Raw genomic sequence first — 72,089 nt, forward strand, 5'->3', positions numbered from 1 at the left:
CTTACGCCTATCGCTCCTTTTCATGGAGCATAGGCCGTTGACTACAGTCCGCCAGAGTCCTCTATCCTGGGCCTTATTTTCCAGCTCTTTCCATGTCAGTCCACACTCCTTGATGTCAGTCTCAAGGTCCCTGCGCCAGGTGTTCTTTGGCCTTCCCCTCTTTCTTTTGCCTTGCGGGTTACTCCTGTTTGAGAGAAGGGGTTTCGGCTCCGTGGCTTCCTTGCGGCTTTCCTCACGCAGTGTCATATTTCTTCTTAATGAAGAACCTTCCTCCACCAGGGTTGGAGTCTGTCTTTCTGTATTCAACGTTTCTGTAGCGTATGTGTTTTTTACGGTTTGGGGTTGCTGGCCCCAAGCCCAACCTTCCCCCATTTCTGGGTTCCGGATTGTTTGGGGTTGGTTTGTTAGTCCCCTTCCCTAACCTTTTGTCTTCCAGGTAACAGATTACAGTCTCATACCACGTGAGACCAGACAGGTTTCGGGTCGTGTACAAGCTGTCCCGGCACGTCAAGCCCGACCAACCCCTGCTACTGTGTAATGAAAGCCTATGCAGGCATTGCATTACCAGCAGCACGAGACAGTACTGTAAGTACTGTACTTAAGTACAGTACTTAATTAAATGTACTTAGTTACTTTCCACCACTGGTTGGATGCCTGTATGTTCGATGCCGCACAGAATGTTCAGCGCAGCACCGGTTTAAAAAAAAGGAAAAAGACGCACTGACATTTCCATAGGCGAAATCAATGCATTTTGTGCTCGCATCGCACAACTAATACTAAAACTAACGGGAATACCAGAAAATAATAATATTTTGACATACGGGAAAAACGGTTAGTGCGGATGCGGATTTTTAAATTGGATAATATAGTTATTGCGGTTGGATAACGGGCGGATAATTAATTTGTACATTTGGATTCGGGTGACGTGAGAGGCCATCCGCGCATCTCTACTACCTACCCAAAATAACAGACATACAAGCTATCAACACGCTGCGTCATGTCGTGTCAACAGCTTACAGATCTGTTATTTTGGACAGCGTATAACAATGACGGTGCGTTTTAACAGCGGGCAACTCTCGGGCGATGCCGGGCGACATCGACCAAAAAGATAAAGAAAATCCATCTTTCATCGCCCCCCCGCCCACTTCGCCCGATCGCCAGTAGTTGCCGGCTCTCATAGACTTTCTTTATCTTTTGGGCGATGTTGCCCGGCATCGCCCGAGAGTTGCCCGCTGTTAAAACGCACCGTGAGGCGCGCGCGCCACGGAGTAACCTAACACTGCTTGGAGCTTTTAATGCAGTGGTTCTCAACGGGAGGCATGCGATAATCCCACAGACCTTTTCTCCGACTATGTGGCATCCGCGTGCGGTTAGGGTGCGGGCTTGGTTCGGGTTTAGTATTGAAACGTCGGAGCGCTGCGCTGTCGGAGGAATGCGCTGTCGGACTAACGTACTGCACCCGTTCTCAACCTGTGGGTCGACACCACAATGGAGCACCCAACGCCTGGTGAGCTTGTAGATCTGCTATTTTCACAATATTTATCTGTGGAACCGAGTCAAACAAAATGGGGGGGTCCCCAGTTCAAATATGGTTATTTTGGGGGGTCGATGGCCTGAAAAGATTGAGAACCTTTAACAGTAAACATGAACGTAGCGTTTACGTGGGGAATATAATAATAATATAATATATATAATATATAATATAATATTCACCCGCAGCATGGGTTTAACGACACAGCAGCCAAAATGAAAATCACACTAGATGATCCGATCATCTTATAAAAAATGTGTTGAAAAAAAAAAAGTGCTTAAGATTTTAGCCCAAACCCAACGGGACCCGGCCCGTCTGCACCTGGGCCGGGTCGACGTTTTTTTTAAATACTATTCTTACACAGCTGCAAATCAGCTAATAATCACCATAGCGCAAAAGTAGGTCAAATCAATCAATCAACCAGCTGTTTTCTGTCACTGAGCAGCGCTCTTTAAATTTTAAACCAACATGACATATAGAATGGATCTTCAGACAAATTGGATTATTTCTTCAAATGACAAGAGCAGGCAGCGGCCAGTACGAGGTAACATTGAATGTGATTTATCCATGCAACTCTTTCTCATCAAACAAAGTAATTCAAACTGTTTTGTACTGCTTATTTTGCTTGCTAAAAGCATGATTTTATGACAGCAATATGGAAAAAACGAAAAAATCTCAATTAAAAGTATATTTCGTATAATAACCGAATATCATTCTTAAAATGGTTATGGGGCAGTGTATATATTTATATAGCCCTATTTGCTCCAAGCTATTTTTTAAATAAAATATAGACTGTTGGAATGGTCGACCGTTGGAATAGGGTGGATGAGTCCTGTTCTTAACGAATTACCAAGATTTAACGATAGTTAGGGGCGGGCAAATGGACCCAGAATAGGGGCCATAGGGTCTAATTTGGGATGAGGGAACATAGGGCTGAGGGAACATAGGGTCTAATTTGGGATGAGGGAACATAGGGTTGAGGGAACATAGGGCTGAGGGAATATAGGGACTAGTTTGGATAAAATAAAATTGTTAGGGATTGAGGGAACATAGGGCTGAGGGAACATAGGCATGACCCCTAATAAACATCCAGTTGCCTAATAGGCTCTATTCACAGCAGCCATATTATGAAGACATTCACAGGTGTTACCAATGATACTGATATTGTGCATGTTGGCCCACTGGAAACACTCTGTTACACCAGAGGGTCTACAGTTGGGGTCCAGGGACCCTCATGGGCTTCCAAATGGCCCCTTGCAGGTGTGTAACTCTGAGAGTGTACAAATGGAACCAAATGGACCCGTCCATTTGGTTCCATTTGTACACTCTCAGAGTTATGGGGGTCGTGGAAACCACTGTGCTACACTAAATGGAACAGAGCCTTCATTAGTATCATTGGTAACACCTGTGAATGTCTTCATAATATGGCTGCTGTGAATAGAGCCTATTCACCACTACTTTTGCGTTTGAAACTTAGAATGTATCTAAATATTAAACTTTCACGACAGCCCTAAGTAGGCTACAAACTTAGAATTTCTCTAAATATTATAAACTTTTATACTATAAAATATTATAAAAAAAGAGACATTGTATCATGAGTGAAACAGCTATCGATACAGTCAATATAAGTAAATCATTATATGATAGCCTTAGGAGTAACTTTTTATATATTTGGGACATGTTGTTATTTTGCACAACACCTTTGTACAACGAAGGGTTGATTAAAGTGTTTAATCAATTTATTTGATAATAAAAAATGTATTACAATTTTTCCTTTAGAAATAAAATAAATAATAAATAAAAATAATCCCTCAAAAACCTGCTTTTTGAAGGTTCTCAAACGTTTTTTTTTTTTAAATTCCATTTTCCTCACTAATGAACCCTGGCCTGATGCCATGACATGAATAGAGCGTCGCAGTTCCCGCCCACTTCCAGTTGCCGGAAGTAAATACTCAATGCATTTTTCCCATTGACTTTTCCGAAAATATTTATATAAATTAATTTATGAGTAGAATCAAGCTATCCAGTATCCTGGTGAATCATGACCATAAAACGTTTGATTCTGTGAAAAAACTTTTTTGAAAACGGCAAAACAAAGGGTATTTATTAAACATAGTATATCATATCATTAAATATAAAATTTAAAAAATCACAGAAAAAAAGGTTTTATGGTCATGATTCACCAGAATCCTGGATGGCTTGATTCTAGGCTTAAATTCATTGATATAAATATTTTTGGAAAAGTCAATGGGAAAAATGCATTGAGTATTTACTTCCGGCACCCGGATTCTGCGCGACTGCGATGCTCTATAGGCTTTATGCACAGCAGCCATATTGTGAAGACATTCACAGGTGTTACCAATGATACTACTGAAGGCTCTGTTCCATTCTGGTCAAACAGAGTCAGGGTGCTCCGGTGCTGATATTGTGCATGTTGGCTCACTGGAAACACTCTGTTACACCAGTGGGTCTACAGTCGGGGTCCAGGGACCCTCATGGGCTTCCAAATGGCCCCTTACAGGTGAGGTGTGACCGTGTGTAACTCTGAGAGTGTACAAATGGAACCAAATGGACCCGTAAGGTTTGGTTCCAGAGTTATGGGGGTCGTGGAAACCACTGTGCTACACTAAATGGAACAGAGCCTTCATTAGTATCATTGGTAACACCTGTGAAGTGAGCCTATTCCCCTCCGTCCAAACCACGCCCCCCCCCCCCCCCCCCCCCCCGCTACTGAGACCGGGGGTAAAAGAACGTCACTTCCTGTTCACTTGTAATCACCCATTGTGTACCGACAGGGGCACCAAACATGAGCGGAGGAGCACCAAACAACATGGTAAATAAACTACTTAGATTAGTGTTATTAGTGATCATAAACCCTGACATTCTGTCACATTAACACACATAAACGTGTGTAGCGTCACTGTAGTGGAACACGTGGAGAGGAGACATGTTACAGGCGTGTTTAAGAGACTTTGATCCGTTTGTTTGTTTGTATGTTTGTGAACAGCCTTTTCCCATGTTGTTGAAGCGCAAGGGTCAGTGGTGGAAAAAGTACTCAAATTCTTTACTTAAGTAAAAGTACCAATACTGCAATATAAAAATACTCTGTTACAAGTAAAAGTCCAGAATTAAAAAATGACTTTGTTACAAGTAAAAGTCCAGAATTAAAAAAATACTTGAGTAAAAGTCAAAAGTATTGGCATCAAAATGTACTTAAAGCACCAAAAGTAAAAGTACTAAATATTTGAAAATAGCAGATCTACAAGCTCACAGCTATTTTCAAGTAGCCTAGTTATAAAATAAGGCTAAAGTGGTTAATGCATGTTTTGTAATGTAATCATTTATATCTGAAAAGTAACTAGTAACTAAAGTTTTCAAATAATTGCAGTGGAGTAAAAGTACAATATTTGCCTCTGAGATGTAGTGGAGTAGAAGTAAAAGTATTGGAAATACTCAAGTAAAGTACAAATACCTCAACATTTTACTTAAGTACAGTACTTAAGTAAATGTACTTAGTTACTTTACACCACTGGCGGGTGGGGAGAGAGTCAGCGCAGTGAAGTCAAGGCACAGACGGCTTTGTTGTTGACGGACAGGCAACGGATGCACGCTTATGAGAAACAACAAAAATAAAACCTGTCAAAACAGTTGCGTGCATTAGCGCAAGATGAGGATAAAGGAAACATTCAGTCTTAATGCCCAGTTTGCTAATTCACTAACAACTACTGTGGCAGATAACCCCCACACCAAGAGAGTAAAAAAAGAAAAAACGTTTCAGTCATTTTTCAGCCCGACTTCACTGTAGCCTATAGTAGCCTTTTCATAAATTATATTAGTACTTAGGCTGTCCTGAAAGTTTATAATATTTAGAGAAATTTAAAGTTTCAAATACAAAAGTAGTAGTAGGCAAGAATTATCAAGCTGTACATTTAGACTGAATGTTTCCTTCATCCTCATCTTGCGCAAATGCATATATATTCAAAGGGCTTTATTGGCATGAGAAAACATACGTTTACATTGCCAAAGCAGAAAGCATAATACAGCAATACAATCAAAACAAACAATATGTACATTTGAAAGTCAGAATCTTCAATAGATCAATTTCTATGTACCAAGATCACTGGGTGCAGGTCTAGTGCAGGAATATACACAATGATTAGTCTTTAGGGTGGTTGTGTTCCGTTTGATATCCTTCTCCTAAATCTTGCTGCTGTGTTTGCACATTGTTGTACCTCGCCCAGCAGATATTGGAGTTTTTTGTCATTGGTCATGTTTTCAAAATCTCTGTGTGTGGTTGTAATCTGTGGGAAGTATGTGTCTCTGATGTCTTGGTGCAAACGCACGCAACTGTTTTGCCAGGTTTTATTTGTGTTGTTTATCATAAGCGTGCATCCGTTGTCCGTCAACAACACAGCCGTCTGTGCCTTGACTTCAGCGCGCTGACTCTCTCCCCACCCGTCCCCCCGCCCCCTTGCGCTTCAACAACATGGGGAAAGGCTATTCGCGTTTGTGACGATGATGACCGGTGGTGGGAAAAAGTACTCGAATGTTTTAAAGTATGAAGTAATAGTATCAATACTGCTATGTAGAAGTGCCGTTACAAGTAAAAGTCCGGAAAGTACAAAAGTATAGGTACCAAAATTAACTTTTAAGTACTAAAATGTTTGAAAATAGCAGATCTACAAGCTCACTAACAGTTTTATGACATTTCAAACGGCTTTAAAACGGCTACGTGGATGTTAGCTGTAGAATACAACTCTCGTAGACGTATTTATGATTGTGACGTTTTCAATCTACGAGAGTTGTAGGGTTCACCCCCCATGGATACAGGGACTTTCAGCACTATACCCTGTAGACACTCCAAACATGTACAAATTGAAAATAAAGGTGCTTACCCCCACGCCCCAAATGTTCACTATCTCTACGGGGTAGTAGTTTAATGTAATACTGCATATCTTTCCATAAAGAAGTGTTTTAATGCCGTCTGTGGCCGATTCTGTCGGAAGTTCCCAATGGGCGGTAGTGACACGCCCCATCTGGTGAAACCCGGAATTACACTCAATGTAAACAGGAAGTAAACGAGGGTGAAAAAATGGCGTTCGGCCACAGACGGCATTAAAACACTTCTTTATTGAAAGATATGGATTATTACATTAAACTACTACCCCGTAGCGAGGGTTAACATTTGGGGCTTGGGGGTAAGCACCTTTTATTTTCACATTTGTACATGTTTGGAGTGTCTACGGGGCATAGTGCAGAAAGTCCCTGTGTCCATGGGGGGTGAACCCTACAACTCTCGAAAACGTATACTGTATACTACAGCTAACGTGGATGTATTATTTACTTTGACGTGTGTGTGTGTGTATGTGTGTTTTATTCTGTCTAACCTAGTCTAACCTACCAAAGCCGCTGATGCGGGTCCAGCAGGAGCTCATCGTAATAAACAGTGACTCGGAAACTGACTGTGATGAACTAACGAACCCTGCCGACCAGTCCGTCTTCATCGTCGAGGCGGAAGGAGAGAAAAACGGTAACCTCTCTGCCCTGTGGTTGTTTATTGATTTATATTTATTTATACACAGAAGTGTGTGTGTGTGGGTGGGGCGGGGGTGCATTAATAGGCTCTATGCACAGCAGCCATTTTGGAGAGAAATTGGGTCTCGTCTTACTTCCTTCACAGGTGTTACCAATGATACTAATGAAGGCTCTGTTCCATTCTGGTCAGGGTGCTGATATCGTGCATGTTGGCTCACTAGAAACACTCCATTTTGGTTCCCAAATGGCCCATTATGGTGGGTGTGTAACTCTGAGAGTGTACAAATGTACATTTGTACACTCTCAGAGTTATGGGCGACATTGGGCGTCCTTGAAAATAAGACGACCACTATGCCACACTAAATGGAACAGAGCCTTAATTAGTATCATTGGTAACACCTGTGAAGGAAGTAAGGAAGGGGCCCAATTCATTCCCAATATGGCTGCTGTGCATAGAGCCTATTACATTATTGGTTCCCAAAGAGGGTTCCGGGGGACCCCCGGGGGTCCTTGAGGGAGTTCCAGGGGGTCCCCCCTGCTAAATGATAGATACATTTACCCTTATGGGTCTGTAGCTCTGAGAGTGTACAAATGGAACCAAATGCATTTGGTTCCATTTGTACACACTCAGAGTTACATTGACATTGATTTTACAATATAAATCGGGGTCCCAGACATAGAAATGCCATTAAATGGGGGTCCGTAGCCCAAATGCATGTTAAACTGAAGCTCCTTGAAATTTTAAATGGTTGAAAATCACTGCTAGAGCCGTAATAACTCTTCTCTTATGGGGGGTCCCTGGAATATCTTTTCAAATATTTTCGGGCTAATGAGTGTCAATTTGGGGGGTCCTTGACCTGAATATGTTTGAGAACCACTGAATTACATGACAACTAACTTGGGGAATAAAAAGGGGTAAAAAAAAAACTGCTGTAAATATGTGTGTGTGTGTGTGTGTGTGTGTGTGTGTGTGTGTGTGTGTGTGTGTGTGTGTGTGTGTGTGTGTGTGTGTGTGTGTGTGTGTGTGTGTGTGTGTGTGTGTGTGTAGATGTACCACAGCAGGCTCCAAAGGTAGTGGATGAAGACCTGATCATTACCTTCTCCCAGCGTGCTGAAGTTCTGCCCCATGCACGCTACGACTGTCCTGTTTACCCCTTCCAGTGAGTATTATTGAAGTGCTGGCCCATGCGTCCAGTGAGCACCGAGTGCCGCGCTATAAGCTTGTATATCTGCTATTTTTGCATAGCCAAAGAAATAAAATAAAAAATGATGATTCTTTCCCGGTCTAAATGGGTAAAAATCGCATTGTTTTGCCAATGATTTTTTTGTGGGGGGACCACTTGCGATTTTCCACTGGCTGGGTGGGAATCGCTAACCCTAGGTAGAATAGAAAGCCAGCAGTACAGTACCAGACGAAGATAAGTTTTGTAAATCGTTTGGCATAATACTTTAAGGTGAGGTGAATATTTGTGTCGCCATTCTTTGTGCTCCTCCTCACCCTTCGCGTAACCGTTCTGTCCATTGTGTCCTCCGCAGGTTTACTGACGAGAAAAGGTTTCCCGTCGACAGTAACTTCCTCGTATGCGAGCAGTGTTACTGTTATATATGTGACGAACCAGCTTCTCAGGTGGGTGGAAAATCATATTGGCTTAGGAATGAGACAAACTTAAAAATATCCTCACCGAAAATAGACGATCTACAGAGCTTCGAGTAGATCGGCAATTTTCAAAAGATTTGCCAACCTATTGGACAGACATTCTACATATTGAGTACTTCTACCTTTGGTACCATTTTCTTGCCTATACATTTTAATACCGGACTTTTACTTCTGGTAAACGTCTTGTTGGTGTTGATACTTTTACTTAAGTAAATAATGGGAGTACTTCTTCCACCACTGATGCTGTGGTCAATATATTTAGTTTTAGTCATCATAGCTTAGTTTTTGAAGTCCAGTGAAACAAGGTAGTCGAACATTTTTCGTCATAGTTTTGGCCCTTGAGTTCAACACTGCATTGAACTCAAGGGCCCAGCTTCCTTCTTTGAAATTGACTCGAATAAAGAAGAGTTCAAGTGACAGTTCATATGAATGGCCGGTATTTTCGCTGTTTTACCCCTGCTGGTGTAAGAAAGAATTTATCTCAACGCAAGCGGATGGATTTTTGACAAACTTTAGACTTTCTTACCTTAATAAACATTGTCATGAATACTATATGCTTCCAGTCGCTAGTTTAAAGTCTCCTTTCAATCACCATGATATGCGTTTTGGTAAATTATGGTCCCATTATATTTTAAATTAAAATTAGTGGAGCGGCTAAATGCTTTTTTCTGGCAGAATCTTTCAGTTGATGATAAAAGCCTGACAATTGGCATGAGCAGTCTCCATGGGTCACTTGACAAGAATATTGTCTGAGCCATTTGTAATTTCAAGATGGCGGCCATTTTTCAAGATGGCCGATACCTTAGTGGGCAGTTAAGTGATATGATGGTTTATTTGGTGATACAAGCATGAAAATTGGCATGAGCAGTCTCTGTGGGTCACTTGACAATAAGCCACCCACAGCTACTTGAAATTTCAAGATGGTGGCCATTTTTCAAGATGGCCGACACTTTAGTGGAGCATTTAAGTTATATAATGGTTCATTTGGTGATACAAGTATGAAAATTGGCATGAGCAGTCTCTGTGGGTCATTTGACAATAAGTCACCCACAGCTACTTAAAATTTCAAAATGGCGGCCATTTTTCAAGATGGCCACCACCTTAGTGGAGCAGTTAAGCTTAAGAAATCATTTAGTTGGTGATACAAGCATGAAAATTGCCATGAGCCGTCTCAAAAGGTCATTTGACAAGAAACCGCCCACAGCCACTTGAAATTTCAAGATGTCTGCCGTCCGCCATGTGGATCCTTAAATGATACCTTTTCTCATAGAAATGTATTGGGTTCCTCAAAAAGCTCTGTCAAGAGAGGTTGTTTGACTGTGTTTTGTCTGACTCCTCGCCCACAAGCTGTCCAGTTTGGTAAAACCTGTCAGGAGTTGCCTCCCACCGGCATAGCTCTCAGGGTTCACTGAGGTAGGCTTACACAAGCTCCCTTACCACGACAAGGTAACAGTCACAAGGGAGGATAATATATATATATATATATATTTTTTTAAACTAACAGCCATTACATGTGTCAAATACATACTAAGGGGTGGGGAAACAAAAAATAAGATGAATAAATTAACACAGTTGTGGTGCTGATAAGCACAGTTGTGGTGCTGAACGGACAGTGCTCCAAAATTATGAGCAATGGCTAACACTGAATGGCAATAGCCACGGAACCATGACAAACTATACTAAGGAACTAAACTGAAAATGTGCTTCACTGTTAGATATGGCAGTGGAGGGTAGTGGAGGCAATGTTACAAAGTAACAACTGAAAATTACACAGTAATAGACTAGATACAAAGTAAAACATGATGCGCCGATGTGGCGAGGGGAAGCCGAGCCATAGGCCTACACTTGAAAACACAGAGGACAACGGGGAATAACTCTGGCAAAATAAACATGCAAATAGGTTCTAGCAGGGGCAATTACATAGGCATGTGAAACTGGGTCCATATCTGAAGCACTTACACCTTCCAGTACATGCCTTGGTGCACCCACATTTGGTCAACTCCCAACAACTCTCCGCAATAGGTGGAAGTGGAGTCCAGAAGACTTTCAACTTCTCGTCCTGTTCCACCCATCCCCAGTCAGATGGGCTCGGCATTTGTGGAGGTCGCTTCAATGCCTGTCCCCACACGTATCCAGCCTCATAAGAAGCACGTTTGGCATGCTCTTTGAGTGCTGCTTGAGTTGGCAGGATCAAGTCATATCGTCTTTGCTTTCTGGCAAAGAGATCAAGCCTGGCCTCGTTCACAGTTGTGACATCACTGGACCGGTCATACATTAGATCTTCTTAGTCTCTTGACATGGATATCTTTGGTATCTTCAGTGTCTTCAGCAGATGTAGATGCTCTCTTTTGGGCCCTTTCCAGCTCTGTGTTGTTGAACAGCTTGAATGATATGTTGCTCTGTTTCTTGTCAATGTGCTTTCTATGCCATCACCTTCATCTAGTCGGGTTGGACTAAGTAAGATAGGCAGAGCATTAATCTTATGAAATAATGGAACATTTCTTGCAATGGTATCATGACCAGTACGATCGTGCTCTCTGTTGAATAAACTTGGCTGAATGAGTTTTTCCTTGGTGACCTGCTGACAAATGAAACATCTGTCCCAGTTAGTTTTCACAACTGTTATGATGGCTTCTGCCATGTCTGCAGCATAGGCAGAGGCAGAGGGTTTATCCTTTTACCACCTTTTACCAAGCACTTTGATGTATGGGATACAACTAAGTTTGTGCCTTAACCCAACACTTAGTCCGATCGTTCATCCAATGCCATTTAAATCCCATGCGATCTGTACACCATCCGGTTAATTAAAACCCCATTAACCTTGGCTCGGCTCTCCCGCGCTGGCACAACCTGTCAATTCAGGTGCGGCTATCTAACTGTTTTGGGGTAAATTAGACAGCATTTGGGATACTAACTTTCAATTAGCTGACATTGAACCCCACTCTGAGGTTTAACAGCAGTGATATATCACCAGTGTGCCCTGGTAGTGCAGATATTCACTCTTATCTAATCTATCTATGATCAACAAATCAACACAACTGTTTTAGCATAATAATAATAATAATAATAATCGTCCTTAATGGAAAAAAAAAAACGTACATTTCTATGAGAAAATGTATCTTTTGAGGATCCAGGGGGCGACCATCTTGAAAATAGAAATTTCAAGTGGCTGGGAGTGTTTTCTTGTCAAGCAACCCTTAGAGACTGCTCATGCCAAATGTAATGCTTGTATCACCAAATAAACCATTATATAACTTAATTGCTCCCCTAAAGTGTTGGCGATCTTGAAAAATGGCCGCCATCTTGAAATTTGAAGTAGCTGTGGGTGGCCTATTGTCAAGTGACCCAGAGAGACTGCTCATGCCAATGTTCATGCTTGTATCACCAAATAAACCATTATATAACTTAATTGCTCCACTAAAGTGTTGGCCATCTTGAAAAATAGCCGCCATCTTGAAATTTCAAATAGCTGTGGGTGGCCTATTGTCAAGTGACCCACAGAGACTGCGCATGCCAATTTTCATGCTTGTATCACCAAATAAACCATCATATCACTTAACTGCCCACTAAGGTGTCGGCCATCTTGAAAAATGGCCGCCATCTTGAAATTACAAATGGCTCAGACAATATTCTTGTCAAGTGACCCATGGAGACTGCTCACGCCAATTTTCACGCTTTTATCATAAATTGAAAGATCGTAGCACTTATCTGCTCCGCTAAATTGACGATAAAGTAGGTTATGCTCTAGGAGGGGCGGGATGATTTGATTGACAAGCTACACAACCAATAGCCTTCATTCCCGCCCCCGCTCTTGATTGACAAGCTACCCAACCAATACTGGTCTGGTGGCATTCTGCAGGATATGATGCGATATTGGAAGATGGCGGATTTGAAATTCCTGAACAATCGGCTTCATTTACGGTTCTGTAGAAACTAATGGCGTCGCTTTGTCCATTTTATTTTTTACAGTCTATGGTTGAACTCAATCCTGCTGCTTGTCTTGTGTTTCCAGTGCGAAACGTGGACGGTCACCGCGGCGTGTCACTGCAACGGCCACAAGAAGAACGAGAACTGGAGAGGGCTCAGAGACACCAGACGGGACTTCAACCTGACAGAGATGGACACTTGCCTGCGAGACGCGGGTCGGTATACCGTTATACAGTACTATAGTCACTGTCAAGTTCACCCACAGGTTCAGTTCAGGTTCAAATGATTGGACAACTCAGTTTATGAAAACTCAAACTTTTTATTCCAACTTTAGTTTTGTTGGCTTCTTTTGTTGTTTGAGCTTCAAATCATCAGGTCGAAAACCTTCGAGATAAAAGAAACAGAAGAAAAATTACCAACATTGCCATTTCAAAACAGAAAAAATAAACATCTTTCAAACTTTTAAACCATGTTTACAATTTCAAAGTGTTGTAATAAGTTCGTTACTAAGTAGTAAACTACCAAACATTTACTTTTAAATCATTTCTAAGTAATGTTTCTAATTTCAAACATAGCGTTGGAATTAGTGTGTTATTAAATAGTAATTGACAAAACATTTACTCAAACATCGTTACTTTTACTTATTTAAATGAATTATTAACTGTTTTAAACTTCAATGCAAAATTAAACCTGTTTAAATAAATTAAACATTCAATTGTTCTTAAACTCAGTAAATTATTTCTTTAACATAAAGTCCATTTTAGACTTTTAAATGTTTAGGCATTTTAAGTTTTTAAAATTAAATCAAGTCTTTGAATTCACTTTTTAAACATTAAATTATACTTTTAAACATGAATTAAAGTTAACTTTTAAACAAACATTTTAAACTCTTTAGAGAGACCATTTAAGTTCTAAAGAGATAATTGAAGCTCGTTAAATAATGAACACAGCTGATCTGAGCTTGTGAATCAGCATTTTCCTACTCCTCCTTATAAACTTTGAAATAAAGTCCTTTTAACATTAGCTTTTGACATTAAACTTCAGCTCTTAACTTCAAGCTTTTAACATTAGCTTCATTTGTAGTTTTAAACAATTATTTTAACTTTAACTTAATATTTCAAACATTTGCCAATCATCCCTTTAAACTTTACTTTTCAGCAAATAAGAGTAAATAAATTCTTCAAACATTTGAAAACAATGCTGTGCTGCTGTACTACAATAAGGCTCTAAAGCCAAACAAACTTTAGCAGTTGCACCAAACATTTAAGCAGCATTTAAAAACAGCAAAAGGAGATTGAAACATTTACAGACCATTGGCATGTCGAACCCAAACACAGTGTGTGTAACTTGAAGTGGTTTGGAGCTTCTTTGGAGTTGGTTTGAGCTCTTCTCCCTCCAATGTTGTTTGCTCAACTGAGCACCTCCAGCTTCTTTTCTGCTGCTTGCCATGAGCCGACACCCAATCTCTAATGAGCCGACACCCAAAGGCCTGTGTAGGGGCAGCCATCTTGGATGTCCCAAAGGCCATTGGCAGCCATCTTGGATGTCCCTTTTTCCCAGATATGGTTTCAGAGCTTTCTCTCAGTTTTGGCTCGACACCTCCCACTTGACCTTCTGGGTTTCCAATCCCAGAGAGGTCACACAAGTCCTTTACTCTGCCAGTTCTTCAATGGGAATTAGGATGACAAGTCGTCTGACATCTCTATGCAGAATAGTTGCGGGGATTTTGTGTTTAAGCCCTTTAGTCCTTTTCCCCGTTTTGGACATCTCTTTGCCATTTGCCTTTGTAGTGGGCACAGGATAGCTGGGAAAGGTCTTCACCAGTACGTCTCTAACGATGCCTTTGTCGTCAGTGTTGACATTTACCACTCTGGCCAGCTTGTATTGTCCTCGAAGGGCATTTTGGTCAGCCAACCAGACCACATCTCCAACAGCAACATTCCGTTCTTTGGTGTGCCATTTGCTTCTTATGAACAGATTGGGCCCAGCCAATTGGCTCCACCTCCTCCAGAATTTGCTGACCTCTGCTTGTATACTTTGAAGCCTTTTGTATGGATAGCCATCAAACTGGAAGTCTCCAGGGTCTCCCTTTGGATTGGCACGTCCTAAAAGCAGAGAATTTGGCGTGATGTATTCGACACAGTCTTCCCTGCTTTGCGTTCTTGCGTCGATGGGTCTCTCATTTGTGAGATTGGCCGCCATGAAGAGAAACGTTTGGAACTCTCCCCACGTGAAAACACCATCTCCACCGAGGTTGCTTAAGGCCTGTTTTACTATTTTGACAGCTGCCTCTGCTGCACCGTTTCTGTGGGGAGAGTCTGCAGGGTGGATTTTCCAAGACCAGTCTGTGCCATGTTTGGCAGCTACGGCTTCAAGCTCAGTCTTGTTCAGCTGGTCAAGGAACTTGTAGAGCTTTTCCAGGGCAGGTTTTGCTCCCACAAAGTTAGAGCCTGGGTCTGACCAAAGTTTTCTGGGGTGCCCTCTCAGTGAAGTGAACCTTTGATAGGCCAGCAGAAAACCTTCAGATGACTGGTCACTCACCACTTCAGTGTGTATGGCTCGGGAGGCCATACAACAGAAGACGATGCCCCAAACTTTCAGTCTGGTCCTCTTCTTGACCTCGTCCTTCACTTCATAAGGCCCGAACAGGTCCATGGTGGTAAATTCAAATGGTGCAGCTGGGCATGTTCGCTCTGGAGGCAGGTCCGCCATGACTTGTTGACAGCGCTTTGCTCTTTTCTTCCTGCACACCACACAGCTGTCAACCACTTTTTTGGCCAGGCTCCGTCCTTTTACCACCCAGGCCTTTTTCCTCATCCGAAGAAGGGTTCCTGCTACCCCCTCATGGTTTGCTTGGTGGGATTCCTGTGCCAGCAATGAAGAGACCCAAGCTTCAAACGGTAGAACTGCCACTGCAGTCTTGTCCTCGTTGAACATCTGGATTCTGCCACCGCAAACTAGAAGTCCAGAGTTCACGTCCTTGTATACTGCCAATCTGCTGAGAGTTGTGTCTGGAAAGGTTATGCCTTCTTGAGCTGCAAGGAAGAGGTCTTCAAGTGCATCCTCAAGTTCCTTTCCAGTCAGGCCAGGTTGCTTGGGTGCTGTTGCCTCCCACTTTGGCTGTTTAGGGCTATGGCATTTCCTCCTGAGCCATTGTCTGGCAGCCCGACAGATCCAAGCGATAACTCTCACCAGTTTGGATAGGTTACTGAATCTTCTGATTTCCACCAGGTCTTTAATCCAGCCCTTGCGCCTTGGAAGAGTTGGCGTTTGCTTGGGGGTTGTTCCCATTTTCTGAGTGGTCAGAGGGTGGTCTTTTTGCTGACTCATCTTTGCTTGGGCTCTTGTGACTGCAGCCGAGAATGCTTTCCTTTGCAGTTTGTTCACACTCTCTCTGGCTTGAGCAGCAACCTCTCCAGCTGATTTTATGGGCCATTCCTCCACTGGCCGCTTCAGGAATTCTGGTCCATCTTGCCATGTGGAATTTGCCCTTAAATCATCAGGTTTGCCCCCTCTTGTTATGATGTCAGAAATGTTTTGATCACCACGGATCCACCACCAGTCTTGCACTGGCCCAGCCTTTTGGATTTCACCCACTCTGTTTGCAAAGAAGGTTTGGTACCCATAACTGTCTCTTTGTATTGCTCCCAGGACCGTTTGGCTGTCAAGCAGATGGAACCATCTCTCGATCTTCATCCGAGCGTGTTTCTCCACATACTTCCTGATCCTGGATGCGAAGACTGCGCCACAGATCTCAGCTTTTACAGCATCTCCCTTTTGAAGTAGAGGTGTCAGCTTGGCTTTTGATTCCACGAATCGAACTTCAGTGCCATGGCTTGTCTCCCATCTTAAGTACATCACCGCTCCGAAGGTTTTGTCACTTCCATCAGAGAATGTGATGCCCCAAGGCCTTCCCTTCCAGTCAGCTGGTGTGAGGCTTCTGTGGAATTTAACTTTTCCAAGCTGCACATACTCCTCAAAAAGCTGTATGGCTTCTTCTCTGAGGCTTTCTGAGAGCGGTTGGTCCCAGGTTTCTTGGGTCAGCTTGCCACCCCCTCCTTCTTGGAATGCTTTTCGAACAAGAATTGCCCCCTTCTGCTTGACCGGTGCAACTAGGCCAATTGGGTCGTACAGTCCAGCTACTTGGCTTAAGAGAGCCCTCCGTGTCAATGGGTTGGGTGTCTCAGCTCTCACCTCCTCTTCGAGAAGATCTTTGCCAACTCTCATCTTCTTTTTCTTTTTAGAGAAGTTAACGGAGGTTAACATGTACAGCTTGTCTTCGTCCACTTGGTAGCCGATGCCCAGAGCTTTGTTGTCTTCTTCCCTCATTTGATTTGGAAGAATTAGGGTTTTCCCTTGATCCTTTTTTGGGACGTCTTGGTCCGTTCCTTTCCTCCCACTTTGACTGGATCGGACCCATGGTTTAAGGAAGAAACCGCCAGCTTTCAGAATCTCTTCAACTTCTGTTGTGATTTTGTCAAGAGTCTTCAGGTCGTTGTGGGAGGTTAAGAGGTCATCAACATAACTGTCCTCTTCAATGACTCTGCGTTCCTCCTCCAAGTGGGCAAAGTTGGGCAGGTTTGCAGTTTCCCTCATGGCCAACTGAGCAATGCAACCAGCAGGTTTGTCCCCGATGTTGACTCTGGTAATTGCATATTCACTGATCTTCTCTTCTGGGCTATCTCTCCAGAGGAATCTGTGCAGATGCATCTCACGCTCCTCCAGCCAGACAGAATTGTACATCTTCTTTATGTCTCCCAGGGCTGCATGCACACCTTCTCTGAATCTTAGCAGGACAGCTCTAATGGGGTTGAGAACATCTGGTCCTTTCAGAAGAAGATCATTCATGCTCACGCCTCTGTACTTCTGGCTGCTGTTCCATACAATACGAACTGGCGTAGTGACTGAATGAGGGTTTGGCGCCACCAGGTGGCTCACATACCACACTGGCCCCTTCCACTTGTCCATGATTTCCTTGGTGAGTTTTATGGCTGCGCCTCTCTCGACCATTTCATGGATCTGGGTTCCATAGGCGACTTTCCAGTCCGGCTCTCGGCTCAGTTGCTTTTCCATCCTTAAGAAGCAGGCCTGGACTGCACTTCTGTTGTTGGGGAGAGTGTCAGGATCTTCAGTCCAAGGATACTTTGCATCCCAGTGTGGAGATGGAGAGTGAGCATCCTCTTTCTTGTAGGTGAGGCCTCCTTTAATGATCTCATATTCTTTCTCCTCAGCCAGGGTCATTTCTTTTCCTCCTGGTGGACAGTTTCCACACCGACATCCTCCACATCTTGGCTCACATGCAGCTCCGATGCTGTCCCAGTACCACCACTCAAGGAACTCACGGTTACTGGTAGTTGTGTGAGCCGCATCCTTCTTCAGAAGCCGTGTTGTCTCAGTTGTTGGGCTTGTGGGACCAGTGAGCTCTTGATATTTGACTGCAGCCGTTCTCATGGCGCGAGCAAAGTGGGTGTTGGACTCATATGCTGCCACCTCCACTTCTTCGACCAAGTCTGGATGAGCACCGCCGACTGTTTTGCCCAGAGGACTTTCCCATAGGACTAGGTCGCCAATTACTTTCACTCTCTGCGGAGCCAGTCTTCCCTCACGGTGGCTTATGAGGAGTTCAACTTCTTCTGGCCTTTTCAGATCTTCGATCTTAACTTCTGGGAAGAACTTGTGGAGCTTTTTGGGATCGATTACTTGATGCACTTTGGCAATCTCATCCAAACCATAACAGACCAGTTCGTGAGCTTTCTCGGTTCCCTTTGGAGTCTTGACTCTTACTTTGAGAAGATACCGTCTGGTCCTCACCTCCATGGTCATTCCTCCAACTCCGTGAACGACAAGTGTTATCTTCTCACTCCTTAGTCTGAGTCTTCCTGCAGCCTTGTGGGTTATGTAATTAGTGTCGGATGCTAAATCAATTAGCGTTCCAATCTTCTGCCCAGCATTAGCAGTAACTTGAAGAAGCATCATAATAACTGGGAGTTCGGAGTGCCCATTCCTCTTCAGGAGCTCAGACTGGCCGGATGTGTCAAGTGTCGTTGACGTTTTGTTCGTAAAAGTCTTTCTGCAACGCTCTGACATTTCAGGGGATAGTTCCGACAAGAACTGCTCTTGTTCCTCCGTTAGTTTACTTCTTCCTCTGATGTTTCTTCCACCTTCTTTCACCACCTTTCTTTCTTCACTTCTCTTGAACCCTCCTTTTGGGCAGAGAAGGTAGTGGTGGTCTGGAGCACCGCCTCTTCTTTTACATTCTGGATTCCTGCATAGGAAGATGTCTTTACAGTTTCCAGCATCATCTTCATGGCAGACAAGGCATCTGCTGCATGCTCCTATATTCTCCATCGCAGTCCTCTTCTCAGGCAAGGTAAGTCTCTTGAACTTCCTACAGAAGTAGATCTTGTTGCTATGCCCACCATCGCCGCAGACAACACAAACATCAAGGTCTTCCTTTCTTGTGGTTCTTGTCGAGCCAATCTTCTTCCCATATCTGTCAGAACGGTCAGGCCTCTCCTTGTCCACAACCCTGAGCTGCTCGAGTCTTTCAAGGACGTCCTCCTGGTTCTTCAGGAAGGTCAGGAGCATGTCAAAATGGGTGTCTGCCTTGACATTGTTCTTGGGGTCGACCATGAACATCACCCAGTCCCTTTTTATGAACTCAGGCAATTTGCTTTCGATTGACTTGATCACAAGTGGGTTTTTAATTGCTCCAGAGTTGCCCAGCTCCGTCAGATCTGCTAGGGCCTTTTCTACAGATTGGATTAGGTCAATGACCTTCCTTGGATGGCTGCCTTTGACAGGTGGTGTCTTCTCTAGCTCCTCCAGGATTTCGATTGTGATGGTGGAGTTGTTGCCACATCTGTTCTCTAAGACACGGAACATTTCAGCTGCAGTTGAATAGCTGGAAAGTCTCAATTCTTTTGAAATCTTTTCCTCCACGCTCTCCATAAGCTGGATCTTCTTTACCTCTGGTGATCCAGATGGCTCTCCTTGTCGTTGGAGGCTCTCCCAGTCCTTCCGCCATCGGTGATAGTCCCGCTTGCTTCCATTGAAGATGGGTAAGGTGGTTGGTTTTATTCTGATTATTGGTTTTACTGGTGGATGATGTAGAGGTTTCACTTCTGTGCCTTGTCGTGCATTTGCAAATTCAGATCTCCTTCCTTCAAGCCTGGATTTTGATGCACAGATATCTTTGATCCTTCCTCTCATTTGATCTTTCAAGTCCTCAGGTGTCCATTTCTCCCATAAGGATGTAGATGAGATGGCCTGGTTCACCCTCTTCTCCACCAGAGTGAGGAGCACTTCGTAGCCCTCACAATTTGCACTCGCAACAGGAACATTTCTTGCTTGGTCTACTGTCATCTCTGCTTCGAGAAGGGCTGTCTCGAGTTCACTTTTTCCGTATCTTCCCCACAGATTTTTCAGAACAAAGTCTTTCAATTCTTCCTGCTTTGTTTCAGCCTCCTTGATAGAATTGGCAATGTCAGCCTCCTGCTCTCCATCGAGATCCGCTCCTGGATCCACATCCTTAATATCGGCCTCCAGTCCAAATCTGTACTCGTCATTTGCCTCCATCAACTTCCTGAAGCGGTAGGACAGTTTTGTGAACTCCTCCTTCAGTTCCTCTTGCAGCATTGTGTTCCCTCCTCTCAGGATGAAGTTTGCCTGTTTTGTGAAGCTGCATTTTGCCACGGTCCTTTCCTTCTTGAGGTCTTTGACCGACTTCCCCAGGCCTTCTTCCGCCATTTTGTCCTCTTGCTTGAGGCTCCTTTGTCCACAGCTTTCCAGTCCAAGCTGCTGCTGTGGTTTACGACTGTCAAGTTCACCCACAGGTTCAGTTCAGGTTCAAATGATTGGACAACTCAGTTTATGAAAACTCAAACTTTTTATTCCAACTTTAGTTTTGTTGGCTTCTTTTGTTGTTTGAGCTTCAAATCATCAGGTCGAAAACCTTCGAGATAAAAGAAACAGAAGAAAAATTACCAACATTGCCATTTCAAAACAGAAAAAATAAACATCTTTCAAACTTTTAAACCATGTTTACAATTTCAAAGTGTTGTAATAAGTTCGTTACTAAGTAGTAAACTACCAAACATTTACTTTTAAATCATTTCTAAGTAATGTTTCTAATTTCAAACATAGCGTTGGAATTAGTGTGTTATTAAATAGTAATTGACAAAACATTTACTCAAACATCGTTACTTTTACTTATTTAAATGAATTATTAACTGTTTTAAACTTCAATGCAAAATTAAACCTGTTTAAATAAATTAAACATTCAATTGTTCTTAAACTCAGTAAATTATTTCTTTAACATAAAGTCCATTTTAGACTTTTAAATGTTTAGGCATTTTAAGTTTTTAAAATTAAATCAAGTCTTTGAATTCACTTTTTAAACATTAAATTATACTTTTAAACATGAATTAAAGTTAACTTTTAAACAAACATTTTAAACTCTTTAGAGAGACCATTTAAGTTCTAAAGAGATAATTGAAGCTCGTTAAATAATGAACACAGCTGATCTGAGCTTGTGAATCAGCATTTTCCTACTCCTCCTTATAAACTTTGAAATAAAGTCCTTTTAACATTAGCTTTTGACATTAAACTTCAGCTCTTAACTTCAAGCTTTTAACATTAGCTTCATTTGTAGTTTTAAACAATTATTTTAACTTTAACTTAATATTTCAAACATTTGCCAATCATCCCTTTAAACTTTACTTTTCAGCAAATAAGAGTAAATAAATTCTTCAAACATTTGAAAACAATGCTGTGCTGCTGTACTACAATAAGGCTCTAAAGCCAAACAAACTTTAGCAGTTGCACCAAACATTTAAGCAGCATTTAAAAACAGCAAAAGGAGATTGAAACATTTACAGACCATTGGCATGTCGAACCCAAACACAGTGTGTGTAACTTGAAGTGGTTTGGAGCTTCTTTGGAGTTGGTTTGAGCTCTTCTCCCTCCAATGTTGTTTGCTCAACTGAGCACCTCCAGCTTCTTTTCTGCTGCTTGCCATGAGCCGACACCCAATCTCTAATGAGCCGACACCCAAAGGCCTGTGTAGGGGCAGCCATCTTGGATGTCCCAAAGGCCATTGGCAGCCATCTTGGATGTCCCTTTTTCCCAGATATGGTTTCAGAGCTTTCTCTCAGTTTTGGCTCGACAGTCACTCACAAGCACATCACCATGATTTAATCCAGGGGTCTTCAACGTTTTCAGGCCAAGGACCCCCTCTCTGAGAGAGAGATGGAGCAGGGACGTCCCCGACAATATATTGCATAAACTTGTGTTGCAGATTAAAGCCTTTCATAGATGTTGGTTTCGTGTTAATGTGTATTTTAAGACATTTAACCACTTGAACCATCAACACTAAGTAAACTTTCACTCTGTATACTTAGTCTGCTCTTTTTTCCCCCTCTCTTTGCCAAAAATAGCCGATCTACAAGCTCTCAACGCCTCGCGTGAGCTTGTAGATCGGCTATTTTCGGCTAATGTTCCCCTCAGAATAGGGATGCTATAGGGTTCAAGTGGTTAATGTAAAAACAAATCCTATCACACAAAGATTTGGCGGACCCCCTGTAGTAACTCTGAGGACCCCCTGTTGAAGACCTCTGATTTAATCCGGGAACGCATCCGTGTGATTTTAGATCTCTTTTGGCTATTCAAAAATGGCAGATATACAAGCTCATATGAGCTCATATGAGGGCTATTGTTTTGATCCCGCCCCTTGGGAAACAAAACATCCTCATGGAAGCACCAGACTCATATCCACGCAGTGATATAGTCTAGCTACGCCAGGCTAATGAGCTTGTAGATCTGCTATTTAAAAAAGAATCATGACATTTTGTTAAAATATTTGAACATATATATTTTTTAAAGCGAGCATTTGTAACAAAATGTTTTGCTTCTAGGGGATCCCTCCAACAATCTTTTTTACAAATGTTCGCTTTGAAAAATATATATTGAAAGATTTGCGCATTTTCATGATTTTTCAAAAAGATATACAAGCTTATAGCGAGGCACTCGGCGCCGCGCTATGAGCTTGTATATATGCTATTTTTGAATAGCCAAAAAAAAAAAAAAGAAATGACGGATTGATTGATGTACTTTATTTAGTAAGACATGAGAACAGTACATGATAGTACATAACAGTACATGGAAGTACAAATTCACAAGGTCTACTAAACTGGAAAGCTCATTAAGCACTAAGCTTGTTTAAGATTAGAACCCCATGCACACAAATCATGATGACATATAAGAGACAGACAGATATATACACTACTATACAGAATGTCATACAATCAGCTTACAGGTTACTGGTATGAAGAGTGAAAAGGGACTTAGGACTTAGGACTTGGACAGGGGCCATTTTTGAATTGAAGGTGTATCTTTAGGGCAGTTTTGAAAGTGAGTAGGGTTTTACACTCCTTTACTCCTTTTGGTAGGGCATTCCACATTTTTGATGAATAGCAACGAGTTCATTCCCTTTTGTTGAGCCAAATCTGGGTTGAACATGATTTGTGGAGCTGATGCGGATACGTTCCCGGTCTTAATGATTATGTTCTTCACGATTATTCTATATAAACTACCTTTTCACTTATACCATTAAGACCGGGAATGCATCTATGTCATATAAGATTTCTTTGGCTATTAAAAAAAAAACATTTTTAAAGCGAACATTTGTAACTCAAATCTATACTTTTGAGGTCCCTGGAACTAACTATTTTGAGATGGAGGTCCGTGGCCAAATGCATATCATTGTGGGGGTCCTTGACATATATAGACGTGATATAGCAACAGAAGACATTTTGTAGAATAGGCCTCAGGTCTTAATGGGTTAATTGAATAATCAAGAGGCCCGTTTTTTTATTTTCTTTTGATAAGTATGCAGAACAGCAGGAACAGTATCACTAAAACATAATTTGGCATAAATGATTGTGTTTCATTGTTTAGGAATCACAAATCACACATTGACCGTACAACATTTTTTGTATTGTGCTTTATTCCATGGTTTGTGTAGCGGTGATGTTGGGGAGCTTCGCCGCGGAGCTGGCAAACGTGTACGACTCCTTCGAGAGGGGAAAGTCTGCAACGGAAGATGGAGTCCACATGCAGGCTACGATCCATGAGTGAGTATGCTGCTCTTTAGGGCTGAAATGGCAAGCATTGTTTGCCTTCAATAACCTGACCAGTCTTTCTAGATGTTAAGATAATTATTGTATGATAATTTTACCCTCTGTGATGCCAAAAATGCCCAACTGTACAATCTTTTCGCCAGGTCACAAAAAGGTGCATGAATTTACTAAATTCCCTGGTTGCTTATTCGGGCTCGGTATTTGGCTTTTCACAGCGAGGCCCCGTTTTAGAAGACAACGGTCTCTAGAGCAGGGTCTCCCAAAGTTGGGGAGACTGACGGTGGGGTCGCGAAATTATTTTGGGTCATAAAGAAGAAAAAATCAACTTTTTTTCTTTTTTTTAACATAATGGATGAAATACAACCTAAAATGATTACAAATAGTACATTTTACCATTTTAATAGATTTCAAATGCGCACCGAACGTGCAAGTTTATGTGCATAAATTGCCTCCAGGTGTAGGTGGGGTCGCCTTATTTTGGGGTCGCGGGCTGAAAAGTTTGGGAACCCATGCTCTAGAGCAGGGTTGGGCAACGTTGATGATGGAGAGATTTAATTTCAAATGCATTTAGTTATACTTGTCGACATTATGAACTTAAATACAAATAAAAGACTATTTTAATACGAGTCATTAAGCTACTAATATAGACTGAAATAATTAAAGCGGGTTATATTTGCAATTGTAACAGCTGAAATCAATAATTTATATCAGTATTCCGATATCAACCTGCGGGCTGCATTAAGTGAAGGTGGCGGCCGCATGTGGCCCCCTGGGCCGCCAGTTGCCCCACGTATGCTCTAGAGCAAAACGGCAAAATAAAATCTCAGATGTGCCTTCCGTTTAGATGGCAACGGCATTTTCGTGGGTTGAATGGAAATCTTTGAAAACAACTTAACAACTTATAAAACAACTTGGATATGAAATGATGAGTACGCCTGTGAATTTGAATTCATGGCATTTATTAATTTTTTGCAGCTACACCCCAGTTTACGAGTGTGCGAAGACGTTCCTGGATAAAGCCGACAGCCAGGACGACAGGGCAGCTGCTGTCATGAGGCTGGGAGCGGCCAAGATTTTCTTGGGACACTTCCAACCTAGGGGGTACACACACACACACACACACACACACACACACACACACACACACACACACACACACACACACACACACACACACACACTGAACCCATTAAGGCCGGCAACGCATCTGTGTCATTTTAAGATTTCTTTGGCTATACAAAAATAGCAGATCTACAAGCTCATGAGCTATGAGCTTGTAGATCTGTAATTTTGTTTTGAAAAATCGTGATGTGTGCAAATCTTTAGTTTGAATATAGATGTACTTTTTTTAAAGCAAGGGTTTTTAACACATTGGGTGCCAGCATTTTATAATAACAGATTACGTTCGGTGCCGAAATCTCACCTTTGAGCTGCGCAGCGCTGTTTAAACTGTAGACTCCACGACGTGCATTCCATGAGAAAAAAAGCATGCCTCAATTTTGCTCGATGGTACTGGCTAACGCCTGGAACGATAACATGGCTCACGCGAGTAACAATGGCGGAGCGATCGTGCATACAACATGAGTCGTTTTCCCCAGCGTAAAAAGTTTCGGAGTTATGGAGGTTTTAGAGAAGGATATAGAACGGAAGCGGATGGGCGCCATGTTTTTTGACACGATGATGCATCTGGCCTATCCTTCTCAGAATCACCACGGGTGATTCCAGAGCTGCTCCAGCCCCTCCCGTATGGAAAAAAAAACAAAAAGACACCAAACACGGTTCAGACCGTGTTCGGCACCAGAGCGCTACTACGTGAAAACACGGTTCAGACCGTGTTTGGCACCCGATGTGTTAACTCAAATCTTTGCTTCTGGGGATTTTACAAATGTCTTCTAAGGGCGAGCTCCCACCGCACTTTTATTTTACCTCTGGGGCAGAATCTGCCAATGCTTTGTCAATGTAAATTCACGCAAGAGCGGATCTTTCCGCTTGTCGCGCAGACCTTGCGTTTATCCGTTCTACACGACTTGTCAATTTGAAGCATAAAACTGCTGGAGGCAGGAGCTGATTTTCCCCTTCTGTCCAATCGGGTGAGTGGAAGGCTGAGCGTCCCAAGACTCAGGAAGCACCATGGTGCTCAAGGCAGAAGGCGGTGCGGGCTACGGGGAGGGTCCTGAAAGTGAGTGACAGGCGCGTCACTCCCGTTTTTTAGAATCCGCTGGCATGATTTTTGAACTTTTTCACGTCACGGACCCCCAAAATAATATATATTTGTCCGCGGACCCCTCCCATTTAAAAACATTTTGTTCCAGGGACCCCCAGAAGCAAAGATTTGATAATAATTGATAATAATTAAAAGATTAGTGTTTTAACTCTTTAAGACCTGGAACGCATCTGCCGCGCTATGAGCTGGTAGATCTGCTATTTTTGAAAAATTGAGAACAAATATTTTTTATATTTTTTTTCAAAAAACTTTTTTTTAGAATCTCCTCAGGTCTTAATGGGTTAAAAAAAATCTGGTATTGCTTTTTTTTTTAACTGGGGGGCGGGGGCATTCGATCCATTGGTAAATAGTCATGAACGCAGCCTGGAGCAGTTATAATCTGGCATAACTCCCCCAACCCCAAACCTTTAAACCTAAGGGTAGGCTCTCAATTAGAAAAAGAGAGGAGAGGTTAGGATTAAACTTGTAGAGTTTAAGGCCATAGATTGATCAGTTGGCTTCAACAAAGTTAATTAATCGTAATCGAGCCAAAAGGTTGAAATAACCGTGACGCAGATAGTCGTATCGCACAGCGCTACCAGAAGGCCAGTTTCCCCTCAAAATGACTGGGAGAAAACGTGATTGTGATCCTCATCCAGTGTTGCCAGATTCTGTGAGAGGTCTGAATAATCGTTTGTAGGATAAATGTCGAATATATAAAAAAAAAATATATATATATTTTTTTCTTCTTCTGTTGCAAAGGCTATATTGTCATCCAACCCTGCCCATAGTAAATATATTTTAGAGGATACCTAGTCTGGCTGTAATATTTATTTATTCTCTATTTTGCGTTTAAAGGAAGTGATTCAAAATTGAATTTTAGGGACCTTTTGATATAACAAATACACACAAATGGATTGACCGTGGGTGTGCTCTAAAAGACATGTTTTTTATTTCAGTCTTTAATGGTTTAGTTACAATAATATAAAAGATGTCCAGTACATGCTACTGTCTTTGCTTATTTCTGAAAATCGGTTTATAGGCCAATGCAATGCTGTTATTGTAACCTATGATAGTCATTTGATGAAAAAAAAACTAAACAAATCCGCTTTTGTGTTATTTAGAAAAAGGGACGTGGTCAAATATTCTAATTAGCGGTAATATAGAATGAGTAGAATTCGATTTTCATTTTGGTCACTTTTACACAGCCCTAATTTTCTGTGTCTCTCCCTCCCTGTCTGCAGGATGTCCATCTCTAGCAGTCTCGTGGCTATTGCGACTACAGCCAAAGTGCTGTTGATTGAAAGGTACTGACACACACACACACACACACACACACACACACACACACACACACACACACACACACACACACACACACACACACACACACACACACACACACACACACACGTTTCTCACACTTAAATGTCTAAGCCAAAGCCTGGGGGATTTCTATTAACTCTTTCACTGCCAGGAATTAATTAATTAATTCATCCGTCTACCTTCCCCTTGCCAGCAAAAACGGCGATTTTACTGTACCTTTTGAAAGATCATGGAATATTCTCCATGACCGCTGTCCTCACGGGACATCGGCTCGTTGCACGGACGGGGAGTGGGGAAGAATTGTCCTGATTATCAGCCTGAAGCTGCGTGGAGCTTCAGTCTGACATTGGCTGCAGTGTCCGCGATTACCAGGGGGAGGGGATTCAAATTTCCCTACGACAATCACAAGAGATCCACGGATCCGCCTACATCTGATGTCATCGCACAGCTTGTTTTGGCATATATTTGCTGATTGGCTTGTTGTTAGACCACTCCCACCTCCCGACTCTGATTTGACAGGTTTTTCTTCGACCGTGAAAAGCCATAGGCTCACATTATGACACCAGACCAAGAAGAGCAGTCCACTCAGAGAGTGGGCGGGGTGTATGGTCTGGAACCAGGCTAGGGGAAAAATGCCAGCACACAACTTTTGATCCGATTCATTTCTTCTGATAAGTGGTTTTATTTGTTAATAACATTCTTGTCTATTTGTGTGTGTCTGACCTGTTGTGCGTTCCTCCCAGGGTACTACAGTCAGTCCAGCGACAGATGATCCTGGCCGACTTTGGCCCTGAATTCTACGCGAAGCTGCAGTTGTTCTGCCAGAACCTGCCAGCACTGAAGTGGAAGTAGGTTTATTATTATTATGAACAGGGGTGCACATAACGTTTTAGGTCTAGTACTCAGAAGAGCACCTGGAGATGTGACTTGGTGCGCACCAAATAAATGGTCCCATGCCGTTTTGTCAACGGGGGGGGGGGGGATTCAGCACGGTGTCCACCGAACAGTTTTGTCAACGGTTTTCGCCGTTTTTTTTTTCTCACGCCGTTTGGTGAAGCCCCCAAGGTTGGTGCCCTGTGCTGCGCTGCTTTTATCCGCCAGATTGGGACGTTCACGGCATATTTTGCACCATTACGGTGCGTTCATCATCGGTGACGAGTGCCTCCAACAGCCGCTGCTGGCTGCGTGCACCCAGCGAGGAGATGCGAGGCGATGCGAGGCGATGCGAGACACTCACACAATCACGTGCAGCATGCGTCCTCTCCCCCTGCTCCTAATGGCTGTACATGGGGCCGACGCATGCTTTAGCATGATTGTGTGAGTGTGGCTTCAAGTAAATTCCTAGCCTCGATCTCCAGGCTTTTATTTTTTAGTTTTGCTAAAAAATAAAAGCTTGGAAATTCCTGTCCCAGCTGTTGGTACGCAAAAGCGCCTTGTGTCGTCTGATGTGCCGCGCATTTTTTATTTTGGGTGCGCATGCGCACCTGCACACCAGTTATGTGCACCCCTGATTATGAATGTCTCCGCCAGGCTGAAAGGCATGGCGAGAGAGTATGTTTTGCACCCTGTCCGTGTGTCCGTCTGTGTGTCCTGTCCGTCCGCGAGTAGCTAATCTCCGGCACTGTTGGCACGGTCGCTGCGAAACTGTGCACACACACTCCCTCGATGCCAATTCCAAAATATTTCACATGGGCCTGTTATAGCGCCACCAGGAGGCCGATTTGTGCAAAACCTTTTTTTTAATATTACTCCTACAGATTTTATCCAAACGTCATGCAAATCGATACACAGTTGCCTAAGGTTGGCTTCCAAAGTTTGCAGGATTGGTCCGTTTTGAACAAAATGCCTCAAATCATGAACGCAGCTTGCCATTTCCGTGACATTTCATACGCACATTCCCACCAGGCCGAGGAAGAAATGCCACCCTTTTCACATTGTTATTATTAGTATTATTATTCATTATGTCAGTGCACACTAGAGCAGTGGTTGTCAAACGTTTCGTGTCAAGGACCGCACACTTATAAAGGTAGACGCCTCCTCCGTCTCTGGGGCATCGTTATCTGCGGGCGCCATGTTTGGGAAGACACGCTGCCACTCAAAGTGACTACTGGCCAATCACAGCGCGTCTTTTCCGGCACTTCTAGTTGTATAAAAATAAACTAAAGTACTGTACTTACTGCCATTTGAAAATGGCAGATCTACAAGCTCACATTGTGTCGCGATGCCACACGTAGTGAGCTTGTAGATCTGCTATTTTCAAAAGATTTTTATACATTTGAAAACTTGTGAAATGGGACATTCTGCATAATGAGTGCTTTTGGTACTTCTATCTATATATACAATTTGAATCCTGCGCCATGTCGGTTGTCAGTATGTACGAACGTTGTATGTGGCCAGTGTGACGTAATCTGACATCACGCCAGTGTGACGTAATCTGACATCACGATGAGACGGTCGTCCCGAATATGGACACAAACAGCATGACATCACGCATTACATCACATCCTACCTATAAATTCTAGGATGCCGTCAGATCGCACCAGTTCGACGGCTTCCCTATATATACAATTTGAATCCTGCGCCATGTCGGTTGTCAGTATGTACGAACGTTGTATGTGGCCAGTGTGACGTAATCTGACATCACGCCAGTGTGACGTAATCTGACATCACGATGAGACGGTCGTCCCGAATATGGACACAAACAGCATGACATCACGCATGACATCACATCCTACCTATAAATTCTAGGATGCCGTCAGATCGCACCAGTTCGACGGCTTCCATAGTGGGTTTTGGTCATTGGAGAGGTGATGCACGTCACCTCTTTCTGAAGTGGGTACTTTCAAAGCCTGCCGTGGATTTAGGAGAGCACAAAACTCTCTCTCACACTGTGAGGTGCCTGTAAGGTGGCACTGCAAAGTGAACGACGCGTCACGCTAGACGTTCGGGCCGCATAGCGGCCCGAACTTCTAGTTAAGTACATTTTGATACCAGTACTACTAGTATTTCTACATTGCAGTATTGATACTTTTACTTATGTAAAAACGTTAGTACTTTTTCCACCACTGAGTGTGTGTGTGTGTGTGTGTGTGTGTGTGTGTGTGTGTGTGTGTGTGTGTGTGTGTGTGTGTGTGTGTGTGTGTGTGTGTGTGTGTGTGTGTGTGTGTGTGTGTGTGTGTGTGTGTGTGTGTGTGTGCGCGCTGTAGGTTGAACCTGCGTTCTTGGGACGACATGCTCCTTGTGTCTGTGCTGAGGGGGCAGAATGTGTCGGGCGTCTACAGGCCCCCAAACGGCAAGACAGACATCCTGAAGGAGGAGTTGCCTGTGATCCTACTGCGAGTCCAGCACCTGCAGAACCAGCACAGGTATACATGTCACAGGTATATTGGTATTCCAGGTAGATTGGAAGTGGAACGCTTGTTTTTAGGCTCGGGGCAGGGCTGCGATGCGAGGACGACGACTACGACAACATGGATATACAGACAGACATACCAGCCTTGGTGGCGCACTTCGATAATCATTGGACTCCCCATCCACTATCACTGGGAGTCTGGGTTTGAGACTCCCGCTTGGGACATTCTTTTTTCAAACATCCACGGACTACTTTTTTTCGCCGATAAAGTATAGTTTTGGAGCATGACGGAGGCGCGCCGACTCAGCAGACCTTGAGGCCAAGGAGGCGCCTCCAGGCGCAAGTGCCCGCGCCGACTGGCCGATGGTCTGCTAGTCGACTAAGCGCCGTCCGAGTTATGTACCGATAGGCACAGAATCGTAAATGATGTTGGAACTGCGCCCCCTTGTGCTTCAACTGCATGGAATAAGGCTGTTCGCAGGTGTGCGCGCGCGCGTGCATGTGCGCACATACGTGTGTGCGTGCTCGTTTGTGCGTGTGTGCGTGTGTGGTGTGGGACTGATGTCTGGCTTGCATTGCCCTCTGGCGTTGGTTCTACCTGGAATGCCAATCTACCTGTAACATATACACTAATAATACCTCCAGAACCAGCACAGGTATTATATACTAAGGCCACGTTTACACGGCAACGATCAGAACAGAAAAACGACAAAGTGCCGCTGCGTTGTCACTTTTTATTTTGCATTTACACGGAGACGCAAACAGTGATTTAAAACGCTGTAGTGTGGAACCACTTCCGTTCTACTTCTTTTATTTACATACACCAGTGCAGCGTGGTTCAACTTAGGGTTGCCACGTCCGCTTATTATAAGTTTGTTTTTAAAGTGTAGTTGATTTCTATTTATTGTTTAAACAGTCCTCAAACATGTGCATGTCAAATTGTTGTATTTCTCCGCAGAGCCCCTTCTGAATTAAAACAAATATATTAAAAATGTATATATATATATATACATACATACATACATACATACATACTCCAAATATTATTTCACTTTTTTTTTCAAGATATTTTTTGAAAATAGCAGATCTACAAGCTCACAAAGCGTCGCGAATGCAACGCTTTGTGAGCTTGTAGATCGGCTATTTTCAAATAGCCGATGTACTGTAGTGCTCATGTAGCCTAGTCGCTTCTTTTGGGCTTGTTTTCATAGAACCGGCTGCTTATTTCTCTCACAGGATCTGGCAATAGTGGTTCTACGGTTCTGCCTACGTGAAACATAACGTCACACGTTTTGCAGATATCCCTGTATTGCACGTTTAGATGGAGACGCGATCCTGCACGTTTTCAAAGATTTCCAGCCTGGAAGGTGGTTTCACTTAGTTGCGGATTCAAGCCCCGCAAACACTGTTACACTTTTACTCTGGCAGTTAAAGGACGACTTCACTGATTTTCAACCTATCTTCATATAATAGGTCCTCACTAATACTCATGATAAAATGGTAAAAAACAGTTCAGAGTCCCGTCTACCAGTGACATCATCAATGGGAATCCAAGCTAATAGAAACTGCAGGCTTTCTATTCCTGGAAAGTTGCAATGCAATAATTGAAAAATTAAATCTAAATAAAAAATGTGAAATCTTGTTGGGGAAAAAAAATCATGCCTAACGATGATGTCACTGGTAGACGGTTTCTGGACTGTCCAAAGCCCTCCTATGAGACACAGACCAAGTAGATTTTTGTTTTATCATGAGTATTAGTGAGGACCAATTATATGAAGATAGGTTGACAATCGGTGAAGTCGTCCTTTAAAGAAGGGGTTCTCAACCTTTTCAGGCCGCGACCCCCAAAATAATGATATTATTTCCCGCGAGTGTGTCCTCAGGTTCCGGGAGTTGTGTCACTACCTGCGGTTCGTGCTGCGTTTTGCCGGGTTTCTCCAGGAACAGCAAACAAGGTTTTACACTCATCTCATTTAAAACCATTTTATCTGAGGACAGAGGGTAATGGGGGGCCTAGGTATACACACACAGAAAATGTGAGAAAACCGGCCATTGAATGGGCTGTGGGTACATTGTCATGTCGAACGTTGTACGGAGGCGTCTTCGGATAGCGGCGGAGAGGGTACATATAGGGGGTTTAGAGCTCTCTGGTTGCCTGCTTGGCCTTGCTAGGAGGGGTAGTGGAGACCAGTGGTGGAAAAAGACTCACATTTTGTACTCAAGTAAAAGCATCAATACTGCAATGGTTGCATTCAGCAATGTTTGTCTCCCGACTTCATTCGACTTGCAGTCTGGACAACAAAGTTCGGTGTGTGTTGACACCTTTACACCTGACCATTAGTTTTGGGATCTTACAGACCACTAAAGTGACTCCATGCGGGGCAATGTCTGAAGGTCCTTTTTGTCCAGAACACTTCCAAAATAGCAGCTGTACAAGCTTTACAGCACGGCACAAAGTGACACACTTTGAGCTTGTAGATCTGCTATTTTTGAACGGCCAACGCATAAATGGATAAATAAATTATTGTGCTGCTATATTAACCCCTTTACTGTAGGCCTGAGGCCGATTCTAAAAACGCCTTCTAAATCCTGACCTAAGTTTTCTGAAAAACTTCAAATATTTATTCAAAAATTACAACAAATGTATGTTGCTGTATACTGTACATAGCAACAAGAACCCAAAAGGGCGTTCCCGTCCTGAAAGGTATAGTTACAAAGGGGGTTCCTGCCCAAATGGGTTAACTACTTTTATCCCCTGTTGGAGCATTTATAAAGATGGCCATTTCACTTTGGCTAAACTTTATTTTTTGTTCCCACCGTGCTCTGATTCCTCTGGTTCGTTGTCTTAACACTTCCACGTCTGCCATCAGGCCATCCCACACACAGCCTGAGATAATGTCATAATGACCGATCGTTTCCTGCTATTCTATTGGCCAGTGTCTCCCCCTATGGCGCAGACGATCCCAACACCTTCTCCCCCGCGCTGCGGGGCACAACGGGGGATTCCATTGTCTTATAAATACCTTAACATTTCAATTCTACTCTTCTCAGTGAGCTCACATTATATGTTGTTGCAGGCAGGCAGAAACATTATAGGCTAACTTGTAATGGTAACTGCAGATCCTGTATATTTATTTAAAAAAGCATGTAAAACAGCGCGATCTGTATATCTGATCTACAAGCACAAAACAGTCGCTGCCTGACGAGCCCTCTGCTTGTAGATCATATCTATATTTTAAAACAGCGTGATCTGTAGCGAACACATCGGTATGCTTCACACATGTGCTCAATCCTGCGCAAAATGTCTGATCTTCAAGCATAAAACAGTTGCTGCGTAACAAGCTGTATGCTTGTAGATATGATCTTTATCCGCCGCTTTGCAGTGAAGTGGGTTGCCAGATTTTGCGATAGAAATAAGCAGTCAGGTCTATGAAAATGTTACTGCATGCGTTGTGCCCTGAGAAAACAGTGAGGCATGAAACCATTGCATTGTAAATGGGGTTTATAGCCGAGCTATAAGCCGAGATACAGAAGTTTTAAGTTGACAAGGAAGTGGATGGGAGTCTAAATCTTCGAAAAATCATATCTCCTTGGTCTTTGGGTCAAATCTTGTATCAAATATTTAGGAAAAGTCATGAAAGGGGAATTGCCTCGGAGCTTCATGAGAGAAGATAATCCACTTTAAATTCTCAAAATCGTCCAGATTGACCGGCTAGTCACGCAAGTGTTAAAACATAAACATTTAGGCAAGAGTGAAGAGTCGTCGCCTTTTTGTAAGGCATACATCGTCTGTTTGGTGGAAACCTTGTTCCAATTGGAGCCACTAGAGGCGAGAAATTGTACACAAATCCTACAAATGGGTCTCCTAAGTGGGCGCCGCCTCGCAAACGTCCTATGTTTACTGGTGCTAGATTCCGCGAGAGTTTGATGCTAGGACAGAGGAAGGTCGATAAAGTCTATTTTCTCCTGATTTGGTCTTTCTGAAAAAAGCAATTTTAGTATGAAAATATTGGGAAGATAGTGTGGCTTGTGATGACCAATATCCAATATTTAGTTCAGTGACCATGGGGCTAAAGCAGGGGTGAGGCAACTTAGATGATGGAAAGGGCCACTATATTTCCACACTCACTCCAAGAGGGCCACATTGCATATACTGTCGGGCCATTCTATGTCACACAAAAATAGCAGCTCTACAAGCTCAAAACGCGTCGCGCTGCGACGCGTTTTGAGCTTGTAGATCTGCTATTTTTGAACTGGAATTCAGATTTTTTTTTTTTTTTTTGGAATCCTGAAAAGCAACATTTTAATTTCATTTCAAATGCATTTAGTTATACTTATGTTAATTTTATGAACTTAAATACAAATACATTGGACGTAAAAAATAAAATAGAATTTTAATACTAGTCATTAAGCTACTACTAATATAGTAGTAGTAATTAAAGGTAGGGTAAGTGATATTTTTTGGTTAAAACAAATAGTATTTTGTTAAAAGGTTAAAATACTATATTCTGATAGTAATCATTGATATAGAGTGTTTTTTCAGTAACAGATGTCTCCCCGTCTCTCCAGCTCTTTAATAAACAGAAAAAAAAAATGTCGGTAGGTGTCAAAATCTCAGCCAATCAGGAGAAAGTACCAATTCTTAATTTGTATAGTGTTCCAGTTCCAATTTTGCCTGCTCATTTCTTAGTGTCATCACTTCCAATTTCACTTGTTTAATCTGTATCCTGATAGAGTTCTCTGTCCTGGTTGGATAAAATTGGAACTGAAACTGAAACGAAAATGCATTTTCTGTTTTATAAAGAGCTGGAGAGACAAGGAGAACAAACGGAACAAACACTCTATGAGTACTATCAGAATATAGAGCTATTTAACACTTATTTTAACCAAAGCAAATCACTTACCCTACCTTTAAAGCGGGTCATGTTTGCAATTGTAACAGCTGAAATCAATAATATATCAGTATTCAGATATTAACCTGCGGGCCACATTAAGTGAAGGTGGGGGCCGCCAGTTGCCCATGTATGGGCTAAAGAATGGTTCAGAAGCTGTGTTCACGTTCACTCTTACATTTTTATTTTGGTTGTCGTGCAGAGTCCAGGAAGTGACGGACCTCCTCCCGCTGTACCTGTGCTGGACCGGTGACTTCGGGGAGGCCATGGACCAGTTCTTTTGGTATTATGTCTTCTTTGGGTCTTGGAGATGCCCCGCCTCTCGCCGTTCTACTTCCAGCTGTACCTCCGCATCCTGGAGACCGGCACGGCGCCCACGCTGACCGCCGCGCTGCCCACACTGGCCACGCTGGCCGCCGCCAAGTGGGAGAGGATCGAAGGTCAGACTCTTAAAACATTTTAACACATTGGCTGCCAGAATTATTTATTTATTTTCTACAGTAGACTGCCAGACTTTTTCAATGAAAAAATAAAAGTACTCAGGAGCCGAGATACAGAATTTTTAAGTTTTAAGTTAACAAGGAAGTGGATGGGAGTCTAAATCTTCGAAAAATCATATCTCCTTGGTCTTTGGGTCAAATCTAAAAAAAATAAAAAATAATATATATATATATTTTTTTTAAAGAACGCAGATCTGCGTTCTTGGCAGCCTGCGTTGTAAGGCCTCAAAATAACGCAGATCTGCGTTTTTGGCAGCCAATGTGTTAAGATTTCTTTGGATTTCTTTTGGTGTGTGTGTGTAGTATAAACAATAGTTTGTATGAATAAAGTGTAAAAAGATAAAATATGTCTGTAAAACAAATGCAATACAAAAAAGTTAAGCAATATATCATTGCTGTCTGGCAGAAACATGTCTCCATATTTCAACCTTTAAATTTGTATTGGTAAATTATATGTATTCAGGCATGCAGTGCTCATTTGGTATGTTCTTGCACTCTATTTCAATGACGTGACGTGCATGTTGCTTAACACCTGAAAGTCACACAACGGACAATTGATATGCATCTAGGTTTATTCCTGTTAAAAATGTATATGTATTTGGCCTCGGACCCCCATCTCAAAATATGTTGTCATTCATTTCGATGCTTATATGAACTAAAGTTTGCGGGGAAGCCCCTCAAGGACCTCCATGGATTAAAGTTGTCAGTCGGCACGACCGATGTCAATCATTTGGATTCCATGAAAGCCAGCATGTATTCTATGGAAGCATGTTGCACAGCGAAAATAGCCGATCTACAAGGATTGAGAGCCTGTAGACAGGCTATTTACGGTTATTATATTAAGATTAGAGCATAATTAAAGTGGTCAAACCAGCCATATGTTCAGAAGCATCTTCCATAAAATCTTAATAGTCTGGGATATTTCATATAAAAGCAATGTGAGCTTGTAGATCTGCTATTTTTGAATAGCCTAAAGAAATCTAAAAACGACAGATAGAGATGCGTCCCCGGCTTGAATGGGTTAACACATCCACTGCCAACGGCTAATCTCAGAACGTCCATCGTAGTGCCAAGCTATTTCTTACCTTTTTTGTTTTTTTGATTCCGTCATAGGCCCCGCTAAATCCGTTTAAAATCCGCGTTCATTTGGTTCGACACAAACACGGGACCCGACGGAACAAAACGCTGGAAACCGTGCCGCGATCCGACATTCCATTTTGGAGAACGAGAGCAAAACGCTACAATGGGGGATGCGGAGAGAAAAATCAACAAGCCGAGATAATGGCGTCCAAAGTTGATCGCTAGACAGGAAACGGAGGCGGGACAAAAACCGGAAACAGTATTATTTCGTTTCCGGTCCGCCCCCTTCGAAACCGGAAGTGCAAAAAAAATCCGGAATCTGCACCTGCACGATTTAACATGGGAAAACACCCGCCCCGTAGGACTACGGGAACGGCAGTTAACGGTTGGATTTAACGGCCCGTAGGACTACGGGCCTGGCAGTGGGTGAACTACTCCTTTAAATGTTCCCACACTGACCTTGCATGACTCTTCCTTATAGGTGCGGTGCCACTGCTGCACACCCGCTTGGCGGGGTTTGCCCTCAGAGTGATGAAGATTCAAAAGGACATCTACAATGATGTGAGTCTATTAATTATAACATATCAAATGTATATAGCACAGGGGTGATGCAACTTTGATGATGGAGAGGGCCACTATATTTCCCCACTCACTCCAGAGGGCCACATTACATATAATCTTCCCAGACGTTTTCGCCAGCTCTCGCATACAAACGGGAGGGGCGAGGAAACTTCTGGGCCAGAGCCCTGGTATTTGTGCACGGGATGTAACTTACGCTCATAATCTGAGCGGACACGCCTCTTACCGGTTTGAGAGCTGAGCAACTCGTCTAAACAGTCCAACGAGAGGCGAACAGCAGTACACAACAATGGCGGCCGCAATTTCTCAAGGACAAATTGCTTCTCGTCGCTCCTATTTACATCCCTTTTCTTCATTGGCTGTTGATTTGAATCACAACGCAGTGGCTGTGCCCCTGCTGTCCAGGCTCTGAGGCGAAGTCTCCCAGACTACATTGCATATACTGTCTTGCCCGTATTTTTACTTTTTTCGCCATTCTATCAAAAGTAGCAAAAATAGCAGATCTACAAGCTCAAAAATGCGTTGCGACGCGTTTTGAGCTTGTAGATCGTCTATTTTTGAATTGGAATCCAGAATTAGTTTTTGCTATTTTTGAATTGGAATCCTGAAAAGTAACATTTTTATTTTATTTCAAATGCATTTAGTTACACTTATGTTAACTTTGTTAACTTTATGAACTTACATACAAATACATTGGACATAAAAAAGACAGTTAGCAGGGGAAAGCCGCATTGAAAGCTGTGAGGGGGCTTCTCTGAAAGTAATGGGGAATGCATTCCACAGGGTTGGGGCAGCATTTGATTGATTGATGTGCTTTATTTAGACATGAGAACAACAGTACATGGAAGTACAAATTCACAATACAAGGTCTACTAAACTGGAAGACTCATAAAGCACTGAGCTTGTTTAAGATGAGATCCCCATGCACACAAATCATGATGACATATAAGAGACAGACAGATATACACACGACTGTACAGAACGTCATACAATCAGCTTATAGGTTACTGGTATGAAGAGTGACAAATATGTACAAGGGGGAGGGGGTAGGTTAAGACTTTGACAGGGGCCATTTTCGAATGGCAGCCTCCTGAAGGTGTATCTTAAGGTGTAGCAAAAAAAAAACCTAAATGAACAGATGATGAAATTGAGTAAGATGGCTAACTTTCAATATGTCTGAAATAATGTCATATTTGGCCTAATGATGATCGCGCATATCAACGTACTATTTAGGCATTTAGTAGACGCTCTTAATCCAGAGCGATTTACAGTAAGCAAGGTAAACATGATGTAATGCATCAATCTTTTAATTTGCATAATTACATTTTGTATAAAACACGTTTACCAAAAGGTAAGGAGATTTTACATAACTGTCATAAAAGTATTTCCCATGATGAATGGCATTGTTGCTACAAGGTGTGTGTGTGTGTGTGTGACCTTGCTGCTAATGTTTTTTGTATCTTCCAGTCTGCCTGTTGGGAGGCTCTTCTCAGCATGGTGAACACGACACCTGCCCCCCTGGAGGAACCCAGCCATCACTATCTACAGGTACATCCATCTTAAGACAAGAACACTTTTCTCATTAGAGAGTATGTTTTGCCCCCTGTCCGTCCGTCCGTCCGTGCGTCCGTCCGTCCTTCTGTCTGCGACCAGCTAATCTCCGCCACCGTTGACCCGGTCGCTGTGAAACTGCACACACACACTCCGTGGATGCCACAGCAGAACCTGCCCCACATTTTTCAGATCAACCTGTCATAGCGCCACCATGAGGCCGACTTTTGCTAAACACATTTTTTGATATTACTCCTACAGATTTTGTCCAAAAAACACACAAATCGGTACACAGTATCGCTATAGCCATGTGATCAACACGGATCTGTCTGATTTTCCATATGCCATCCTGATTGGCTAAAATTGGCTTCCAAAGTTTACAGGATTTTGTTCATTTCGAACAAAATGCCTCAAATCATGAACGCAGCATGCCATTTTTGTGAAATTTTCCACGTAGATTCCCACTTGCCCCCGGAAGAAATGCCACTTGAAAACGTTCAAATCAGCCTCATGGTGGCGCTATAACAGGCCGATTCACGTTTTTAGCTATAACTGCACCGATCTGCGTGAAACTTTACACGCACACTCCTTAGAGGCCAAGGAAAAACATTTGCTGTGCATTTTTCACATATGCCTTTGAGAGCGCCACCAGGAGGCTGAGTTTTGTAAAAACACATTCTTTGCTCTTACGTTCAGATTCTATCCAAAAATCTCGCAAATCGGTACACAGTATCTCTATAGTCATGTGATCAAGATGGATGTGTCCGATATTTCATATTCCATCCTACTTGGCTAACATTGGCTTCCAAAGTTTGCAGGATAGGTCAGTTTTGAACAAAATTCCTCAAATCATGAACGCAGTGCAAGATTTCCGTGAAATATTACATGCACATTCCCACTAGGCCGAGAAAGAAATGCCACCCTTTTCACATTGGCCTGTTGTAGTGCCACCAGCAGGTCTAATTTAGCAAACCACATTTTTGGAACAAAATGCCTCAAATCATGAATGCAGTGTCCGATTGCCGTGCAAGGCCTAAGAAGAAATGGCACCCTTTTCACATTGGCCTATGATAGCGCCACCAGGAGGTCACAATAATCTACCTGACCTGGCGGAGACTTGTGCTCCGAGGACCACTTTTTCTAGTTTTGTAGTCAATTGGTTGTTTACAACAGTTGTTTTGTTTACAGCAGTAGTTTTTCAAGTCAAGGACCCAAATTGATATGCATTTGGCTGCGGACCCCCCGTCTGTAAAAGTTTTGTGCCAGGGACCCCCAGAAGAGAAGATTTATGATTTCAACTGATGTATAAGGAAACAAATGTATATGAAGACCTTGCTTCTCAGTGTCTTATTGGTTCTGAATACGTTTTGATACATCTAAGATTAATTGCCCAGTCCCACATCAAATAATACATAATTATGTATAATAACTTATTATATTATATAAATATATTGTATAAACGTTATTTTTCTCCCATCCCGGGTGTTTAGGATGCAAGGACGATAGCCAGGAAGGAATTGAACAGGGCAACGCACTTGGACAACATCTGCTTCCCATCGCTCCAGGTACTGAAATTGCAGCTCAACGAAAGCCAGTGGTGTAAAGTAACTAAGTACATTTACTCAAGTACAATTTTGAGGTACTTTTACTTTAATGGAGTATTTCCAATTGTCTATACTTTTACTTCTACTGCACTACATCTCAGAGGCAAATATCTTACTTTTACCCCACTACAATTATTTTAAACTTAAGTTACTTTGTAGATATGAATTATTACATAATAAAGCATAAGTTTACCACGTCAGCCCTATTTTATACATAGGCTATTTGAAAATAGCCGATCTACAAGCTCACAACGCGTTGCATTGCGACGCATTGTGTGACCTTGTAGATCTGCTATTTTCAAACATTTTAGTACTTTTACTTTTGGTACATTTTGATACCAATACTTTTGTACTTTTACTCGAGTACATTTTTAATTCGGGACTTTTGGTTTTAACGGCGTACTTCTACATTGCAGTAATGATACTTTTACTTAAGTAAAACATTTGAGTACTTTTTCCACCACTGACAAAAGTTAATTCCTAGTGTATGACAGACGACAATTTCTTGATAAATTAAAATCTCAACGATACAATCGTGTGTATTAGGGATGGGATGATGATATCTATCTATCGTTAAACCTATCGTTTATCATGATACAAAAACAAAGTGTGTTTGCGTTTACAGGAGTATCCACTCCAGGGCTTCCTGCTGTTGATGACCGAAGCTTTGGCTATGCGTATCGCCAGCGGCCCTCTAGAGCCAGCAATCCCTGTGGTCAACACGTTCAAGGTACCTCACTGCAGTGGACCTCAGCCCTAAAATGATCACATTTGAACTGGGGTCCTCCCCAAAATAATATTTGAACTGGGGTCCTCCCCAAAATAATATTTGAACTGGGGTCCCGTCAAAATATAATTATTTTGGGCGGGTCCCTAGTTGAAATATTATTTGAACACCACGGTTTGTTTTCCTTCTGTGTGTGTGTGTGTGTGTCTGTGTGTGTGTGTGTGTGTGTGTGTACGAACGGGTGAGGTGACTACTTTATAAACTTATAAATGTGGAAAAATGCAGGGTTTATGAAATCATGCAAGCCCTGCATATTTTGCGCGGAAATATGCGACTATTTCGGTGATTATATTTATACACCCTTTTTTTGAAAACATTTTACCATTGCAGTCATTTAGCAGCCGCTTTTATCCAAAGTGACTTACAATAAGTGCATTCAACATAGGTAGGGAACGAAACTACTAATCACCAGAAGTCTTAAGTGCATTCTCTTCTAAAACAAGCAACTAGGAGTATACCTAGCGCTAAAGTAAGTGCAATATATCAGCTTCATAAACAGATGAGACAAAAAAGAGAGAAAATCAAATGAGCAAGAGCTAAAACAAATAAGTATATCGAATAAACAGATCCAATAAAACAAGAGTTCGTACAACTAGTTAACAACAAGTAGGCAAGGCGAAGAGGAAGGATAGTGTTTCCTGAAGAAGTGGGTTTTCAGCCTGCGGCGAAAGATGGGCAGTGACTCTGCTGTCCTGACATCAGTGGGGAGGTCATTCCACCGCTGTGGGACCAGAACAGAAAAAAAGCTGTGACCGTGTAGATCGGCCAGAAGGACCACTGAGCGACGAGGCAACCAGTCGCCCCGAGGCGCCAGACCGAAGTGGTCGGGCAGGGGTTTAAGCCTCGTCCATAGCCCGGGGGTAAGAAGGAGCTGTTCCTTTCACTGCCCTATAGGCTAGCACCAGGGTTTTAAAATGGATGCGAGCCGCTACGGGGGGGCCAGTGTAGAGAACGGAGAAGGATAGTTGTGTGGGAGAACTTGGGGCGGTTGAACACCAGACGAGCCGCAGCTTTCTGAACAAGCTCCAGAGGTCTGATGGCAGACGCCGGGGCACCAGCAAGATGACCCCTGCATAATCTGCGCCATTTGGCTGATTATGCGATAATAATAATTTATGACAGTCTTGTATCAAGCTAAAGTACTTAACATGGCAATACATATCAATTTTAGCCCTGGTTGTCTCTCCCACTTTCGCAGGAGAACGAGTGGGCCTTCCAGTGGCTTTGTGAAAGCCTGATGTCCAACTCCCCTGACATCTACCCCTCCTTCATGAAGGGGCTCCTTCAGGAGCTGCAGAAGAGCACCCCCCCCACCCCTGCAGGTGCGTCTTCATTTTGGCCATAGATGGAAGCAGCATGGCCCCCGGGAAAGCATCTGTCATTTTATAGATTTATTTAGGAGTATGAGCTTGTAGATATGCTTTTTTTTTAAAGAAAAATCGTGAAAACATGTGCAACTCTTTGAATGTATATATATATATTTTTTTAAAGCTAGCCTTTGTAACTCGAATCTTTGCTTCTGGGCATTCTACAAATGTCTTCTAAATCCTAAACAGTTTTTTTTCCCCAGAAGCAAAGAATTGAGTTACAAAACGTTCGCTTTAAACGTTAGCTTGCTGCTTATCAGAAATGGAAATTCTAAAATAGAATGAAGATATTTTAAAATGTGTTTTCCTGCACGGAAATGACGAACAGATGACTGCTTCCGTTCTCGGATTTCGGGATGTGTAGTTCCAGATAGTGGTGTGGGGGAAAAAATCGATACGAATCGCGATTCTCATGTTGGACGATTCAGAATCTATTCTCATTTTCCAAAAATCATTTATTTAAAATGTTGTTCTTTTTTCCAGTATTTTTGTATAATGACATTTTTGAGAAGTGCCGAGTTCTGGGCTGAATCTTTTTTAATCGAATCGCTTGTTTCGGAAAAAACTGAATCGTGACCCCAAGAATCGGAATCGGATCGTGAGATGGCAGACGATTCCCAGCCCTAGTTCCAGACGCTATATAGCATTCGGAGATTATGGAATAGTGTCTGGCTACGTGAGACTACTTGGAGAGAACGGAGCATTCAGCATTGTTTAATGGCTTTGACAATGTTTTTTTTTTCTTCTCAAATTATACAGTATCACATGACCGAAAAAACTATGTATGTGTTTGCGGCAAGATCTGCAAAAATCACACAGGGCTGCGAACCCACCAACGCTGGACTGGATGTGGAGGTGGGAAAATGTAGCGATTCTTGGCTGCGTCGTGATGTGGAGTCCGGGGACCCCCTGGGGTCCTTGGGAGGGTACCAGGGGGTCCCCAGCCAAATTAGTTAATATATATAGCGTCACAATCATCTCAACTTATTTATACAATCATCTCAACAACTATACATTTATATTTTGACTATTCAAAAATGGCAGATCTACAAGCTGGCAGTGCATCAATTGATTAACTCCAATTGCTGGGGGTCCGCGGCCAAATACATATGATTTTGTGAGGAGGACCTTGACATGGAAAAGTTGAAGCACCACTGATATAGCAACACACTGTTAGGATTTAGAGATAACATTTTTGAGTGGTGCCGAAGGCAACCACTCCTATATCTGGCTTTGTCCGTGTGTATGTATGTATGTATGTATGTCTGTCCGCAAACATTGATGACAACATCAATACGGGGGTCAATACGGGGCTCTTCAAAGGCACCACTCACTTCACACAGGGTGTGATTTTTAGATATGTATTTGGCTGCGGACCCTCAAAATATTTTGTTCCAGGGACCGCCCAGATGCAAAGATTTCAGTTAAAAAAATTTATATATATATATATATATATATATATATATATATATATATATATATAATAAAAAAAAAAAAATCACAGCCAGCGTGAAGTGATCGGTGTTGTCATCACAGTGATGGAAGCTCACTTTAAGTGCATAGTCCTATTTAGGTTATTAGGTTATTCATTTCATCATGTGTCTCGCTAGCAAATCACAGTGCTGAATAGAGTCAGCCAATCACAGTACAGCTAGGGGTGTACTAATGTAGAGGGGTGTGCTATTATGAGCCAATCACAGTACAGCGAAGGCTGTACTAATGAGGTGTCCCAACCCCACTTATAGGAGCGGCTACACCGCTCAAAAAAATCTAAGATTTAGTTTCGCACATGGTTGTGTATTACAGTACATACAATTCATATCAGGGGATAATATTTCATTTAACCTAATACACCCAGGAGCAAAAAGGAGCAGGAAGAAGAATACATTCTTATTAATACCTGCCCCCTATTCAGTTTAAAAAATATATACTTAATGACCGGCGCATACAACCAGTACTTGCACTAAAATGCAAATCAAGTAAGCTCAAATTTCATATCACACACACCATACAGTAAGAACTCCTGTAACTTATTTATAAAGCAAAAAAAAAAAAAAAAAAATTCAAAAACCGATACCGATATTTTCCCGATATCAATTTTTATGCTAATATCGGCCAATAATATCGGGAGGCCGATAATATCGGACATCCCTAATGTATAGAAAACAAAAAAGAGATGACACCAAAGTCAAATCCTTTCCTATTTGTCGTCTTCATATTGTCTAGCTATTTTATTTTTATAACATGTTTTTAAATTGATAAATATTTGTACAACCCATTGATTGATGATGCTGTAACTGTATTTATTTTCCTTTTGTAGCCGCCGGCGGAACAGCACAGGCCAACGCTGCGAATGCCTCGCCCCAGTGGCTCCTGTAAGTCCCTCAGCTTGTCACACCATTAATAGGCTTCTATGCACAACAGCCATTTTGGAAAGAAATTGGGTCTCGTCTTACTTCCTTCACAGGTGTTACCAATGATACTAATGAAGGCTCTGTTCCATTCTGGTCAGGGTGCTGATATCGTGCATGTTGGCTCACTAGAAACACTCCATTTTGGTTCCCAAATGGCCCCTTATGGTGGGTGTGTAACTCTGAAAGTGTACAAATGGAACCAAATGGACCCTTTACGGGTCCATTTGGTTCCATTTGTACACTCTCAGAGTTATGGCAGACATTGGGCGTCCTTGAAAATAAGACAACCACTATGCCACACTAAATGGAACAGAGCCTTAATTAGTATCATTGGTAACACCTGTGAAGGAAGTAAAGAAGGGGCCCAATTCATTCCCAATATGGCTGCTGTGCATAGAGCCTATTCATTTATCTGTCTGTTTTTCATTGAGTTTTCCAACAAGGTTCTCGTTCATCCCGTCTTCCTAATATGCGAGCCAACCTACAGAACATTGATGAAACTAATTTAACCAGGAATGCCTCTGTGTAACCACTTTAACCATTATTTTGTACTTTGGTTCAAAAATAGCAGATGTACAAGCTCATAGTGCGGCACTAAGTGCCGCGCTTTGAGCTTGTAGATCAGCTATTTTTGAAAAATCATGAAAATGTGTGCACAACTTTGAATATATATTATTTTAAAGCGAACATTTTTAACCTCAATGCTTTACTTCTGGGGGGTCACTGGAACAAAATATTTTGAGATGGGGTTCCGTGGCCAAATACGTTTAAAAAAAAATAAATGTAAACCTAGGATTTAGAAGACATTTGAAGAATCCCCAGAAGCAAAGATTAGAGTTACAAATGTTTGCTTTAAGAAATATATATTCACAAATGTCAACGAGGTCATTGTGACCTCGTTGACATTTGTTTTTTGATGTTTGAAAGTGGCATGTCTCACTCAGAGAAATACAGTGTTTACAATGGTAGGAAAAATTTGTTTTTTTTCTCCGTTTCTTTTTTAACATTGGAGTGGATGGAGCATTAACTTTTTGAAAATCTTTTTCTCCTAGTTCCTTTGAGATAAAAAAAAAATACCCCAAAAAAAAATGTTTTTTAGGTGACGTCAAAAGACCTCATTGGCACTAATGGCACACTGAAACGGCCGTCAAAAGGCATCATTGGCACTCAATGAGTTAATTTGAGGTTGACTAAATCTAATCTCTTATAGTATCAGACTGAGGAAGTTTGTTTTTTGAGTATGAATCACATGAACTGAATGTGAATTTGTGTTTCAAATGAACTCCAGTTTTAACTTAACAACTTAAACCCTATATACACTGTGACGCTTGTAGATCAGCTGTTTCAGCTAAATATTCCACCAAGACATTAGCGGTTAATGTGGGCTTCTGCATTGTTCATCATAAGTGATTAGTTAAAAGACCACACTCTCTGGGCTCTAAATGAGTTTTTGGCGTTCAAATCTCAACCAATCAATTTACCACTTAATTGATTGTAAAGGGACTACACCATGAATTTTAACTTTTTCTTCTTTTTTTGTGTGTTTTTGGTCTCCCCTACCTCTCTTCTATCCCCAAAAATACCCCAGTTTGAACACTCAGGCTTTCACAGCAAATCTGGGGTTTTCTGTAAATTGGTCTCAAAACAGGCCAAACTGATTTGGTCCCTGACGTCACGTCAGGGTAAAATCCCTCCCGTTTATCAGTTCCAACCCCCCAAAAAAAAACAAAAACGTTTTCAACACAGAACCAGGAGATAACATGCATACAAACTGCCTCAATAGCGCCCCAAACAGGACAATGTGGTATTGCAGGTGAAAGTGCTTTATAAGCCAGAGAGAAGTTGGTTGGAATGAGTATATCTGAGGCTTGATTTAGGCTCAAACCTTTTGAAAAACGTTTGAGGGACATAAACAATATGAAATTCAATATTATTATTATTTTTTAAATTCATGGTGTAGTCCCTTTAAGTTTTGATTTTATGAACTATCTTCATATATTTGGTCCTCACCAATGAAATGCTGCCATCACATAAGAGATGGCAGCATCTTTCTATTAGGTCTGTGTCTCAGAGGAGGGCAGAAAGGGCCGTTGAGAAACCTGCCTACCAATGACATCATCGGTAGGCAGGTCTGGTCATTTCAACCTTTTTTTTATTTTAAAGCCTCCTTTTTTTTCTTCTTTTTTTCAGTTAACTAAACTGTTCTCGTTGTAGTTTTACTTAAAGGGATATTTCACTTTCAAACATGTTTGCTCAAGTTTTTTTGAGCACCCCAAAACGTTTTTTAAAGTTGCTTTATTCAGTATTTTGATGTTCATTTTATCAGACACGCCCCCTTCCTAAACAAACCCATTATAACTTCAAACTCCATTTCAACCATGTTAGATTCATTAAACACCCATCCTTGGTTCTGGTGACTGACCTTGTCATTCTAATGAGTTAGGCCAGGTACACACTGCAGGACATTTGGTCCGATATTGCTGTCGCCGACCTTTTTTGGCGCTCGCCGACAAAACCTCCCGATCTGACGCAGATCGGCGTTTGATCGGCAAGATAATGCTCGCTGTGTGTGAAAGGCTCCACGACACGATGTGGCCGCGATTCTCCGCTCTGCGACGGCTTTCCGACCGTTTTCAGATAACTAAACTGTTAGATATTCAGATGCGTCCCAGACAGGACTGAAAGGATCTGCGACCAACTTGCTGTACGCTACAGCCAATGAGAGCACATTACAGCCACCGTGGCTACGGAAGGTCTGTGGACCTGACCACAACAAACACATCCCCCGCATAGTTACCGTCCAGTCCTTTATTAAGTTAAACATTATTACAAAACAGAATGAAAGTGAGCGAGCGTGCTCAAAGGGGGCCGGGGCTGTTTATTTGAGACTATTGCACAGAGATAGAGAGAGAGAAAGACACAGAGAGCGAGCGTGTGTGTGTGTGTGTGTGTGTGTGTGTGTGTGTGTGTGTGTGTGTGTGTGTGTGTGTCGGTCGCCAGATTTTGCGAGAGAAATAAGCAACCAGGTTTGTGAAAACAAGCCCAACAAAAGCGACTATGAGCACTTTAAGACTATATACAAATACATTGGATACTTGAAAATAGACGATCTACAAGCTCACGTTGTAGATAGGCTATTTTTAAAGAAGACATTTTGGGGGGGGATGTGGAATATTTACAAAATCCACACAGATCTTGAATGGGGGTCTATGGCACAACATGTTTTCAGAAGGGGGAGGTCTGCGCCTCTGTGGACAATTAATTATTATTATTAATTTGGGGGTCCTTGCCATGAAAATGTTTGAGAACAACTGGTTCAAACAACATTAGGAAACAAGGCCAAAAAAGCAACTACACTTTCAAGCAACTTTACAGAAAAACGATCCCAAAGTCGCTTATAATAAGCAAACATGGCAACTCTGCCACTGATCGCTTCTGCGCTCTTGACGAGCGAGCGAGAGAGAGAGCGAGAGAGGGGGGAGAGAGAGAGGGAGAGAGGCATATCACGGGATACGTCGATTAAAATGAATTGGAATAAACACAAATGTATGTATTGGGTCTGACTCTGGAGATAGCATCCTAGTGAACTATCCTACAGTGTGTCAGCCCTTGTCGGGGATCAATCGTGTTGTGAAGACCACAACGATATTATGACAGCCGATTTCAAGAAATAAACTCCTGCAATGTGTTCTGCTTAACGATCAGATGACTCCCCGACCACTTTAAGGTCCTTCAGTGTGTACCTGCCTTTAGGGGGTTACTTCTTTCATTAATATTTTATAATGTTTTTTGGATGTTCTTTGGTTTTTTATACATAAATCTTCTGAGATGAAAGCAAAATTTGCTATAAGAGGACATTCAAGTGAATACATTGAAAAAGCATACTCCTTAGCTTTACAGAAGCCCCGGTCGGAGCTATTAAAGAAAACAAAAAAGAAGGAGAAAAGATTTTCTGTCACATGTGTTACTACGTTTTCCCCTCATTCATACAAGTTGAAAGCCATTTTTAAAAAACACTGGCATATTTTAAACTCAGATACAGAATTGGCATCACTGTTCAAGTATCCTCCTTTATTCTCCTTTAAACGGGGAAAAAACCTGAGAGACCGGTTAGTTCATTCAGACTACCAGTCTCCTAAGGTTGTCTTAAGACAGACACGTTTGTGTCCTCTTCCTATGGGGAACTATCCCTGTGGCAATTGTGCCCAGTGTGGCAACACGCACAAGACCACATTTTTTAATCATCCTCATACAGGCAAGAAGTTCAAAATCAACAGCATTATTACTTGTGTGTCAACCCATGTTGTATATCTAATCAGATGCCCGTGTGGTTTAGCATATGTTGGTAAAACTAAAAGACAGCTAAAACAGAGAATGAGTGAACATAAAAGTTCCATACGTAGGAATGACAGAGATTATCCTGTTGCTGTCCATTTCAACGATTGTAAACATGACATCTCTACTTTCCGTTTCATTGGCATAGAACAAGTCCCCCTACCAAGGAGAGGTGGTGACCATGATCATCTACTTAAACAGAGAGAAGCATACTGGATATTCACACTTCAAACACTTCACCCGAAAGGGCTTAATGATGAATTCTTATTGAATGTAATGTTGTAACTTCGTTGCCTGTTTCTGTGTAGTTGTTTTCCTATTATTATTATTATTATTATTTTCCACTCTTATTTGGAGTAGGACCTTATGATATGATTACTATTGTTGATTTCCTTTTTATTTTATTGTTTGGTATGTTTTTGATTTTGGTATGACTTTTTTCCTGTGTATTATTGTCATGAGTTATTTTCAATAATACATGTATAGGATTTTCTAAGGCACTGTTACTTTAACAAAAGTCACATGACTATTTTAGGACTCAGGTGTCTGAATGAATGATCACATTGACCTCTTTTGATTGGCTGTCATAGCCTCAGAAAGTATAAAATGTTTGTCAACCTGTCTATACCCCAGCTTGAGAAAGGTCCGAAGGGACCGAAACGTTGCTCTTTTAAATTAAACTCTGAACAAAGCAAGCAGCTGTGTGCGGGCCTTATCTTTTTATTAAGATTTTTTTGAAGTATACTTTCTGTGACCAACGCACCAACTAGAGAGGAACCGGGTGTGCGGAAGCCTTCTCCTTACAAATAATGTTTTTTGGAAAATTATATTTCTTTAAATGGAAAAAAGTATTTAGAAAAACATGGCCCCCTCACGTATTAGAAGGACGATATCAGTCGCCAGAACCTAGGGCGGTGTCGCCAGAACCTAGGGCGGTGTTTTTAATGATTCTATCATGGTTAAAATGGAGTTTTGAAGTGAGGCCGTGTCTGATAAAATGAATATCTAAATACCGAATCACTTAAAAACTGTCTGGGGTGCTCACAAAAGCCTGAGTAGACATTAAAATGACCCCAAACATGTTTGAAAGTGAAATATAATATAATAACCGTGATGTGATGTTGTTCCCTTAGGCCTCATCCTCTGAGTTACTATTACCCATCGCTGTCTGTCAACATAACGGTGAAACACTGGTAAGTGAGTGTATCCCATTATAGTCCGGCAAGTGGTAAATGTGTTTTGTTTTTTTCATTGGTCCAAAATATTGTCTATATACCGTACATGCATCCATGAAACCACCTGCTGAACAGCTGTCAGCATTGGGCTTTTTTCACGATTATTTAGAAAAAATAGCAGATCTACAAGTTCATAGCCGCGCTATGAGCTTGTATATCTGCTATTTTCGAATAGCCAAAGGAATCTAAAAATGACAGTCGGATGCTTTCCCGGTCTCAATGGGTTAACTGCATCCTCCTTCAGAATTTCCACATCATGTTGATGTGGGACTCCTTTGTGATCAATCCCACAGCACCAGTTCCTGATCTGGGAGCTCATTTGGCAGATGTTAATCTCTTTTATCTCCTGATAGATGATAACCTAGTCAGTAAAGTCAGATGATAACTGACTTTACTTGAGTACATCATGTTGATTGCAAATATTCAGAACATGCATTTGTGCTAGCCTCTGTCATCACTATAACATCATTCTACGTATTAAAATATCAGCAAGATGGATTTTTGGAGGTACAGCACAGCTATCATTCCCATGTATTCTAATAAAGTTACCTGATTCTGAAAAATGCTCAAAGGTCAGCAGTTAGTAATTTGTTATTAAGGCATTGAATGACCTGAAACCACCTTTAAAAAAATAGTATACCCCCCTCCTGTTCCTGTTGGACTTTAATTGGCCAATTAATGGTTAATTATGCTAATTACTCAACTCTTAGAAACAAAGTTGAATATCATACACTATGCCTATGGATTAGTGGAAATGTGTTGGACCCAGAAATGTTGTTTTCTATTTACTTATTATTGAAACGTAGTCTATTTCTGTAATACATAGTTATGGTCACATATACCCCCCTATATAGAAATAATTGCCCAATGCTGGTCAGCAGGTGGTTTCATGAATGTATGTAGGCTATATAGACAACATTTTTGACCAATAAATAAAACAAACTATAGACCACATTTCCCACCTCAGCGGCTGCCGGACTATTAAACATCACTGCTACCTGGTGTGCACGGTGTATCCCGTTAATTGGTTGGTGGATGTGTGCATCAAAAGCAGAGGCAACCAACCCTGATTGCATTACTGTTATGCCTATCATTATTAGCCATGTCCGTTACAAGTATATGTGCTGAAATAAATGGCCTGTGTTGTTTTGTCCATAGATGGCTGCTTGGTTCCTTTGTCCCTGGAAGTGTCGGTCCCTGATGGTACAATGAGGCGCGTCACCTAGCCTGTTCACGGTGGCCTCACGCCAAAAGCCTCACCCACCATCGTACCTCCCAGTCTCTTGTGGAATATTGGACTGGGGTGCAATGGGGGAGACTTGCACTGGGGTGCAATGCACTTTTAAAAGGCTGTATTTTCTTTTTCTACATTGTCTTTTGTCATTTACTGTACTTTTTTACATATGTTTAATAAACTATTTAAATAAATCACCTTTTGAGCATAATTTCAGACTCTAAACTGCCAATTTTGCAGGAAGTATTTCCATTGTTGCATACATTCCTCTTAATCTACAAAGGAATGGGGGACTTGAAATCAAAGCTGTCAGAACAGACCTGATGTATGTACATAGTGAAGTATTAACAATTGCAAATATACATTAGTAATGTAAGCGTCGGTTAACATTATTTAAATTTATTTTTTTCCTAAAAGACTAATGCTAAGTTTGCTAACCCTGACAACTGTTAACCTCCCTATGTGTTAGATGGCCACACTCCAAGTTAACGTTACAAATTTGATCCCCATAACTTTCCCCTAAACACACTTTATTTTAGTGATTTGTTAGTAGGCTACACTTTGGGTGTTCTTATACACTGTAGTAGTTTGTGGTAAATTAAGCCTCTTAAGCAGTTTGTTAGGCAGCAAAAAAATGGCACTTAGAATAAATGTATCCTGCAATTATTGTGCTTTGGTAAACTGTTAGGCTACATCTGAGATGAAGATGAACACAGCCTAAAAGGGAAGTTGAGGTGCAATAATGTGGTATTTCCTCTCCCTTCACACATAGAGTATGGAAGCAAATACATGTAATAACTACTGTTATTACTACTTACACCCTGCACTACTTTGTTGTACATCAAATGGGGAAAATAGCCGGGACGCTGTGTGGTTAAAGAACACATGTTTATCTGCATAAAGTGCAAGGTTATGAGTGATCACAAGCAGAAAGAATATAAAATCTTTAACATTTCAAAATGTTGTTAAAATCACAGTTTAACATCTATTTATTTGCATTGGCCACAGTGGTACACATACTGTATATCTACTTCACTTGGTCAAAAACAATCGGACGGAAATTAGTTTTACATGTTATATTGTATTTTATTAACAAAAGTTAAGCACCATTTTTTGACATATTGCGCACTTTAAATCGTCATCTTAACTTTTTTTAGTGTCTGCAGACTGTACTATTTCATTAACTATTTCCTCATTTAATATATTTACATCCATCTCATTTCCCTCCTGCACTTAACAAAACCTGACTGCACTTACCTCTCTGAAAGCATCCCAGTTAGCCTTATCTAGCTTCCATTTGGGGATTGTCTTCCCTTTCTCATAGCCCTCTGTGCCTATTTTGGTCACCACAGGGTAGTGATCACTACCTACTGTACTTTTGCCTACACTCCATGTACTTACACCTGCTATTGCCCTGGACACAAATGTCAGATCAAGTGCTGCTGCTGTATTTTGCACAATATTGTACCGTGCTCCTTCCCCATTATTAATACAAACCAGACAGTGCTCATCTATATAATCCTCCACAACTAACCCATTTGCATCCGTACTGTTGCTCCCCCACAGTGCATTATGCAAGTTAAAATCTCCACACCACACTACCCCATCCTCCATTGGTCCTGTAACCTCCTTCAGTATTTCTTGACTTATTTTGTCACATGGGTTATAATAATTAATCATATCTAATTTGCCTCTCTCAGTCCATACCTTAATCACAACTGACTCATTGTTTGTGCTCACATGCATAATCTTGTAACTGATTCCACTCTGTATGAATGTTACAACCCCTCCACCAATGCCATTTTCCCTATCCCTTCTAATTGCGGTATATCCCTTTATAATAAAATCTAACTGTGGCTTCAGCCACGACTCCTGAATACATATAACACTAGGTTTGTCTCCCAGTTTATCCACATATCTTTCAAAACCTTGTCCATTCGCAATTAAACTTATCGCATTCCATTGCAGTATGGTCAGCACCATCAAGATAAAGACGGCCATGCCTGAGGATGTTGTCCCTCTTCACATTCATGGTTACCAGTAAAGGCCTTTGCAGACAGGGTGCGATTAGTCAATCAGTTTTTACCGCATGCGAAAAGACGCACAAATCAAACTGGGTTCGATTGGGAAAAAACGCATCATCACATCGCCGCACGGTAAATTCGGAGCCGGTGTGCATGCGGTGTGCATGAGGTCATTGAGAACCATGTGTTCATTTAAAAAATGATATTGTCCGTTTTTTCCATGCGAAAAATCACACCCTGTCTGCAAAGGCCTTAAGAGTGTCTACAACTGTTTCCCACTGTAGCTCTTTTGTATCCAGATACGTTGCTGTTGTCTGGACAACTATCTTGATCCTTTCAGTTCTACCTTTTGCCTGCATTGACTTATTAATGACCTCTGCTGAGAACGTTACAAAGTAATTTTTGTTCACTATCATAGTCTCCCCTTTACCCTTTCACATCCTTCACATGTCCTTGTGTCTTGTGGCTCTTGTCTCGTTTGTCTCATCACGGCGGTGTTTCTTCTAATTTCAATTTCAATTACATTTTATTAAAGTGTCAAATCACAACAAGTTGTCAAGACACTTTACATGTAGAGAAGAGACCCGACAGTCCCACCCTGAGCAAGCAATTACTTCTGCCACCTTCTTAACTGCCTCTGCATAGCTGACTCCTTGCACAATCTAGACTTTCTGTACCTCTTCTGCCTTCTTACTTACCTCACACCCACGATACGCTGCACTATGCTCTCCTTCACAATTACAGCATTTCAACTTTTGCTTCTACACTACCACATCTACACTTTTGCTTCCCCCTACACACTGCCGCTACATGTCCAAACTTCTGGCATTTACAGCATCTGAGTGGTGGGGGAATGTATACTCTCACATCATAGCACATGTATCCTACGTAGATCTTTCCCGGAAGTTTTTCCTCATCAAATGTGATCAAGACTGAGAGGCTGTCACTTTTGGTCCCAGTTTTGTTTGCCTTCATACGTATAACCTCAGTTATCTTGGCACGCTTAATGCCTTTTTTGATGTCCTCTACTGATATATCTACTGGAATCTCTGTGACAACCCCTCTGACCTTCCTTTCGCTGGTTATGCATGGTTAAGCATTTTACATCCCTTCCGTTTATCTTTTTCAATTGCATAGCCCTTCCTTGTTGTCTGGCATCATTACATATGATCAACAGCAATCCATTTCTCTGTATTTTAGCACTCTTTATATTGCCAACTTGCTCTCCTATCGCTTTAGTAAGCTGTATTGGATTCTCATCACTGAAGGACGCTCCCTTTTCTGTCACTTTAACAGTTACTTTATGCTCATCTTCCTTCCTTCCTAGTACTTTCCTTTGTATCCCACTAATCCCAGCCCCACCTTGGCGTTGGCGCCAACGTTTTCCACTCCGAAATTTTTCGTAACTCCCCCCGCCACTATCTTCTTCTTCTTCTCCTCTACCTTCTAGCCCACTTGAGTCATCACTTAAACCTGTCATCTCCAGTTCAGTCACAGTCCAGTGTTGCCAACCAACCAATCAAACAAAGTAGCTATCTTAACTGACCGTACTCCGTCCAGCTATGCATCTCGCCACCTCGTTCAAGGCTCCCAACATCAAACACCGTCCGGGTCCCCACGACTCAGTCAGCTCCCTCACCACCGTCATGTCGGCGCTAACTGAGACACGACTTCCGACTCTGAGTGGGGCTTCACAGCAGAACATTGGAACGATACAGAGAAGGGGCGGGGCAAGTAGTTGAGGGGTGTTGTCTGATTGGGGGAATTCATCTGTCAGTCTTCATATCCTTGGCTGACTATTAGTCAGCAGCTGGGTGTTTTAAAACTAAGGAAACTCAAGATGTCCAACTTAAATCACTAATAACTTAAAAAATAAATGCTGAGGAGGTTCACTTCACTTCTCCCTCCAGCTCTTCTTTTCTGGGAAACTCATTGTGGGGTTTATTTTAGCTAACCCATTTCCAGTCAAACTATTTCTTCCCTGAATCCTCATTCTTAGTCATGTTGATTGATTCCTAATTATGTGGCAAATTGTCGAAGAAGCTATGACCCTCGACGGGCATTACATGTTTCATGGACTGAAGGTCCTTGAACTTTCTCTCATTGATTGGCAGAGCACGTGGAAACAGTCTAATGCATGCCATTGGCTCATTTGGCATCTGTATCCTCTGTGGCAGAGCTTAACAGAGTTCTCAGAGAAGGATAGCTTGTATCGGATCTTGCCATCACTTCTAAACTGAATTGCCCGCAAATCATGTACAGTTGGATCTCCAGCTTTTTTTCCTGGTCTGATGCTCAAGACGTAAGAGCCATTCATTCTCAGGAATTCATCATGATTATGTAACCCAGGTCATATAGACTGGTTACCAGAAGAGCTGTTTAATTAATATGAGGATATTAAAATGAACCACTTCTCCACCAAATGCATGTCCAAGACTTATTCAGCAAAGAAGCCAGTACACATGGTGGAAGAGCAGTCAGATTCAGAAACAGAATTCTAGGTTGACACGAAAGCAAACCAGGGTGAAGACTGGGAAGTGAACTTAAAAAATATGTGGCCGTAAAGTGAGCTTTTAAAATAGATACAGGTGCCCAATGCAACGTCATCCCAGATTCCATTCACAGAGACATTTGTGATAAACCGGAAAAGTCAAGAGCAATGGCTGTACTCAGTTTACAGTATGCTTTATACGGAGTGCAGTGTGTATTACAATTATTGAAATAGGTAAGCAAGTAAAAGGGATCCTTGTGCAAAACAGTGTAATCTTCATTTGTATGAAACCCAAAGTTAGACATGACTCTTCAAATTAGAATGTACATCACAGCTTTTTGTTAGTTTTAGTCACATTCACCTAACCTTTGATAGTCTGTACATATTCAGGGCTGCCAGCTTTTGAGAAAACCATGGAGTGAGATTTGGTGGCGTGTGTGGCAACCTTTTTGAAAGACCCTTTGAAGACACCAAAGACATACATTTGTATTGATATTTTTACTTTAGTAACAAAAAAGTATAATTAATATAACTTTTTCCAGTTGATTAACTTCTAATCCTTACCCCAATGTTAGGTTACGTTACGGTCATTTAGCAGACGCTTTTATCCAAAGCCCAAAGTGCTTTCAACATAGGTAGGCAAGAAAACTACTAATCACTGGAAGTCTTAAGTGCATTCTCTTCTAAAACAAGCAACTAAGAGTATATACCTGCGCTAAGGTAAAAGTGCAATATACTGTATCAGAGACCTACTTTCTTAGACAGATGAGACAAATTGGAAAATCAAATGAGCAAGAGCTAAAACCAATAAGTGTGTCAAAATACCCAATGTACCCAACCAGGTATCATAATTGCTATTGTACTGGGTGGCCTATAATAGTTTCAAATATAACCCTCAAGAATTAAATTCAGGTTTTTGAGGCAAAAACAAGGTTTCAGTTAACAGGTAGAAGCTGCAATGTGTTGGCAAGTCGAAAAATAAATTGCATGGGTTATATTGCATGCGTCCTTTAAAATGATTTCAACAGGTACATTGCACTGGATGGGCATCGATCACACACACGCGCACGCACGCACGCAGGCACACACACACACACACACACACACACACACACACACACACACACACACACACACACACACACACACACACACACACCATCATCATAATGATCGGCGATCACTCAAACTACTCAACGAGTATGATTGTCCTCCTGTCCTCCTGTCGGTGGGTCTGGTCGTAGCTGGTGCCGAGTGATGGTTGTGGTGATGCTGAGGATGTTGGCTTCCTTCAGAACACTGATGTTGGGTCGCCTATCTTCCCAACTGATCCTGAGGATCTTGTGGAGTCCTCGCTGGTGGTACTGCTCCGGGCCTTCAGATGGCTGCTGTGCTGTAGTTGGTCCAGCAATCAGCCCCATAGAGCAGAGTGGGCAGAACTACAGCTTGGTAGACAAGGAGTTTGATGTTGGTATGGATGTCCAGATTCTTAAACACTCTCCTCCAACAACCTTGCAAAAGCTGCACTGGCACAGCCTATGTGGTGGTGAATCTCAGGGTCAATGACAGCTCTTGTGGAAAGGAGAGGGGGTTGGGAGGGTGTGTCAGGAGCGGTTTCCGAGCCACCGTTGCCAACTACAGTTGCTGTCATGTCATCATGCAGTAAACGAAAGATCTTCAGATACTTGTCTCGGCATCCGATCTTGGAGGTCGATGAATGTCATGTACAGTGGTAAGTGTTATTCACAACATTTCTCTTGCAGTTGGCGAGCTGCAAAAATCATGTCGTAGGTTTCTCTGCCAGGACGAAAGCCACACTGCGATTCTGGGAGAATGTTTTCTGACAGTGGCAGTAGCCGGTTGGCCAGTATACAAGCCAATATACTTTGCCTGTTGCGGACAGAAGGGAGATGCCTCTGTAATTGCCACAGTCTGCCTTATCTCCCTTTTTGAAGAAGGTGACAATCAGGGCGTCCCTGAGGTCAGCAGGTATTTCATCCTTATCCCAGATTTAACCAAGGAGGATATGGATGTGGCATATGAGTTTTGGTCAGCCTTGCTTGAGGATTTCTACTGGAATCCCATTTGGTCCTGAGGCACCGGCTTTGAATGCTGTCAATGCATTGAATGGGACCCACAACAATATTTACGATTCTGTGCCTATCGGTACATAACTCCAACGGCACTGAGTAGGCTCAGGCGAGCGTCGCACCACTCAGGACGGCAACTCGGTCGCTTTAGCTCCCTCGGTGGTCCTTCCGCGGGGCTCCAGCTCGCCTGAGACTGCGCGCCTCCGTCATGGTCCGAAACCAAAACAACCAAAACCAAAACCGAAACTGAACTATTTCAGTCATCTCCGTCGGTAGGTCAGTATGTCTTGATAACACCCAATGAATGGTCTGATAAATCGCGGGTAGGTAAGTAGGTCGCCTACTATGCCCATTCAATGGTCTGATAAAACGTGATAATCTCCCATTCAATGCATTGATAGCATCCGAATCAGGTGCCTGAGGCTGTGTTGTAACTCAGTTTCCTGACGGCATCCTGTACGTGATTTTCAGTGAGAGGGTCCCCCAAATGCTCCATAATAAGACGCTGAGGAATCTGGTTGATGGTTTCCAGCTCAACGGTGGTGTTTCTATTCAGGATTGCTTGGAAGTGTTCTTGCCATCTGGATTTATGCCCATTTGTCCTTCAGCAGGGTTTGTCCATCTTTGGAGCGGAGGGGTTTTAGGCCCCTGGTGAAACCCCTGGTGTCACTTGAGTCAGCAAGCCTCCACCATTGTTTTTTGGGGGGGAGCTGTTTCCTTTGTGTCCTCCTTTTCTGCCACAGCTGGATGTTTATTGTGGAGTGGATGAGGCAGTGGTCTGTCCAGGAGTTATTTGTGCAGATCATGACACTGGTGATGTTGACATCTTTGCGACCTCTGGCCCTAACTATCCCATGATCAGCACTTCGATCGGGGATGCATCCAGGAGGTTTAACCGGTGTCTCTGACGGAACAGGGTGTTGGTTAACACAAGCTCATGTTCAGCACATTTAGACAGTAGGAGGAGCATCGTCTTATTAATGTGGCATCATGGGTTTTCTTTTGATGGTTGCTCAACTACTTTTTTGTAGGGAAGACAGGGTGATCACCAAAATACGTAAAAGGGGTCGTTTTGTGTCTGTGGTGTCTGCTTGTCTTTCACTGTCCTCCTCTGCAACATTTCCTATCATGCCAACATCATTCATGATGTATTTGTCAACTATCATGAACATTTTGTCCGTCAAACCAATCCTGCTTTACTGTCTCAGATGAAACCTGTGGTGGTGGGTCATTTGTGATTGTCTCCTGAACCAATTCCTTCCCCAAGTTGCTGCAGTGATCGAGGCATCTATAACATCATGGAGAGAGTCATAGCAGGGACGGTAGAGTTCTCCAACTGCACTTCTGGTCACATTCCTTCTATTGATAAGGTTTCTTAGCTGATGCATGGTTCCAGCCTCTGCCTGGTCTTTGTCAAACAGAGATATTGGTGGTGGTGGCAACTCAAATCGCAGTGCTTATTTGGTGTTGACTCCACGCTCTCTTAAGATGATGAGCTTGAGTGAGTCAATACCCAGGTTCTGCCCATTGACTTTGGGTCCACTTATGAGGGTCTCTAGTGATTTGACCTTGTGCTTAGTTTCCATTTTATCCAGAACAGCTATTCCTAAAATACAATTAAAACATGAATGCCCATTGACATTTCGAGCTTGAAGAGCACAACTTCACGAAACGTTACTATGTTGACATTTTTTGACAACGCGACGCGTTATGAGCTTGTAGATATTTGGTGAAGTGGTAAAACAATACGAAGCCAACTCCCGTTTTACTAAGCCTAATAAATAACAAAGCACAACACCTCACAATGTGCTGTGTTGTGCTTTGTTATGAATTAGCCACTTTAGCCCTATTTCACATAAAGTGAAAATAGCAGATCTACAAGCTCACAACGCATCACTTTGCAACACATTGTGAGCTTTTAGATCTGCTATTTTCAACAGTTTTCTTTACATTTCTGGAAAATATTTGAATTTTTGGGTGGGAAATGTAAAAAAATCAATACATCAATGCTTTGATATGAAAAAGAAAATGTACTTTGTAATTTGTACTTTTGTGTGGTTTCCTGATATCACCAAAGCAAAAATACAGACACAGTATACAGACGTGCAGTATACTGTTTTTTTTTTTTGTATAATGCCTTTTTTTGCATTTTAATTATTGCATATATTGTCTTACATGTTTGATTTCTCTCTCTCTCTCTCTCTCTCTCTCTCTCTCTCTCTCTCTCTCTCTCTCTCTCTCTCTCTCTCTCAGGCCTACACCTGATGCCAATCACCTTGTTAAAACGGTCAATTACATTGACAGGCTGTACCAAGTTGTCAGGGAAGACAGGGGGTGTGATTTGATTAAAAATATATATGTTTTATTCTTTAGCTCATTATGTTGTTTTAACCTCTATTAGATGAACAGTTGTTTTTTCTTGTGTTTATTGTGGTTATTAGTGGTGTTAGCTTTTGGTAACATAGACCGAACACAGTGAGAGCTACTAAAGCCATACCTGTCCCTCCTGCTTATGGGATCTATACGACTACCTAACCAACCAATGACAACGCTCCTGCCCCTTCTGCATATGGGATGGTGGTATTAAGCACGTCTGCACCAGGTGTGTCTGTGTGTGTGACAGTGCATGTTCTTCGTGGTTGTGGGGAACAAGGAGCTCTGTGAAAAATGGCGTATAAACGGGAATGTGTCAAATGGAGTCTGTACGGCTGTCGATAAATCAACACATGGCGTCGGTGGGAGAGGAGATGTTGAGTGTTTTGGACAAACAGCAGTGTGGTGCTGGTGTTTGTTGTGTGAAGCTTGTCAGAGTAATTGTCTCTCAGCATCTTAGTGCGGCTGCAGAGTCCATGTGCAACCTCTTCCAGAGAGAGATAGAGACACTTGAAACTCTGCTGGAGAGACAAAACAAATTGCTGGACATGTTTTTGCAGCCACAAATCAAACTATACAGAGCAGGTTTGTTGAGCTTAATTTCAAACACACGTTTACCCATGTTGGACAGGAGCCACTTATACCTAAACTACCAGCTTATTAAAGCAGCATGAAAGCCCAGTTGGCAGCACAGTTGCTCTCGCTCTCGCTCTCTGTGTGTGTGTGTGTGTGTGTGTGTGTGTGTGTGTGTGTGTGTGTGTGTGTGTGTGTGTGTGTGTGTGTGTGTGTGTGTGTGTGTGCGAGCGAGTGAGAAAGTCAGATGTCATAGCAGTGACAGCATTAAGTGTGAAACACAGGATAGGTACAGACAAGAGTAGAGAGATAAGAATACCATTAATAAAATGTAATAAAATTATAATGCATGAATATACATCTACCTGTATAGCCGATGTATGCATATTACATACAGACTATCAACATTGATTAGTGGGAGACTGTATACAGTGTTAGCCAGCCTTGTGTCAACAGTGTGTGTGCGTGTGCGTGTGCGTGTGCGTGTGTGTGTGTGTGTGTGTGTGACCACATTTGACTGGGAGACATTCATCTAGCATTTTTTCATTTTCATTTGTTTCATGTCATATGAAAGCAGGGAATCATAGTTTAAAAAAAAGATATATTGGTTAATAGGATTGAGTGAATAGTTTTGAAACTACAGCTTATAGAACTGAAGTCAAGTTAAATCAAGATAAAACTCTTGAATAGAGAAAACACCACTTCAATGCCTCTCATTCAGAGTAGCACTACTGGGCTATCAATCCCATCATGCATAGCGGGGGATGCATTTATTTTGTTTCCAAGGCTCTCTTTGTTCCGTACGCTCTCTGAGACCAAGCGTTTGCCACTGCCCCCTGCTGGAACCGGCTGGAACCAGTGGCCCAGAAGGACAAACAGAGATACATTTTCACAACAGTTTTAACAAAATATGATTGTTAATACATCTTTATTTGATATTTACATTAGACATAAGCCAACAGACTAGTGATACCTTTCAAAATGATCGGGGAGAAATAGCGGATTTTACCGCAATTTAGCGATGTTTGGATGGAAACTGAGGATTTGGTTGGCAATGCTAGCAAATGCTAGCTCTAGCGAGCTCACAGATGTATTATTTATATTTTTATTCCGCCGTTCAACTGTTTTGTTTTGTTTTGTTTTGTTTTAATTTTTTTTGACAGGAGGGCCCGGGTGGTGAACTCGAAGAAAACGAGCACTCCTTTTACAATCATACTGTGACATATATATGAACGGTGACAGGCTGGTTCCTTGGGGAGCTCCGGTGCTGCTCACCAGCTTTTGTGACGTCCTCGTGTCTCTTGAAATAAGCTATAATTGTGATTATTATAATTATTATTATCCAACAGGCTGTCCTGCAGTCTGACGTACTATCAGCCACCAAAAGATAAACCACATTGCTGATGACACCTCCTCTCTGCTCCTTCTAGATGCTCGACTCCTTCCTGTGTGCATAGAGGAGGTTTCTACTGAACAGCAGGAGAGGAGCTCCAGTCTGGTCCAGAAGGAACCAGAACCTCCACAGATTAAAGAGGAACAAGAGGAGATACTTCAAAGGCCAGAGGAGGTCGATGGGTCAACAATGACATTACTAATTAGTAAGGTGTGGAGCGACGCTCCCTCAGGTAAAAACTAAACAAAACGTTATTACTTCTAATCTAAAAGCAATGGTGATGTTTTGGTCTGTTGCCCTTCATCAGAAATCACTCCCTCCTTAAATGCTTTACATTCTCTTTGGGAGATTCTACTTGCGAGCTTAAGTAAAGGTCTTACACTGTCCATCTCCGAATGCATTTGAGAGAACTAGAGAGATATCCAGCATTCCGGTCAGGAACTCTGCAGTGTTGCTAGCTCCGCTGTCACAGTGTATCTATCCGCTCCCAGCTGTACCTTGTGTTGCCTCACACAGTGCCAAGCCAGTCTCATCCTTCTCAGTCTGTTCCTTTGACTGTCGAGAAAAGGGCTCTTGTTCTTAAAAGAAGAGAACTTTCTAGAAACAAAGTTCATGCTGGTAGCTACTGGAGTATGGTATTTAGGACACCAACCACAAGCGAGAAGAGCAGAAGAATAAGCTTGAGGGGTTCATACTGACCACTAATTGGGGAGCCTTGACATCATTGAATGTGGCTTTACCTTTAACTCATTGACTGCCAGCGTTAAACTGCCCTTGCCAGCGATTCCGAGCGTTTTCAAAAACCTTTGAAAAATCATAGAATATTTTTCTTCACAAAGACCGATCGATTTAAAAGACGTAGCTGAGTCTCGTAGAATCGGAGTAAAATAATTGTGCCGCCGTGATAATCCATTCCATAGTTTTGGACAGCCACAATTGAATGTGGCTTGTTTTCGCCAAAAGGCAACAGAAAGCAAGGACTTTTTTTTTTTCTAAATCTTTACATTAGATCGGACGGGCTGGGTTTGTTGTGATCACATTATTTCCGAGTCTACTGTTCTCCAGAAGTCATAGGATCACTCATAGGTTGGCGAACAGCGCCCTCTAGCGTAAACCATTGAAAACATCACATACTCGTCGATTCGTCAATAGCAGTGTGATCCTCGGGCCAATTCACGGGCAGTCAATGAGTTAATGAGAAACCTTACTTATTAGATGAAAACAACTATAGAATGGAAAACACACTGGCCCTCATTTATCAAAGTGGTGAAGACCAAATAATGGGCGCACGGCGAGATCACCACCATTACCGGCATTTATCAATCTATCGTGACTTTGACTTCAGTGTACGGCCATCATTTGCATTTGATTTCAGGAATTGGTCTGGCCTGTATGGGCAATTTGGGAGCTGGCCTGATTTGTACCGTTGACTGATAACCCCTTCAGCCAATCAGCAGTTCGTTCCCCTTCAGCCAATCAGCAGTTAGTTTTCCCCACCACCAGGGCAATGTGACGCAGGGGAACTTTTGAAAGGGCCATGCCGAAAATAGGTTGCTTTATTCGGATACATGCGTGTCACTGCCTGCCCCTGCCGGTTCTCTGAATAAAATAGAAAAAATAGGCTCTGTCATGATGAAGTTAAACAACTAAATTATATCCGAACGATATCTTAAAAGTAAATTCTGTGCCTCAAAAAATAAGTTGGAGAGCGTTTTGAAGTTTTTAAAGAGAGACGAAAACAGCGGAGAGAAAAAAAAACGACTGCCGTTCCATTTTGGTCGGCTGCACTCGGCTCCATTCGGTTTCACTCGAACTCGCCACCTGATGGGTCAACCTTCGCTGTCTATCACAGAACAATGTAGTCCAGGCAAAGTAGACTTTTACGACAGACTAATTGTAAGAGTATTTCTTTCACCATACACCATTTCTATGAGGTGTCTAGAATAACATACTAAAAGTCCTAAGAAATCCTAGTTGCAGAAGTATGTTTTTTTCTCATTAATCCAAGATGTGTGCCAATATCGCCTGACAACAATACACCCCAATGGGCTTATTTTTTTCCTTTACTCCTATCACAATGAAACTTTCCAGAATGAAAGTTGCCATGAAAAGTAACATTTTTTGTATTATATGTTTTTTTTTTTATGGATTTGAATAGGCAAATGAGCTTAAACTCATTAAAATGGGGCCAAAATACCCCTTTAATTAACAGCAATTTCCCCCCTTTACTCCCATCATAATGAAATGTTACACAATCAAAGTATACATAAATAACAGAAGGAAACAATGGATATGAGGACAGCACAGCTTTGGCTGCAGTACATGAACATGATTGATATTCTGAGAAACTTCATCAAAGCTGAGAGGACAGGCAACTGGAGATTGCACCTTCAATGTGTGCATGACATGCTACCCTACTTTGCCGCTTCTGGACACAGACAATATGCAAAGTCAGCTTATGTATACCTGCAAATGATGATAGCCCTACCTGAAACACATCCAGATGTCCACAAGAAATTTGAGGAAGGATTTCACATAGTGAGGCGCAGCAACAGGTATTGGGCTGGACTGTCCACTGATCTCATCATTGAACAGGTTCTCATGAGAAGTGTGAAAACTCATGGCTTAACGAGAGGAAAGGGATTTACAGAAAATCAACGCTTGGTGTGGGTCCTTTCAATGCCAGCGTGTGCAAACATCAACAACGCTATGCAGTCCTTCACAGGTATCTCATACGAGACCAGCGACCAACATAAAGACCTGTCAAAGGCCAGGCAGACTAGAGATGTCAGTGACACTCTTGCCCTGGTTAGCTATCTAAAAGAGAGAGACCCATTCACCAACAATCCTTCCCTGCACAACATTGCGAATGGTTTGACAGCCCAGCAGACAGTTAATGTTGAAAAGTCAAGAGAAATTGGCTGCAAGATTTTGAAATCAATGGTGGGGAAAGCAGTGGAGGAATTCACATTTAAAAAATCTGACCAAGCAACTACACTTGGATCAAGATCAACTGTCAAAATCAAAGGAGAGACGGTAGTAGTGGATCCACAGCTATTATTCCAGCGGCTCTTAGCAGTGAGAGACCGTTGTGACGATTTGCCATCATTGTTCACATACAGGGGTGCAATGCTCAGTAGACGCGGTTGCACGCCGTGCAACCACTTATTTGGCCAGGGGGACGTGCAGGCACACGCATAGATTTAAAACTACTTTAAATTCACACTTCATCAAAGTTTACAAAGGCTCCCGACTCACGCGGTACATTAACATAGGAATTAGCCTATATGCATATCAATTGTCCATTGTGTGACCTGTACTGTAGGTGTTAAGCGACGTGCGCGTCACGTCATTAAAATAGAGAGTGCAACCACTTCTCAAATGAGCATAGCATCACTGTTCACATATGAACTCTGCAGTCATCCACCTGCTTTGTTTGAATCGTCTCACCTACCCCTCCAGGCAAACAAGGCAATCCTTGCTGATGCCCTATGGAAATCGATTGAGAAGCATCAAGGACATGCTGGACATCATCACTGGGTTGTCCCCAGCAGTGATGTCCAGCATGTCCTTGATGGCGGTGCATTACTACATCGTCTACCATGGCCACAAGGTTCCACATATGACAGTGTGTGTGAAATGTATGTGAGATATGTCACGCAGAAATATGGTACGGCTACTGTCATCGTGTTTGATGGCTACAAAGACGAACCAACCATAAAAGACACCACCCACCTACGACGGACCGGATCTAATCCAGGTGTGACTGTCGATTTCTCTGGGGACATGATCATCAGATCCAAAAAGGACGAGTTCCTAAAGAATAAGGAAAACAAACAGCGTTTCTTGAGTTATCTTAGTGATAAACTTGAGAGGGCTGGGTGTATCACAGATCATGCAGAGCATGATGCTGATGTGCTCATTGTCCAAACTGCCATTGCCTCTTCCAGAACAAAAGACACAGTCCTAGTTGGTGATGAAACAGACTTGTTAGTTCTCTTGTTGCATCATGCTGATCTGAATGCACAAGAGCTGTTTCTGGCCCCAGAACCAAAGAAGGCAACAAAAACAAGACGAATATGGTGCATAAAGCAGATAAAGGAGTTACTGGGTCCCAATGTGTGTGACAATCTCCTCTTCATCCATGCCATTTTAGGCTGTGATTCTACTTCACGTCTATTTGGCATAGGAAGGTAAGGTAAGGTAAGGTAAACTTTTATTGTCCCGAAGGAAATTTGTTGTTTTAGGAAAGGGATTGGCACTGAAAAAAGTAAAGAATGACTCTAGCTTTCTCAAGCAAGCTAAGGTGTTCAGCCAGTCCCAAGAAAATGTGGAAAAGGGCATCATCATTGCAGCTGGTGAAAAGGCTCTTGTATCACTGTATGGGGGTGACAAGGATGAATCACTGGATATGCTGAGACACAGGCGATTCTGTGATAAGGTGTCTAAGACCACATCTCCAGTAGAACCTCAAACTCTACCACCAACATCAACGGCTGCAAAGTTCCATAGTCTGCGTGTCTTTTACCAAATGATAGAGTGGAAGGGGAGAAGTGAAAGCATGGAACCTAAAGACTGGGGGTGGCATGATGGTAGATTTATGCCAATAATGACTGATCAGCCAGCAGCACCACCAGAATTATTGGATATTGTCTGCTGTGGTTGCAAGAAAGACTGCAGCACAAAGAGATGCACATGCAAAAAACATGGGCTCCCTTGCACTGCCATATGCAGAGAATGTCGTGGTAGCAGCTGTACAAACTCCCAGTTGCCAGATTTATCGGATGACTACGACCCAGACCCAGAACTAAGCAAAGAACAAGACAGGAACTGACATAGGGGGAGCCATGGAAGCAAAGAGAAGGGGCCGAGGATCCAGGCTGGAGAAAAGACAAAAAAAGAAAAGAAAAAAAAGAAGAAAAAAAACCCTCCCCTGTTATTGCTACCTTGTCGTGGTGGGGAGGCTGGTGTGCCTCCGTGACCCTGAGGACTATACCGGCCGGCGTTATACCCCTGGCAGGTGCAACCAAGCCGGGAAGTTTTCAGGTTAGAGGCCAGTCCAAAAGCAGCATTGCCATCACCCACTTTCATTGTGTTACGTTTCATGAGTTCCAGGGGGAAAAAACGCCTTTTAGGGTGTATTTTTAGTAGTTTTTTTTGCTCATTTGCATATTCAAAGTCATTAAAAAAAAAATTGTAATACAAAAAATGTTACTTTTCATGTTAACTTTCATTCTGGAAAGTTTCATTGTGATAGGAGTAAAGGAAAAAAATAAGCCCATTGGGGTGTATTGTTGTCAGGCGATATTGGCACACATCTTGGATTAATGAGAAAAAAACATACTTCTGCAACTAGGATTTCTTAGGACTTTTAGTATGTTATTCTAGACACCTCATAGAAATGGTGTATGGTGAAAGAAATACTCTTACAATTAGTCTGACTTTTGGGCCCAAAATGAGCTAGATTGCCTGGACTAATGAGCGAGGACGCTGATATGAGTTATGAACTCCGGAGAAACGCCCAGACAGGCCTGTAGGCCAGACTCACTACTGAAATCAAATACAAATGAGATTTCCGGAGGGAGGGGTTTACCAGGCTACCATTGTAGACCTGCAGAGCAGCATTGCCTGACCATCTGAAAGGCATCTGGACCCACTTCAAAATATATATCTAACACACCAATAAATAATCCCTGTGAAACAATTACATTTCATAAACTCATCTAAACACACTGCTTTAACAGTCATTCAGATAAGATTGCAGATCTGGCTGCATTGGCTATTTGAAAATAGCAGATCTACAAGCTCACACCGCTTCACGATGCGATACGTTGTGAGCTTCGAGCTTCAAACGTATATACACTGTATATACGTTTGGAGACAGTAGCGTGTCCTATGGAGTTATGTGCAACCTGGATTAAGGATAACCTGACGCTTCAAACCTGTGCCCAGCGCAGCTCTGATTCTTCACGGCACACTGTGTATTTAATTTGGCCACCGGGAGGAGATCAGAGATATGACCCACACACCAGCCTTCATCCATTAAAGATGCAGTGCCATAGTTTTGAGCCTTTTCTGGTTTCACGTGTCTACAAAGTTAACATTACTCTAATAGACCTCCAGGTGTTGTTATAATGTGCAAATTTGCCTTCCCTGTGTACTTTTGGTTCCTTCCTGAAAGCTGAAAGCCTCTGAGTCAAAATGCCCATTGGAAATACCCTGTTTTGATGACATCACAATAACAGGGGACGGCCTACCACAACTCACTTAACATTGTGGGGTGTGGCTAACTCAGATAGAATACCACCCACCTGACAACCACGCATACATAATGACCTGGTGGGTGTGGCCACATAAAAACGTAATTTTAGCCATTTCTGTACACTTTTTGGGGAAAATTATTTCTCCTAGTATAATCATAATACCTGATCATCATTTTTTAGGCGGAAAATAAATCATGGCACTACATCTTTAATGTTTATAATTCATTCATCAATCACTCCATAAACGTTCAGATTAGTACGACAGCCTTGCCTGCTACCTCTCATTAACATAGCGGTACGGCAGCCCCCTGACCCAAGGGGAATACATGATTGCTTTATTTTAGTGTAACTAGAACGCACACTTTCCATGCTTTGTTAGGTTGTATTCTGGTTCTTCATGTCGTAAAATCGGGCCATTTCGAGAACATATAAGGGCGTGTTATTTAAATGACGCTCGGTTTCAACCGTCACATTTATGAAAGGACAGACCAAATGTACGCTAGGATTGGCTCTGCATAAGGAGTACTTTCTACTTTTGTACTTTAAGTATGTTTTGATACCAAATCCAATACTTTTGTACTTTTACTCAATTAAATTTTGAATACCAGACTTTTACTTGTAACAGAGTATTTCTACATTGCAGTATTGATACTTTTACTTAAGTATTTTTTTTTAATTTAACCTTTATTTAACCAGTAAAATCACATTGAGACCAATGTCTCTTTTACGAGTGCGCACTGGCCAAGAGAAGAGGCAAATAAATGTTACACAGCTCTGCCAGTAACAACATAACAAGACATAACAAAGACAAACATGTCATCCATAATACCGAAAATCTACTACCAATAGCACCAAATACAGACTAATTATTAAAAGGCTAATAACAACAATACATCTTAAAACTATTAAACTAATACAAAACTAAGATCACAGCATTTGCTACTCGTCAAAGCAGGAGCAGTGGCTGGAGAATGTGCCCATGGCAATCCTCTTAAAACTCACTAGGGGGATCAAAGAAGCCAATCTTAGTCTGGTCTGTAGGTCATTCCATGACCAGGGCCCAAAAAATGCAAGGCTCTTTTTCCCTGCCTCAGATTTGGTGTCTGGTATGACGTAGCGCATCCAAGCATTTGATCTGAGGTTAAGCGAATTTTGGACTAAATTAAATTTTGAACCAATATAACTAGGGAGATTACCAAGAATGGCTTTGTAGATAAAAGTGTACCAATGTAGCAACCTGCGAGATGCTAAGGATGACCATCCTACTAAAGAGTACAGAATACAATGGTGTGTCCTGTAGGTAGAGCTGGTAATAAACCTCAGTGCAGCATGAAACAGGGGATCAAGTCTGCCCAATGTTGAGGAACAGGCGAATCGGTACACAACATCTCCATAATCAAGTTGCGACATAAAAAGGCTAGTGACCAGCCTTTTCCTTGAGGCAGAAGAAAAACAGGACTTCATTCGATAGAAGAAGCTCAGTGTGAACTTCAACTTCTTTGCCAAGGCTTCAATATGGTGATTGAAGTTTAGCTTGTTATCCAACCAAATCCCAAGGTATTTGTATAGCGCCACCCATTCGATGGTTACTCCATCGAGAGTGGTGATGTTTGGGGGGCTATAGACGGTGCTATTTGGAGCAAATAGCATGGCCTTTGTTTTTTGGCCATTTAGTAGCAATTTGCTGTTCACCAATTCATGCTGCAGAGAGACAAAATCTGAAGCCAAGTTTGACACTGCCACGTCAAGAGAAGGGGCACAGGAATACAGAACTGTGTCATCAGCATACATGTGATACTTACAATGCTTAGATTGACTGCAAATATGATTGACATATAACAGAAAAAGCAATGGACCAAGAATGGAACCTTGAGGGACTCCCTTCTCAAGGGTGATGGAATCTGAAACAGTGTCACCAAATTTAACACACTGTGTGCGGCCAATTAAATAGTTTTTGAACCAGCCTAGCACATTGTGACAGAAACCAGCATTAGAAAGGACCTTGAGCAGTACATGAGGATCAACGGTGTCAAAGGCCTTGCTCAAGTCAATGAATAAGGCAGCACAAAAGGATTTTTTACCCAAGGCTGCCCTGATGTCGTCAATAACATTAAGGCACGCCGTTACAGTACTATGTTTTGCTCTAAAACCTGACTGCATGGGATTTAAGATAGAGTGTGAATCAAGAAACCCTTTTACCTGTTTTGATACTTGACCTTCTAGGATCTTAGCCAAGGCAGAGAGGTTAGAGATAGGTCTATAATTGTTTACGTCACAAGGGTCACCAGCCTTGAGAAGAGGGGAAACATTTGCTTGTTTCCACGCTTCTGGTAAACTTTGGGTGGATAGAGAGATGTTGAACAAATCAGTAACAGGTTGAGCAATGACAGCCGATGATAATTTTAAGAAGAAAGGGTCAAGGCCATCTGGGCCAGCAGACTTTTTAGGGTCTAGGGTGGACAGGGCATGCACAACATCCGAAACCAGGATGGGAGAGAAATCAAAACTAAAATCCGAAACAACAGATGAGCCAGCATTTTCCTGGGCTTCATTCTGAGGAGCTTTGGCGTTTTTCTCATCAAAGATGTGTCCCGCCCTTTTAAAATGCATGTTAAAAGTATTAGACATACATTTT

General features: G+C 42.1%; 1 protein-coding gene and 3 long non-coding RNA genes across 4 annotated transcripts; all 4 read left to right on the forward strand.

The window, feature by feature from the left end:
* Positions 1–6,954: 6,954 nt before the first annotated feature.
* On the forward strand, positions 6,955–8,686 carry LOC311059217. The gene is made up of 3 exons (XR_014602140.1): positions 6,955–7,061; positions 8,115–8,226; positions 8,603–8,686. It is a non-coding gene; the product is annotated as an uncharacterized lncRNA (long non-coding RNA).
* A 1,258-nt stretch (positions 8,687–9,944) lies between these two features.
* On the forward strand, positions 9,945–32,646 carry LOC311034650 (uncharacterized protein; the record flags this gene model as incomplete). Its single annotated transcript, XM_084042581.1, has 8 exons — positions 9,945–9,962; positions 12,736–12,865; positions 23,674–23,782; positions 24,764–24,889; positions 27,236–27,298; positions 28,061–28,165; positions 30,524–30,682; positions 32,553–32,646. 8 exons carry the CDS (start codon positions 9,945–9,947, stop codon positions 32,644–32,646), a joined length of 804 nt encoding a protein of 267 aa, XP_083898707.1.
* Positions 32,647–35,876: 3,230 nt separating this feature from the next.
* LOC311064188 lies at positions 35,877–40,843 on the forward strand. The gene is made up of 4 exons (XR_014602691.1): positions 35,877–36,001; positions 37,623–37,702; positions 39,188–39,268; positions 40,762–40,843. It is a non-coding gene; the product is annotated as an uncharacterized lncRNA (long non-coding RNA).
* Positions 40,844–43,841: 2,998 nt separating this feature from the next.
* LOC311056335 lies at positions 43,842–52,268 on the forward strand. The gene is made up of 4 exons (XR_014601868.1): positions 43,842–43,884; positions 45,350–45,404; positions 50,912–50,971; positions 52,172–52,268. It is a non-coding gene; the product is annotated as an uncharacterized lncRNA (long non-coding RNA).
* The last annotated feature ends 19,821 nt before the right edge of the window (positions 52,269–72,089 follow it).

Source organism: Gymnoscopelus microlampas (assembly GCF_963454915.1).
Source record: "Gymnoscopelus microlampas genome assembly, chromosome: 2".
Lineage (NCBI taxonomy): Eukaryota > Metazoa > Chordata > Actinopteri > Myctophiformes > Myctophidae > Gymnoscopelus > Gymnoscopelus microlampas.